The sequence below is a fragment of the Pholis gunnellus genome (assembly GCF_910591455.1).
Source record: "Pholis gunnellus genome assembly, chromosome: 5".
NCBI lineage: Eukaryota > Metazoa > Chordata > Actinopteri > Perciformes > Pholidae > Pholis > Pholis gunnellus.
The window spans coordinates 2,931,513-2,993,275 of NC_136531.1; the positions used below are offsets into that span (position 1 = coordinate 2,931,513).

General features: G+C 45.1%; 1 protein-coding gene across 1 annotated transcript; it reads right to left on the reverse strand.

Annotated features, from left to right (window-relative positions):
• Positions 1-4,686: 4,686 nt before the first annotated feature.
• LOC306696249 (slit homolog 1 protein-like) lies at positions 4,687-59,412 on the reverse strand (the record flags this gene model as incomplete). Its single annotated transcript, XM_079159819.1, has 38 exons — positions 4,687-4,967; positions 5,118-5,329; positions 5,422-5,549; positions 6,498-6,709; positions 6,818-6,972; positions 8,877-9,007; positions 9,103-9,331; positions 11,733-11,870; positions 12,160-12,253; positions 12,409-12,548; positions 13,501-13,595; positions 13,957-14,081; positions 16,393-16,556; positions 18,526-18,597; positions 18,774-18,845; positions 19,333-19,404; positions 20,224-20,292; positions 22,051-22,189; positions 22,617-22,783; positions 22,889-23,032; positions 23,811-23,954; positions 24,792-24,866; positions 25,601-25,745; positions 25,991-26,014; positions 27,825-27,988; positions 28,127-28,270; positions 28,852-28,923; positions 29,420-29,491; positions 31,899-31,970; positions 32,682-32,829; positions 32,930-33,093; positions 33,545-33,616; positions 34,339-34,410; positions 34,901-34,972; positions 48,564-48,635; positions 48,744-48,815; positions 50,065-50,136; positions 59,261-59,412. 38 exons carry the CDS (start codon positions 59,410-59,412, stop codon positions 4,687-4,689), a joined length of 4,647 nt encoding a protein of 1,548 aa, XP_079015945.1.
• Positions 59,413-61,763: the final 2,351 nt, after the last annotated feature.

Here is a 61,763-nt window from a genome sequence, read left to right on the forward strand (position 1 = left end):
GCCCCCGGGTACAGACATGTGAGAGGCCCCCCCCCCCACACCCTGTCCACACAGGAACAAGACATCCTCAAAGAGTCTCAAACAGTCCACTATTAGGAACTGTGCGTCCCTTAGTAGCAGTTTAGCATCTCTGTGATTGTTTCACATCTATTTTCAGGCATCTTTGTAGTCATTTTGGGTCTCTTTGTAGTTTTTGTGGTTGTCCTTGTGGTCATTTTGCTTTCATTTCTATTCATTTTGGGTCTCTGTCATCATTCTGGGGCTCCATGTGGATGTATTGCATCTATTCTTGGTCATTTGGGGGCTCTTTGTGGTTATTTTGGGGCTCCTTTTGGATGAATTGCATCTATTTTAGGTTATTTGGGGGCTCTTTGTGGTCGTTTTGCATCTATTTTTGCTCGTGGACCCTAAAACTCACGGATCGGATCGTATCACGGATCAGAGTCACGGATCGGATCAAAGATCGGATCATCACAAAAGGAAAAAGGAGCAAATATAACTTAGATCTCTGATCACGTTTGTTTTGCTGCTGATACTAACAGCTGATCATCGATGATCCATATTGTTGTGAGATTATAGCAGCTGGTCTACGAGGCTCCAGACTTTTTTGCCACCGTCCCAAAAATCATTTCAACCGCTCTGAAGTCTGTAAACCATCAAACATTCTACATGTCATCCTTTTACTTTGTGAGGCAATTCTATACTATTGATGACAAGATGGAGACGGACTACACGAGTAAAGTTTTACTACAAAGAGTTCAATAAAACGTTACATTAGTGTCTCTTCAGCTGAAACGTGTATTTATTCCTGTAAAATAAAAGAAAATGAAACGACAACTATCATGATATCTTTAACATTTAGTGTACTGGAACAGATAATCAATACATGGATCAATACGTTCACTAGTTATTGACACACTGACACCAGGACTGATATTTGTATACCTGCTTCCAGACAGTGACATATATCCTCATTGAGTTACGCTGTTAATTCAACCGTCTTCAGTTATATCGTCACGTTTATTCTCATTAAGTCGGGGATGCAGCTACAGCTCGAACATGAGGACAAGATGAGGTGTTTACCTGCTACTGTGCTCCAGCAAGTAGCCTGCATCCAGGTTTCTGCAGGTCTGTAGTGCTAATGCTAATTGCTAGCATTCACATATCACAGCCTTGCATGTGAACTCACTCATGTTTATGGGATTTTATCCCGTATTTAGTCACAATAACGGCCCCTTTTCACAGCAATTTCACCTCACCATCATCACAGGAGTAGTCTGCATTGCTAGCGATTAGCATTAGCACAAGTAACAGTAACAGTGAAGTCCGGCTCGATGCTAAAGTAACGTAGACCTTTTTATATTCTGACTGTAGCAGGTGGAACTAGCTAGCTATCTGGCTAACTAGCCAGCTGCTGAGTGAGTATAATCTAATGCTTCACCCACACATCCACTTATGTTTATGTATGAATATGTGCAATGCATTGTCATTTCTATACGTAACCATTTGTAGTTCTCTCCGTTTGTCAGAACAAAGTGCCAACAAAGAAGAGCCACTTTATTACTGTGAGACGTGTTTGTTTTTCCACTCCTGCTTTTAATGAACCAATTTCCCCTCTGAGATCAAATACGTTTCTTCTGAACATAAATTCACCAAATAACACTGAATAAATTGTCAATATTTTGTGCAGACACTGGCTGATTGTTTTTCTTTCCTTCTCGGACGTATAGTTTATTATTTGTATCCAGTTTGGAGACAAACATCTCAGTTATTCTGCGGATGATCAATCGTCTTGTGTTCACACAGCTGACAATCAGCCGGTGTGTGTGTGTGTGTGTGTGAGTCCTTTGTGTCCGTGTGGGGAGATGTGGAGGCTTTATTGAAATTGGGGGGTTGGGAAGGTGCTGCTGCTATGATTTTATCCTCCTTTAAAGAGGACAGGAGGGGGAAGGGGTGATGCAAAAAAGGTTGGGGGGGGATTGCAGAGGTGGAGGTGGGGTGGTGGTGGTGGAGGATGCAGCAGCTTTTTCACACCGGAGAGGGAAGGGTGTGTGTTTCTGTGTGCTGGGGGAGGAGGGACTGTCAAAGCCGATGGGGGTATATATTATGTTTTATGGTTACGAGGGGACGCATAAATCACTGTTTCATTAAACGGCTTCAGTCTCAGAGTGCTCCCCCCCCCCCCAGCGGGACATCCCTCTTTCTCTCTCCTCCATCATTCCTCACTTTGTCCTCCATCTTTACTGTCTCCTACTACCTTCTCACAACGGGCCTCCTGTCCATCCTCCATCCACCCTTTTTCCCCATCGTCACTATCTCCCTCCCCTCCCTCCCTCCCTCATCTCCCTGATCTCCATTGAGCTGCCGTCGGCCATCGACTCAGCCCGGGCACTAGACAGCCGTGTGACACAATGAGGTCAAAGGTCAGGGCAGCAACAACAACAAGAACACCAGAGTCAGTGTCAAGGTTGGAGAGGAAAGAAAAAAGAAAAAAAACAATGAAGGAGAAACAGCTCTTTTATTTAAATAAATAGGAAAAAGAAGCACTAACTGTCGTCTGCTTTCAGGTGAGACAACATGAACTGAAACACGATCTGACATTTTTTTCATTCCTTTTTTTTTGTTTTGTGAAAATTCCCATCGATGGCGAGGTTGGTTTGGAAACTTTTTTTTTTTGGCAACTGAAAACAAAGATTTCTCTACAGATGATACAGAGACAACATCCTCTTCAACATATAAAAATACTATGACAAAATCAAATGCATTATAAGCTTATAATATATATTACAATCTGTTAGGCTGTTACTGTGTGTAGATGTATTTATAATCATAATAAAAGCTACATTAGTTTGAATCTGATTCGTGACACAACTCGTCGACTTTTATGGAAAATTTAACTCAAAAAAAGGTTTTAAAAAAACAATTAAAACATGTTAAAACGAAATATCACGCATTTTTATTTTAGTTTCACATCCATATAAATAACATGTCATCATATATAAAAGCTACATTTCCTGCGATGCGTTCACTGGCTCTGCTGACGGAATCGGAGACGAAGCGTTTGATCCGAAACAAACACGCCGCATCGTCGTATAATGAAGCTCATTATCGGGGACAGCGTCCTGTTGTTGGAAGCGTCTTACAGTGACACACACACACACACACACACACACACACACACAACACTGTACTTCTATACTTGTGAGGACCCTAATTCACATAATGTGCTGCTTGGCCATCGCAGCTCCGTGGCTCATCCCGGGCTGTATTATTTTAAATCTTTTAATATCTGATGCATATCACAACACTTTACTCTGAGAGTATAAAATTGTCTTATATCAGTAATAAAAGTAAAATTAGGAATCTGACAAGTCATTCAATGCCAGTATTAAGATTCTGATATGACTTTGACTCAAACATAGTTCGAACCTCAACTCTAAAAACCAAGTTTAAACTTGAAACAGACCTTTGAAGAAGAGAGAAATCTCATTCTCAAGGTCTACAAACACCGGTCCTCACAAAGATAGAAGTGCAAAGCACACACACACACACACACACACACACACTCCCCCCCCCCCCCCCCCCCCCCCCCGCCAGTAAAGGGCTTCTGGTGAGCAGCTCTGGTGACGTGTCGTGACCCCCTCTGCTGCCCCCGAGTGAACCCGGTGACCCTTTGACCTTCCGGCTGCTCATGGTGATGGGCTGACCTTATTATTTATATTCAAATTATGACTTAAACTCAATGACCTGAGTTTATTTTACAATTTAACGATTTCTGCTGCGAGCAAAAGGTTGTAATCATCTGTAAACTCACATCTCACATGCACGGACTACTTTGTTGTCTTTGTTCGAGCCCTGTGAAGAAACAAGACGAGTATTTAACGCATTATGAAGAAACAACGGTTTCATATTTGATTTGGCTGCAAAATAATTATTCAAATAAAGATTTTTAAGACCTCCTGTTTCTAAAGAGTCGAACGACGAATTGGAACTTTGGTCTTTGCAAAATCCTCCCGACATGTTGATCGTTTTTTCATCATTTGTTACAGTCACGTCTCTAAAGCTCCGATTACGTCATTCTCAAGGCCGGCTTTGCTACGGCGAATATAAACTAAGCTTCATATTAATGTGTGAAACCCCACAGAGACGGAATCACGCCTCCTGCAGTCGGAACACCATGGGACCTCATTTTGGGGAAAGAAATATGAACGCTGGTCAACGACGAGACACAAATCATTATCATTTTATCATGAATTACACGATGTTTGTCAATTTAAAAGATAATTCCGCACGTCAAGAAAGTCTAATTATGTCATAATTAGTACTGTTAAAATGTAGCTACTGTTGAAATAGCCGCGCACCAGGAACACGTACACGAGAAGGCAAACGGAGGCTTTTCGACACACGAGCGATATGAGCCGGAGTTCGGTAGTTAGCGCGCAGGTTCTCCTGCAGCAGGTGAAGAAGGAGGAAGATGACGATGACGTCGGCTTCGTTGACTTCGTGTTTCGAGAGGGAAGAACTGTCGTATGCTACAAAACTGTGTCTCCGCACGAAAAACATACAAAAACAAACATTAAAATGTCCGTTTATCAGTGAGCGAATCCCTACAGTGTGTGTACCTCTTTAGCTTGATGTGTGTGTGTGTGTGTGTGTGTGTGTGTTTGTGTGTGTACATGTACAACACTACACACACTCCTTGCAACCACATTCCACAGGCTTCTCCACGTCCTGCGTGAACGAGGTCCCGTCATCGCATTCGAAGGTGAGCCGCCGGCGTCGGACCCTCAGAGGAGCGCAGCAGGAAGCGGCGGCGGCAGTGGCGGCGGAGGCGGCGTCCGGCTCGACTCCCGCCTGGCACCGACCCCGACATTCGACCCAGGAGAACGGCTTGGACGTCTGGCAGAGGACGGTCCCGTGCTGCAGGCGGTGGTAGTCTCTCACCGGCTCACCTCGACACGGGGACTCTGTGGACGGGGAGGGGGGGGGAGTGAGACATCGTCCAGGCCTCAGAAGTTTTAACAAAAATACATTTCCTAGACAATAGCTTCGATTGTGTACGTTCTAGTGGTTTAAGGCAGGTTGCCCCTCCCCCCCGATCCCTCCTCCTCCCTCACCGATGTCGCAGCTCTCTCCGGTGAATCCCTGCTCACAGACGCAGCGCTCTCCGTCCTCCGTCTCGTGACACTGACCGTGCAGACACCGGACCCCCCGGCACGAGCCCGCCGCCGGCTCCCCCTGCAGGTTGCACAGCGCGCCGCGGTATCCCCCCTCGCAGTCGCAGCGGTACGTCTGCGCGTCCAGCGCCACGCACACGCCCTTCGCACACCTACGGGAGGAGGAAAAAAGACGAATCAACATAAAAAGTTGTATATTTCGTCACATTGACACAACTTCAATGCCGGGACAAACCACACTCACTTGCTGTCGTCGCAGGGGTCGACACCACCGGTTGCCGATGTGACAGCGTCCGCTCCGGTCAGGCCCGCTGTTATCGGCTGGTCACAGTGTTGCCCCGTCCAACCTGACTGGCAGTGACACTGGGGACCCTGTGAAAGACAACATGTCTGCTACTTTATCTACTTCATCCATCACGTGAAGAGACAAATTATTTAAAAAAAACGAAAATAACATTTAACATTATTAAGCTTCTGCCTCATTTATTCTGTACGATGTCATAGTTTATAACTAGGACTGCCGATAATTTATGTATTACATCAGCTTTTATTTTCCAGGAGGAAAAATTAATGAATGCTTCTATTTTAAAATTGAATCGCGATAATCTGGAAAAACTGCATCAAAATGTCTGGTTGTCTCATGTTCGGTTGTCAGAACCGATATTCCAACATCGGAATAAAGTTCTACAGAATTCAGACAGGATCACGACAGTTTCAGAGCAGCAGGTGTTTCGGTTTAACCAGTGACCATGTTAACAGGTGACTTTCGTAGTTAACGTACGTACATTCTACGAGGACACCTACATGTTCTGTTGGTTGGTTTCAACAGCTGACGTCACCACGGACGCATTCGGCTGAGAGTCACCAGATAACACGGTCACTGGTTAAACCAAAACACTCGCTAAATCAAAATAGGCTACTAGCTATTAAACGTGTTGTTTTAAAAACAAGGTCAAACCTCTAAATCGGTGTCATGGTGTTTGACGTTCTGTTCATGAACACAGATAACGGAGTTGGATCATCTACTGACTTGTAGCTCGTAATGTCTCTCTGGTGTAATTCTCCACCAATTTACATGTTTACATCTGGAAACTAAATACCGGGCCGCTTGCTAATGGATTCTCCTCACTCACTATAGCAGCACACTGAACCAGAAAGTCATTTTGCTTAAGTGGCGTTCTCCATCTTGGGTGGTTAATGTCCTCACACAGCTTGACAAGCCTTTGCACACCGCCCTATACTTACATTGACAAACGTATGCATGTCATTGTTTACAAGCCGTGAGAGGGTCCGTAGTATTTCGTCTGTCCCGTCTCCTACCTGAGCAGCGTTGGGCTGACAGACGCCGTGCAGGCAGTAGAGTTTGCGGCAGGCCTGGCAGCCCGGCACCACCCCCGGCTTCATGTGGCCGCGGGTGAAGTCCTGCAGCTCGTGGTTGATGTAGAGGTTCCTGATGCAGCCGTGGAAACTGGACACGTTGAGGGTCTGAGAGGAGAAACCCAGAGAGGCGTCCATCGCCGCCTCAGGCATACCTGCAGAGACAGGCGGCGGTTAACACGGGGGGAACCGATCTAGAGACGGATTAACTTCTGGTCCCGTGAAGCTCAGGTGTTGTTGTCCCCGCCGCTGACCCCTCTTACCTCCGACGTACAGCGGCGCGTCCCCCGTCACCGGCTGGCTGCGGCCCTGACTGTCCAAGGACGTCGGCTCTCCTCCGTCCACAGACAGGTTCACCATCCGATTGAAGGTCACCAGCTCTACGGTGTGAAACTGCCCGTCGTTCACCGTCTCGGTGCTGTATGACGAGTACGCAACACACCTTTTTCTAACACCTTCACATTTGGGAAGCAATCTTAAACTAAATATTCATCACTGAGGGTCCTGTTTAAATATTCACTGGTTTCCATGTTCACATAAAGACACACACACACAACTCCTAATCCTGCTACTCTGGATTACACTTTACTCGTCATACCTTCCCTCTTGTGGCTGCATGTTCACCTCAAACACAGCGATGCCTCAACACAGAACAGTGAAAATATCCAGCAACCTTTTTTTAGGATGGTACTTGCTACTGAAAGCTACAGAAATAAAAGAAAGAGTAAGAGGCAAGAATGCAACTTAAATTAGGCGTGAATTGCCTACAAAGAGTAGGCGTGAGATTTGACCACTAGGGGGCAGAAAGACACATTTACAACTTGATATAGGTACGTTCAGAAAACTCCTTCAATGTAAGATGCTGCACTTAATGTACCGTTCCCTATTTATTTCAGCTGTTTGGTGCTGTGCAGGAAGCGTACAGTCCAGGTTTTACCCTCCAGGTTTGAAAAGTAAAACCGATGCAGAAGTGTCTTGAACCTGCATTCTCTCTAATGACCACCAGGGGGCGACTCCTCTGGTTGTATAGAAGTCTATGAGAAAATGACTCTACTTCTCTCTTGATTTATTACCTCAGTAAACATTGTAAACATGAGTTTATGGTCTCAATCTCTAGTTTCAAGTCTTCTTCAATACAGCATGATGTTCATTTAGTAAATGATGGTCCATTTAGAGTCAAACAGACCATAATGCTTTAGGGGCGGGGCTACACAGTGATTGACAGGTCTCTACCAATGCCAAAAAAACAAGATGGCGATGGCTAGAAAACCTAGATAGCGCTTCAAAACAGCAGTCCACAATAGGCTTAAAAGACAGGAAGAAGAAGAACAGGAAATATGAGCTTTTAAGAGATTTCATTTTCAGAACGTTTGCCAAAAAATAACTACTGAACCCAAACAGAACGATTTATGACTTGTATTTTTTTCAGAACGAGTCTTAATTACCACTTAATTACTCCGTTTATTCAGCCTGATGTTGTGTTCACGTTAGCCGGTTTCTTGTTGGGAATGAAGCTTTCAAAAGAGTTGATATTTGTGTAAGTTTGTGTTCAGCTGTGTCAAACTTTCTACAGTTTTCTCGCTACTTATGTCTTTTCTCTTCATAGAGGATTTGTCACGCTCTCAATCTGCTTTTCTCTGCAGCACACTGTGTGTGTGTGTGTGTGTGTGTGTGTGTTCACAGTGAACCATCCAAACATTTAAGCTCTCGACACCTGATCAAGAGGACACTCGGCTTCGAGTGTCCTCCGACTGCGTCTCTAATTTAAACCAGGAAACACACACACCGCCGATGTCGAGCCGTCCACATTCCCAAACACCGGAGGACTCGCTCTGAGCAACGACGGCACGTCTGACACCAACGCGCTCTGAGCGGCGTTGCCGGGCTACGGCGAGCCCTCGGCTTTCAAAATGCGATGATGGGAACACACTGATGTGATGTTAAACACGTTGAGCTGGTCAGGTTCAGCAAACGCTGTTCAACTCCACTCAAACTATTTAATTCCTTTTAGTTTACACTGATTTAGTCAAACACACCTTTTCATCTACCTGCATGTAGAGGACTGTTCATCCTCAGCATTAAGACAGCTGATTGAGAGGGAAATAGGATTTTACATTCTCGTGTAGGTTTTGTTGTGTTTTTGTGTTTCCGGAAGCATATTCTGAGCTGTGCGTGTTGCTTTTTAAACGGCTCACTGTGGTTTTATTGGAGCACAAAACATAATAAGTTTAAGCCAGAGAACATGAGCTGTGATGCCAAATGAATCCGGGGCTGTAAAGTGTGTGTGAGTGTGTGTGTGTGTGTGTGTGTGTGTGTGTGTACCTGTAGATAGCGGTGGCTGGCTGGTTACCGGGGTCATATGTAACCCTGACGTGACCCTGATGGAGCTCCACAGCGATTGGCTCATTGTCTCCGTTATAGAGCAAGATGCCGTTGTCTTCCGCTGTTGACACCTGAAACACACACACACATTAAGACACACTAATCAGAGTGTGTGTGTGTGTGTGTGTGTGTGTGTGAGCTGCTGATATAGTTGATATTCTATCACCTGCAGAGTGATGTTGGCTTGAGGCCAGTTCTTGACGTCTTGGAGCTGAACGTAAGAGTCCCTGTCGACGAAGTTGACGCTGACCAGCTTCTCGCAGCTCCGACCCTCGAAGCCGGGCAGACACTGGCAGACCGCCGCCCCCTCCTGCTCCACGCAGGGGGCGGCGTTCAGACACGGAGTCAGCTGGCAGAGGGACGGGGGAGGAAGGGCCCCCTCGCACGACTCGCCACTGGGAGGAAGAAGAAGAAGAAGAAGAAGTCGGCGAGGGCGTCAGAGAGTTTGATCGTAGGGTTAGGGGCTCGAAGTAAATCACGAGGTGAATCATGGAATAATGACTTTAAATCAAGTTTTCTTTTTACCCTTACAGGAACACTTTACCCCAAAAATCTACCGCATGTTTCAAGTCGTACGCTCACTGCTTCACTAAAAACGTACTAAACACTTCCTCACAAACACTACTCGTGTGTTTTAAATAGCCATGTTTTACTGAAGATGCGCGTGTTCTATGTTGTATAGTGAGCGTTCGGACGGATGAAGGATTATACTGCTCGACTTGTGTGACAGTTTGTAAAGAGATGTTTTCATATCGGCTGTTGTTGAACGTTCTCCGTCTTTTGATTCTACGTTCACCGCGGAGGCGTGTGAGAAAAACAAACGTTTTCTTCAAGATGACAAAGACACTTTTTTTGTCTAATTGAAATACAAACGATCACTTTGTTGGGGAAGAATTCCTTTAAACAGAAACAAAAGAATTTCCAGAGTCCTGACAGTCTTCAGTGTCCGGGGTCAATCATCTACAGTATTCCCAGTGTTCCCAGTATTCCCAGTGTTCCCAGTATTCCCAGTGTTCCCAGTGTTCCCAGTATTGCCAGTGTTCCCAGTGTTCCCAGTGTTCCCAGTGTTCCCAGTGTTCTCAGTGTTCCCAGTATTCCCAGTGTTCCCAGTATTCCCAGTGTTCCCAGTGTTCTCAGTATTCCCAGTGTTCCCAGTGTTCCCAGTGCTCTCAGTGTTCCCAGTGTTCTCAGTGTTCCCAGTGTTCCCAGTGTTCTCAGTATTCCCAGTGTTCCCAGTGTTCCCAGTGTTCTCAGTGTTCCCAGTGTTCCCAGTGTTCTCAGTATTCCCAGTGTTCCCAGTGTTCCCAGTGTTCTCAGTGTTCCCAGTGTTCCCAGTGTTCTCAGTATTCCCAGTGTTCCCAGTGTTCCCAGTGCTCTCAGTGTTCCCAGTGTTCTCAGTGTTCCCAGTGTTCCCAGTGTTCTCAGTATTCCCAGTGTTCTCAGTGTTCCCAGTGTTCCCAGTGTTCTCAGTGTTCCCAGTATTCCCAGTGTTCCCAGTGTTCCCAGTGTTCTCAGTGTTCCCAGTGTTCCCAGTGCTCTCAGTGTTCTCAGTGTTCCCAGTGTTCTCAGTATTCCCAGTGTTCCCAGTATTCCCAGTGTTCTCAGTGTTCCCAGTGTTCTCAGTGTTCCCAGTGTTCTCAGTATTCCCAGTGTTCCCAGTATTCCCAGTGCTCTCAGTGTTCCCAGTGTTCTCAGTGTTCCCAGTGCTCTCAGTGTTCCCAGTGTTCCCAGTGTTCCCAGTATTCCCAGTGTTCTCAGTGTTCCCAGTGTTCCCAGTGTTCCCAGTATTCCCAGTGTTCTCAGTATTCCCAGTGTTCCCAGTATTCCCAGTGCTCTCAGTGTTCCCAGTGTTCTCAGTGCTCTCAGTGTTCCCAGTGTTCCCAGTGTTCTCAGTATTCCCAGTGTTCCCAGTGTTCCCAGTGCTCTCAGTGTTCTCAGTGTTCCCAGTGTTCTCAGTATTCCCAGTGTTCCCAGTATTCCCAGTGTTCTCAGTGTTCCCAGTGTTCTCAGTGTTCCCAGTATTCCCAGTATTCCCAGTGTTCCCAGTGTTCTCAGTATTCCCAGTGTTCCCAGTGCTCTCAGTGTTCCCAGTGTTCCCAGTGTTCCCAGTGTTCTCAGTATTCCCAGTGTTCCCAGTATTCCCAGTGTTCTCAGTATTCCCAGTATTCCCAGTGTTCCCAGTGTTCCCAGTATTTCCAGTGTTCCCAGTATTCCCAGTGTTCCCAGTGTTCTCAGTATTCCCAGTGTTCCCAGTGTTCTCAGTATTCCCAGTGTTCTCAGTGTTCCCAGTATTCCCAGTGTTCCCAGTGTTCCCAGTATTCCCAGTGTTCCCAGTGTTCTCAGTATTCCCAGTGTTCCCAGTGTTCTCAGTATTCCCAGTGTTCCCAGTGTTCTCAGTATTCCCAGTGTTCCCAGTGTTCTCAGTGTTCCCAGTGTTCCCAGTATTCCCAGTGTTCCCAGTGTTCTCAGTGTTCCCAGTATTCCCAGTGTTCCCAGTGTTCCCAGTATTCCCAGTGTTCCCAGTGTTCTCAGTGTTCCCAGTATTCCCAGTATTCCCAGTGTTCCCAGTGTTCTCAGTATTCCCAGTGTTCCCAGTGTTCCCAGTGTTCCCAGTATTCCCAGTGTTCCCAGTGTTCTCAGTATTCCCAGTGTTCCCAGTGTTCTCAGTATTCCCAGTGTTCTCAGTATTCCCAGTATTCCCAGTATTCCCAGTGTTCTCAGTATTCCCAGTGTTCCCAGTGTTCCCAGTGTTCCCAGTATTCCCAGTATTCCCAGTGTTCCCAGTGTTCCCAGTACCTGTATCCCTGCGGACAGACGCAGCTGTAGCCGTCCAGATGGTCGACACACTGAGCTCCGTTCTGACAGCGATGATCCACACATTCATTATAGTTTATGCTGCAGTCTGGCCCCACCCAGCCTGGAATACACACACATCTGCAGAGCGCACACACACAATCACACACACACACACTTCATGACACATGGTGTAGGATTTTGGGGAGTCAACACAGACCTCAGCAAAATCCAAAAGTATGAAGGTGATATCTACACCTTCATACTTGCTTGTCTGCTTGTGTCTATATTTTAAATCTCATCTGGGATCCGACATTTTGCTGATCCGGGCAGAGATAAAGTGTGAACGTGTGAGTGAGTGTGTGTGTGTGTGTGTGTGTGTGTGTGTGTGTGTGTGTGTGTGTGTGTGTGTGTGTGTGTGTGTCGTCACCTGGGGCCGATAGGGGTGCTGATGCAGGTGGACTGATGCTGACAGGGGTTTCTACCTGGAGAACACACACCCTCCTCTTCCTCACAAAGCAGACCTGAGAACGAGAGGAGAGAGAGAGACTCTCAGAACAAAGTGTTTTCTCCTCTCAACATGTTGTTTTCTAATAAACCAAATATGTGTTCATTACTGTTTCCTCATGAACATCCCTGAGTGGATGAAGGAGGCAAAGCGCCGGTTCCGGTGTCTCACCTGTGTAGTTGGGAGGACACAAGCAGGTGTAGTTGCCCACGTCGTCCACACAGGTGGCGCCGTTCTCACACCCGTGGTCCTGACAGTCGTCCACGTTCACCTCGCAGAAGGTTCCGTGGAAACCAAACGCACACGCGCAGCTAGACGGACAAAAAAACAAAGAGACAAACACACACCTCGGTATCCACACTGACTACTCACGTTTAAAACAAGAGAAAGATATTCAGACACGGTTTATCGACAAACAACATCATTTAAAAATAGACAGTAAAAATGTACAATAAAATATTATAAACAACCAAATAAAGAGTACGTTAAGACACGTATGTTACTAAAGTGACACTTAAAGTAACTTAAGTGTGTACTTAAAGAGTAGAGTAGTGCAGAGGTGCATTCACGATGACGATAAACTTAAAGGGAAACGTTTACATGCTAACGTTTACATGCTAATGAATTAGCCTTGTTAGCACTTAGCACGCTGTAAGTGTCGTGTCTGACGGCGGTCTGAGAACAGAGCGGCTCGTTCCAACAGTGATGCCGTCACGTCTCCAGCTCACAAAGCTCAGAGTGTTACTTTTATGTATGTCATATTTATCTACGCTGTTTAAACAACTGCGAACAATTAGCGCATAAGTAGAGCACGCGACATTCTAAATGTTAGCTCACACCCATAGACTGTATACGTGAGAAGTGGACGTAGTCAGCGAGACGTCATCCGCCGGTCTGTGGACTGATGTTTGGAGGCCCCCCGAGTTCGATATTTTGGCCGTCGCCATCTTGGCTTTTTTGCAACCAGTGAACAGGAAGTGACCGTATTTGGACTGCGGAGGAGTGACGTAGAGACGCCATACGTCTCTGGTAGAGACCTGTCAATCACCAAAATGGCCGAACACAGAGGAGGAAGTCCAGCAGTGAGCTGAGATGATTAAAACGCCCCGAAGGAGCGTCAACAACCTGGATGTCCTAAATGTGTTTCCTTTTGTTGTTAGAGTTTTGGGATAAGGCTTTTCAGGCAGGACACGTCTGGTTGTTTTATTGCGGTTTCTGTTTTTTTCTTCCATCCCAATCTACAGACTCTTTAAGAATTCTTACCTGAATCCTCTCGTCTGTTCGTCACTGATGCAGATTCCTCCGTTGGTGCAGGGATTACTGACACAAGCATCGACCGGAGTCTCGCAGTGTTTACCCTGAAATATCACACACACACACACACACACACACACACAACATCAACTAGAGTATTTTGATGGGATTAATATCAGAGACAGATGTAGGCTCAAAATAATCTGCGACAGCACGCAAACACAGCGGTTTCAAATGTTCAGCTCGGGGTTTGTAAACGGATTGTCGTCGTGTGTCTACGGGGGGAAACATTGTGATTACGAGGTCACAAGGTGGTGGACTTCCTCAATGCTGTGTTCCACAGAAAAGGTAACGCACACACACACACACACACACACACACACACACACACACACACACACACACACACACACACACACACACACACACACACACACACACACACACACACACACAGTGTCGTACCGTGAAGCCGGACTTGCAGGTACAGGTGTACAGCTCTGTGTGGTGGACTTGACAGACACCCTGGTTCAGGCAGGGAGAGGTCACGCATGGGCTGCATTTGGCCTGAACGGACGCCTCTACCGGACCTGTCGAGACACAGACACACACACACACACACACACACACACACACACACACACACACACAAATCGACAAATCGTATTAGCTGACTGAGAATGTCTTCGGTCACGGACGGACGAGTTAGTGTGCATACTGTCAACGAGCCTTAAACACGTTTCTTTTTGACGAAACCGGAGGAGGGATCAGTTCCTCCACCGTGTGGATGAGCAGAAGAAGAAACTGGTTTGATATAAACAGAAGGCATCAGAGTGAAACAACTTGTAATATCATAATGATTTGTGTGTTTTCACCACGTGTGTCACTTCACTAGTGTTGCTTAAAGATACGACACCGTATTTATGTTTTGGCACGACTTCTGTTTGGTGTTAAAGATGACAGGCGAGCAATGAAAACATGGAAAGCAATTAATACATAAATAAATATAAGAAAGAATGAACAGACGAGTGTAAAAGAACACACAGATGAAACAGTAGCAGATACTGGAGGAGAACATTCTGTTTCCTTCTTTACATTAATCACAATATTGCAAAAACAATCTGAAAATAATCAGTTTGAACAAGAAACGTTCCTTAAAAAAAAGCAAAGAAAAGAAAAGCGCAGTAATGAAGGGGAAAATAACTATGACACTTGTATATATATATATATATATATATATATATAATGTGTTATTATTTGTACCAATAGGTAAGGAATCAGAGAGAAATGGTTGCTGTAATGTTTAACTGACACGTGATCCACTTCAGAGAAGTTTAAGCTTTTAAAACGACTTAAACTCACAAAGGTTATTACCGTTACAATAATAAATGTTACATCAACAGTTGTAAGTGAGGAGGTATATCTTTACAGAGCTTGTCCGTGTGTGTTTTTGATTTAATTATAATCTTTATTGATAATATGAACTATAAAATACTAGTTTTGTGGCAGGTTTGTGCGTCTTTATCGAGCATATAGTGAGAAATGCTTTGCGTTAAAATACAGAAACTGCAAACGGGCCCGTGTGAGACGTGAGGGATCATCAATCACAGCGAGCTGCTCTCAACTCATTCTACGCTGCTGGAATATTTAGATATTTAAAAATGGATCAATTAGCGGCTGTGATAACACACACAGGGTCTGACAAAACCGTCACTAATGGAAAGTTCACACTCTCTTCACACCATGAGGAGAGAGGGACCAGACCTCTGCTGCTGTGTGCTTAACAAGTTAAACTAGGTTGTGTGTGTTTCAGCTGTTAACATGATTTGCCTCTGAACCTTTTTTTTTGTTATTATTTCACAACTCTGATTCACTGCAGATTAATTAAGCGTCTCCTGGCGTCTTCCTGTTGATAGCGAATCCCAACACACAAAAGAGTAAAACACATTGAATAAAAGATCACAGAGATGAGTTCAGTGAAGATTACAGCGCAGCTGACGAAGCAGCGCGAGCAATATTATAGCTTATAATCAAATATGATGAAGAGCTTTGTTTGCACTGCAAAGGATACAAAATTGCGCGGATGTCGCCAGCAATTGAGCAGATGTTTTTGGTGACGTTTAATAAGAAAATACAAGGTCATCTCATCAAATTTCATTTTCTGTTATAAAAGACCGAATCTAGCTGAAGGTAACATAACATAACATCTTTTATTTCCTGCAAACTGAATCAAATAAGGTTCCTTTCTATACTTTTATAAAACTTGTTTTCACGGTAGCCACAGGTCAACCTGCATCCACATGAATGAAAACATCTTTTCTGCTCCGCTTCAGCTCCTCTCTGACCTTGCACGTGTGTTCTTGTGCATCTTAAACAAAAACCCATAACAGTTAAGAGCTCAACTCACACGGCGACAGTGTTCACAAAGAATGTGTCAAATCTGTTTCTGGAGGCGCTCACAGCTGAAGACAAGTGTGCACCGCGGCGTCTTCAGCTGTGACAGGTGTGTAGGAGTGAAAGCAGCCAACTCCTGATGGAGGTCACACACACACTAAAAAGCTCCTTTTTTTATTAAAGATAATAAAGGAGGAAGCGACGGCATGTGGGCGTTTATTCTCTCAGATCATTTCACAAAGACAGACCCACACACGGGAATGAAACAGCCGGTTTAACCTGCGTTCCTCACAAATCACCGACGGACCACAGTCGCGTCACGTCAACGTGTTTAAGATGTCAGGTCACTTTGATTTTTGGAAAGCACTTAATAACCAATTAAAGATGTTTTTACCGAACAACAAAATGTTCAAAAAACGACCGAAACAGCTGCCGAGCTTCTCCTTCACGTACAGTTTTGCACGTGTGTGATTTTAAAGTCGGGGGGGGGGGGGGGGGTCAGCTTACCCTGACACTGGAAGCTGTCGGCGGGAGTGGTGAGCAGCAGCTTGCCCTCCATGCCGCGCGGCCCGGCACAGCGGGCGATACCGGGCTCCTTGTAGCCGCTCTTCACCCAGTCTGACAGCCAGAGCAGACGGCAGTCACAGTACAGGGGGTTGGCTCCGATCGCTCTGGTGAGGAGGAAGGAACAGAGTCAACCCCACGGGCAGAGGGGAGGAGAGAGGGGGGGGGGGGGTGAGAAATACATTTATTATAGAGGTAGAGAAGGAGAAAAGAAGAAGGAGAGGGAGAGAGAGGAAGGTCAAATGAAAGAAGAAAAGAGAGAGTAAAGGAAGGAAGGAAAAGGAGAACAAGTAAAAGAAATGGGATGAGGAAGGTGGGAGGGATGGAACACAGGAGACAAGGTGTGAGAGGACGGACAACACAAGAGATAGAGAGGTTAAGAGGATGAGGAGAGGAGGAAGGAGACAGACAGAAAGAAATTAAGAAAGACAGAAAGAATGAGAAAGACAGACAGAAAGAAAGAGAGAACGAAAGACAGCATAAAATGAAAACGAAAGAGAGAACGAAAGAAACAAATAAAAGGACAAACAGGGACATTTAAGAGAGAGAGAAAGACAGACAGACCAAAAGACAGGAAGAGACACAAAGGAGAGAAAGAAAGAACAAAAGAAAGAGAAGAGAGAGAAAACTAAAAACTACATTTCTGCACTAATCTTTAAAGCCACATGGTGGAGCTCTCAGTCCTCACAGCGCTGCTCAGACACACACACACACACACACACACACACACACACACACACACACACACACACACACACACACACACACACACACACACACACACACACGATCATGGAGCTAATAATGTCCATTTAGATCAGGTCAATTGATTCACTTGATAAGATTATCACAGACAAATGTGGGATCAAATATTACTCATCATGTAATACACACACGCACACACACACACACACACACACACACACACACACACACACAGAACAAGGTCATATGAGAGAATATTTTATTCTCCTCAGTCGATTAAACTCCATCAGGAACAATTGATGAGGAGGAACACACTTCCTGACATTTCTATTGGTTGGTTGGGCTCTTCTGCTGAGATCTGAGGGCATGGAGATAAAGAGAAGCGTCTTTGATGTCCATTGTCCAGTTTGTCTGTTTTCAATTATAATAAACTTTCAGTAGCATTTGTGCTCAACTCTAGAAAATCGAACTAAGCTCTGAAGAAGACGGCACCAAGTCCTCAGTTCTTACCGATTCATTTGGTGAGAAAAATATTATCATGAACCAAACAAAGAATCAAGGATTTTCCTTCAGTTTAACAGACCGGTGTAAAGATCCTCTGCAGGTTAGTAAAATGACATATATGACGTCAGAGTAAAGACTCAATCAAAGAACCTGTCGGAGAGAATCTGTGTGCAGAAACTAAAAAAGGGGATTTTCTTTTTGATCACAAATGTTTGTGTTGCTGCTTCACAAAACCATGAAATGTTGAATTCCAACATGAAATCATCCATCAGAACCATCGGACACTTCAACAGATACAAAGAAACTCAATCTTTAGCTAGAAATACAAGATCATTTTACAGTTATTTCAGAAGCAGCAGAAGACAAAAACAAAAAAATAAAACACTCCCTCCACCTGCCCTCCATCACCTCTTCCTCGCCTCCTTTCCTTATTCCCTCTCATCTTCAACCTTCCCTCCACCATCCATCTCTCCTCTCCTACTTACTGTAGATCCTCAGATTGACTCACATGGGTCACGCTTGACTGAAGATGATTATACTGTATATGCAGTCACTCACACTCACACACACACACACACACACACACACACACACACACACACACACGCCTCAGATAAATAGACCCATGGGGACGTGATGGATCTCTCCAGCTAATTCAATCCACCAAGCAGCCACTTGAAACCACTCCCTCTCTGGGAACTGGCCTTGATCTGACTTGAGGGGGATGAACACACACACACACACACACACACACACACACACACACACACACACACACACACAGACCTCATTCTGTCAGCGAAGGACGGACCCCGCTGTGCGTTGTGTGTGTGCATGTGTGTGCTACACGCATGCTTGAGTGCTTACAGGTGAGACAGGGAGACCACGTCGCTGAAGATGCCCCGCTGCAGCTCGGAGATGTCGTTGCCGTGGAGAGAGCTGAAAGACGGACACAGCGGAGGGTCAGAGAGGCGGTTCGACACTGAGAGCTCAGAGACCACAAAGTCCAAAAAACAGATGGTGGCTTGCTGTAATAAAGCGAGGGGATGACAGTGATGTGGCTGGGCCAGTGAAGTATGGTGTGTGTGTGTGTGTGTGTGTGTGTGAGAGCTCACAGCAGCCTCAGAGATCGAAGGCCACCCAGCGCCAGAGGAGGGATGCAGCGTAGAGAGTTGTAGCTGAGGATCCTGCAGGAGGAGAAAACAACACACAACAATATATATTATTAACACACTTCAACCTCGACAGCTGTTGGTCAGATTTCCATGAAAGTGATCCAAAATAAAAAGGATCAAAATGTTAAAATCCCTGTCAAACCCGGGGTTTAAACCCTCTATCTCTCTCGCTCACGCACATCAAATGTACTTAAAATAAACACTTACAAATCAAAGCTTTACTAGATAATGGGTCAATACAATTTGGTCGACACTCGTCTCTTCGGTTGCGTTGTTGTCTCGTAGCTCTGCGGGGCGGCTTCCCTGTCCTACTGTACACTTCACGGAGAAATAGTCGATTCATTTAGTAAATCTGTTTAAATTAAATTAAATTAAAAGGTTATTACAGTAAGTTGAAAATCTAAAACTTTATTGTCCTTCCTCTCATGACAAAAGACGTGTGTGTGTGTGTGTGTGTGTGTGTGTGTGTGTGTGTGTGTGTGTGTGTGTGTGGACTCACAGAGTGGTGAGCTGGCTCATGTTGAAGAAGGAGTCATCCGACAGGGAGCTGATTTTATTGTTGCTCAGATCTCTGCAGAGGCAAAGGTCAATATCAATCAATACAGACAGACACTCACACACACACACACACACACACAATACACTACAGGGGTCCCATTACTCACACAAATATATATATATATAGTACACATACCGTAGGAAGGCACTAATAACACACACACACACACACACACACACACACACACACACATTGTCTCACACAGAGACGAGGTTAATTTGCTGCTCATCTTTGAGTTCAGTTGATCACATGAAGGAGTTTTTTGTGTGTTTGTGGGAGATATATGAATGCGTGACGCTGTCTTGGAATGAGATTTAGCTGCAGAGTGCACAGCTCCCCCTGCTGGACGTGTCTATGAACACACACTGGGTTTTGTCTGCACATGCAGCTCTTTTACGAGTAACAAAATGACAAAGTGTCACTGTGTGTGTTTAAAGTGCTGATTCTCAGCTTTGCATTTAGTGTGTTAGATGTGCTGTGTCGGACTTTTAGCACTTCCTTTTTGTCTACGGTCCCTCAGTTTTAGGGGAGCAAAAACGTCATTGTGTTTAAAATAAAGACATGTGTGTGTTTCACGCTGCCATCTTGGTCCAGCACGTCTTGTAGAAGAGATTCAAAATCTCAACGGGAAAATCTGTGAAAGCTTAGAGCTTCACTTATAATCCAGTGCGTCAGCGTAACTGCACTGTATCACAATACAATAACTCCTTTACTAAACGTAGACGTGTTCACGGAGCCGGTGGAGCAGAAAAGGTGTGATTAGAATTACTGTTCACACAGTCAGTGGTTGTAAAAGAGGCTGAGGGTCAGAGGAGGAGCAGTGGCTCTTACACAAGCTGCAGGTATTTAAAAGTGGCTAACTCCTGAGGAACACTGGTGAACTGGTTTCCATCCAGATACCTGAGAGGACGAGAGAGAGGGGGGGGGGGGGGAGAGAGAAAGAGAGAGAGAGAGCGAGAGGGGGAGAGAGAGAGAGAGAGGGGGGGGGGGAGACCGAGAGAGAGAGAGAGCGAGAGACAGAGGGGGAGAGAGAGAGAGATACAGAGATACAGAGAGAGGGAGAGAGAGATACAGAGAGAGGGAGAGAGATACAGAGAGAGGGAGAGAGAGAGAGAGATACAGACAGAGGGAGAGAGAGAGAGAGATACAGAGAGAGGGAGAGAGATACAGAGAGAGAGAGAGAGATACAGAGAGAGGGAGGGAGGGAGAGAGAGAGATACAGAGAGAGAGAGGGAGGGAGAGAGAGAGATTTATTGTTACATCTCTGCTAAATAATTCTCCATTCAGGAAATGCTGAGATCACTTCACACATAATCAAAAGCTTTTGAAATTAAATGAACAAGTGGCTTTAATATGAAAGAAAACGTTAATTAACGTGTCTGTTTACTGCAGAAAAACAATCAGAGCACCGATAGAAACGGTTTTCAAGTATAATTTGTGTGCCAACTACCTCAGAAACCCACAATTACAGTTTCTTAATCACAGAAGATAAACATCGCGGATAAGATAATTACTGTTGCATCTTTTACTCGACCTCATTAAGGTTTCATACAACAGGAAGATGATTTGATCTAATTAATAGCGCATGAAAGAGAACATAAACACAACAATATAAATAATAACAGAATGTGCAAAGGGAGGCCAAAAGGCTTTAACAGGTCTCCCTCAGTATTTGATTAAACAACCAAATCAAATAAACTTAATTATACAATTTTGAATAAGAATAAGTTTCAAAACATCGTCATCATCCTTTAAAAAAAAAGTACACTGAATGTACGCTAGGCTACATAGAAGGTACACTAGGCTACATAGAACGTACGCTAGGTTACATTGAACGTACGCTAGGCTACATAGAATGTACGCTAGGCTACATAGAACGTACACTAGGTTACATAGAACGTACGCTAGGCTACATAGAACGTACGCTAGGCTACATAGAACGTTGGCTAGGTTACATTGAACGTACGCTAGGCTACATAGAACGTACGCTAGGCTACATAGAACATTGGCTAGGTTACATTGAACGTACGCTAGGCTACATAGAACGTACGCTAGGTTATATTGAACATATGTTAGGCTACATAGAACGTACGCTAGGTTACATTGAACGTACACTAGGTTACATTGAACGTACGCTAGGTTATATAGAACGTACGTTAGGCTACATAGAACGTACGCTAGGCTACATAGAACGTACGCTAGGTTACATTGAACGTACACTAGGTTACATAGAACGTACGCTAGGCTACATAGAACGTACGCTAGGCTACATAGAACGTACGCTAGGTTATATAGAACGTACGTTAGGCTACATAGAACGTACACTAGGCTAAATAGAAAGTATGCTAGCATTTCATATTATATTCCATGCTATATGTAGGCTAGAATGATCAGAACATTCAGGCCCCCTCAGGTTGTCCAGATGTGTACTCTATATCAAAGTTATTTGGCGACCAAAAATAAATCTCCTGCGACCCATCTATGGGTCCTGACCCACGCTTTGGGAATAACTGTTACATAACAGTGTTCTCATCTTTAGGACTAAAGCTGGAGAGTCAAGAGAACAAGCAAGTAAGTTCTAAACAGGCATGTGACGTGAAATGCAACTCAAGTGAGGAAAAAAGTTGCTGTGTTTGGCGTTTTTTTGTTTGGACTCACAGCTCGGTGACGTTGCGGGGGAGTCCTCTGGGCAGAGCCTGCAGGTGTTTGTTGCTGCAGCGGACCACTGTGTCCATACAGGTGCACTGGACGGGACACTGCGGCCCCGGAGCACAGCTGCTGTCCTCCAGCACAGAACCTGAACAGACGGGGTGGGGGGGGGGGGGAGGATTACTTCAATTACATTGAGGTGACATTGTATTGCTGCTGTCATGTTAAAAAGACGACTCCCTGTTCAAAATACTCTGGTCCACAAACTAACATTTGAACTTTCATATGAAAACTTCGACCCTCTCAGACGGTTATTCGTTCATGGGGAGCTCTGATAGATCGATGACTAGAAGTTCATTCTCAGCTACAGTGAAACAAATTAGTGTTAAAATAGTTTTCCATGAAAACACAACATTTTCCAGGACATTTGACATTTTCCTCTCATTTTCCACGTGTGCATTTTCTTTTTCGTCTCTGTCTACCTGCTCCAGTGCAGATTAATGTTGCAGTGATTAATCCGTCAGTAGTATTCGTGTTTAATAGTGTGTGTGTGTGTGTGTGTGTGCGTATCGCACCGTCCTCGCAGCGGAAGTCGGGGACGGCCACGTCCTGCAGCGGGATCTCTCGGAGGAAGGCGGGGCCCTGGCAGCGAGGATTCCCCGTCACGATGCGCCGGCTCCGAAGCCACGCGCCGAACCAGGACAGGCGGCAGTCGCAGTTAAACGGGTTGGCCAGAAGATTCCTTGATGGGACAAGAGGGGAGATGTGTAGAGTGGGACACAAAGACACAATGTGTATGTGTGTGTGTGTGTGTGTGTGTGTGTGTGTGTGTGTGTGTGTCACTAACAGCGTGGACAGGTTGGGCAGGGTGTCGAAGGCTCCGGGCAGGATGGTGCTCAGCTGGTTGTCATAGAGGGAGAGCAGCCTGACGTTGCTCAGACCCGTGAAGCTGCCGTTATGGATGCAGCTGATCTTGTTGTTCCTCAGCATCCTGCAGACACACACACACACACACACACACACACACACACACACACACACACACACACACACACACACATTTACAACACGCCACACACATATTCAGATTTAAGAGACTGTGCTGTTGGAATGCTTTGGAAACCAGTTTTTAGGTAGTTTAGGTCGTCATTTTGTTGGTAAATCCACTTTTATAGGTGCTTTATTTTACTATATAATTTAATATTTCCTACATTATGTCCAGTAAATACTTTGACTGATCTTCTCTCATCTTTCATCGGCCATTCTCGTCCCCGTATATCATCTACACTGGACCACAGGACCCGACTACTCTCTGCGCTCGACTCACCGTGTTATTCTTCAAGTTCTGCAGATTTATTCTGAAATTGGATTCATCTTTTTATGCCCCAAACACGTGGAATTGATACACTCTCACTTCCTCTGGACACATCGATGGAATTGTTCTCTTTCTGTTTTTTCTTTGTGTTTCATTTACAAATGAAGGAAACCTCCATGACGTCCATCCAAAGATGCACCTCATGGTTCCCTCTATCGATAAATATCTTGTAAACAAGCTTAATAATAATGTTCAAACGAGTACACAAGTACATGATTTAAATGTTGTTTCATATGTATTCTCTTTATTATCTGAATGAAACACCAAAGTAGGGTTTACATTTTGTACAACCTCGTCATTTGCGAGCGTTGATTGTAAAAAAAACATCTTTTAGTTCATCCCGAGGCCGACATAAAGGTTTGAACTATACTGTGGGAGTGTGAAGGGGACTCACAGCATGCGCAGCCCCTCCATGCCTTTGAACATGCTCCCTCTCACGGACTCCAGGTGGTTGGCTGTCAGGTGGAGCTCCATCGCAGAGGAGGCGCCTTCAAAGGCCCCGTCCTCGATCTCTGAGATCTTGTTGTTGCTCAAGTTACTGGAAGGAAGTCAGGAAGACAAACACGTGTTCACACGATCACTCAGAGACAAAGAAAGAATGTCAACCTGGTTACTTGGCAGCACGAAACAGTTTGGAAGACTTAACAGAACTTAAAGGGATAGTTCAGATGTTTAGAGGTGTGTGTGTCTGAGGTTCTCCTCCACAGTCAGGGTTCTACTACAGGAGATGAGTTTGTAGAGACGGACGGGAGAACCAGCACGGGAGCAAAGCAATGTTCTGCTGAGGACGTATTTTGGACTCTTAAAATAATCAATGTCAGTTTAAGTGAACGTTATATTTAGAATAGTTTCACAGCTTTTCTTGCTGTCAGACGCCTTCCTGACGGGAGCTGAAGCTGTTTTCTCTTCTCTCTCTAAAGCCACCAGACTCCATCGATGAAAACAGTCATTTTGACTTTGCAGAACACGTGTGTTCCTGGTCTACTACCGCTGCCTTGATCGGTTAGTTAGTTTGTGTTTTTATGTGACACTGTTCATTCCAAACTACGTCTTAAAAAACACCAAAGTCACACAATAACACAAACTAACAACACAACACACGCATTCTGCAAAGTCAAATCACTGTTTGTTAAAAGGAGTCTGGTGACTTTGCAGAGAGCATTCAAACTTATACTGATTCTTCTAGTTGGCTAAAATACGTTTCGCTGTCTGGCTCTCTAACCTCATCTACAGCAGTAGAACACTGACTATGGAGAAGAACCATCAAACATCCAAACCGTCCCTTTAAAAGGTCACGGTGCAGCCGGACGTTCCCTTGGATGATTTAACGGGGTATTCGTCGTTGTTGAGGGTTTTTTTTTTCTGAGTGACCTACATTTTCTTGAGCTGCGACAGGCCCTTGAAGGCTCCGGTGGCCTCCAGCACGGAGAGGTCGTTGTTGTTGAGACGCCTTGGGGGACGGTCGCAGAGAGCACGGCATGAGGAGGAGAGAGCGAAAACATCATTAGCAGAGGAGTCGGTTTGGAGCGTGTGCGTCCATGCAGTACGAGTCCACGCAACATGTCAACGCGGATATCCACAAAGTGCCTGTGAGTGTGTGTGTGTGTGTTCATATGTGTGTGTATGTACTGTATGTACATGCATAGGAGTGTACGAGTGTTGTTTTGCTTTAACACTGTCGACCCCGCAGGGACTGCCGTGCGAAAATGCATATTGCACTTTGAATAAAAGCATCCCCCCCAAATAGCATCTGGCACACTGTCGCTGTGTAGACCGGAGCCAGACGGACGCGTCAACAAGGCCGAGGTCGTCGGCCGATATTCACGGAATCACAGAGATGTTGGCGAGAGACATTTTTAGATCGAAACCCTTCAAACTTGTTTTTTTTTAAAGTCATTTATCAAGCAAAACACGTCAAACGTTTACCGGCTCCAGCTTCTCAAAAGTGAGTATTTGCTGCTTTGTAAAATGTACGACTCACTGTAATCTTTGATGATAAAGTTTATTGTTTAACTGCCTCCATCAAAACCTTTTAACATCCCAAATTTGAGCGATGCTTTGTATATAATATACTTATAATCAGAGGTTTATTATTTTTAGACTCTGATACTTGGATCAGCTGGAACGCTGCAGTTGTGTCTGGACGGTGAACTGTTGCTGTGTTCAGGTGTGTACGTGTCTCACAGCTCTTCGGTGGAGGACGGCAGGTGTTCGGGGAACTTGGTGAGGCGCAGGTTGGAGCAGTCGACCACGTTGGCCTCGCAGCGACACTTAGCGGGACACACCGGCTTACTGTTGCACTCGTAGCTCAGACGCCTGTCTTCAGTACCTGCACACACGCAGACACGTTAAAGTTAAAGTTATGTGAAAAACATCTGGCCTTTGATCAAAGCATGTAATGTTCTTATAAATCCAGTAGTGAATGAGGTCTAAAGAACAACATTGGGAGAAAACAGCAAGACTACAGATGTTGTCGTTATTCAATGCTGTCAAGCTGTTTTGGGCTGAATCTCTGTGATCGGACTAACACGGCGTAGACGTGACGGTATTCACTGGAAAACACACAACAATCACCTGGGATGTGGTACTGCTCCTTGGCTGGAAAAGAAAGAAGAAACAAAACCATGTCAGTCCAAAGGTTTGAAAGCTTCAACAGACACACTCACACACACACACACACACACACACACACACACACACACACACACACACACACACACACACACACACACACACACACACACACACACACACACACTCCAGGAGGAGGTCTTCTATAAAACTGGCAGCAGCAGACGTTTAACATTTTGAAACATGAAAGAAGGCGTAAAGCGAGCCATGATTTGCTGTTTTATGGAGGAAGCTCTCCTGGCAGAGGACCAAAGCAGCGTGGAGCAGTCTGGCTGGAGGCTCCGCGCCGCGGCTCGCTGTGAGTGAAGGAGGAGGAGCTTCTAGTCACACAAGAGTCCAGCTACAGTCCATCAACTCGCCTCATTCTCGTCCTGTTGTTACCAACACTTTTCTAACAAATACTTTAAACTTTCACACATGAAGCCGGTTCTCACTGTGTTACTGCACTAGCTCTTTTTACATTTCCTTTTTGTTTGTTTTTTATCATTTTTGTGGTGAACTTTGATATCTGCAAGTATTAACGGTTCTTAGGTCTAAAACAAGAAGAAGAATTTCTCTGTTTTTTTTATTCCAAAAGTCGCCATTGAGCGGTAGGAACCTGAACGTTTCCTGCTCATGAATTAAAGTCTAAAAACCCAACTAGAGGATGCAATGATCACCGAAAGTACTAAAAGCATTATGCAAAATGAACAACTTACAGATAATACTGTTATTCTCATACAGCAGATATCAGAGATTTGAGAGGAAAACAAGAGTTGGTCCACAGGTCGTCCACCTCGCACTTGTAGTTGATGTGAGTTTTGAATTAAATAAAAAGAGACAAGAAGTTGTTTTTGGTTCAAGCAACTACAAGGAACTTTCAATCTGCGTTGATTGTGTGGACGTCTGTAGTGTTTAAGGGCATCGTAAAGATCTTGATCCGGCTCGTGTGTGTGTGTGCATCGGTTTTGGAAGTGAGTGAAAGAAAACGTATTTTTAACACAGCTGTTTGCAGGACGGACAGCGATAAGATCATTTGTCTCTATGCAAGATTAATAAGTGTAATATGATGATGATGACACAAAGTCACCAAAGTAAATTCATATATTGATGCAAAACCACGTCTCCAATGTATTGCATTAATAAAATAGACACAGTACACATACGTGTGTAGGATGACGGCTGATTCAGGACCGGTTTGGAATCCTTCAAATTCAACAAATTCTCTCCGTCTGTTGAATGACGGACCAAGTCTGACTCCTGATTCTCACCCCGCTGGACCCCTGTCCCTTTAAGGGTTTGGTTGTGTTCTTACTTTATTGTTTTTCTTTTTTGATCAGTATAACACACACTCTGCAAAACGGGAAAGAGTAAACATCAGCTCTCATAGTTTGCGAGCCTTAGATCTTATATAGAAAACGGACAAATCTCCTCACTGATGATCTTTGTTTGCTTCTGTAGGTTTTATATCCGCATCACTTTTAAACGGAGACGGTCTCACAACCAGTCGAAAAGCTCCTTCTAGTAACTTTCACCTTTTTCTGCACAAAGCGTTTTGCATTTTGCACCACGCAGAGAGAAGTGATTGTGTCTGACAGCAGAATGTCACTAACTAATATATATGCTAATAGCTCATGTATATGACAAAAGGCTTTTAGGGGGTTTATGCATTTGCATTTCTTACACACACTGTGTGAATATTTGTCTTGAGGGAAGCTCTGCTGCGGTTCATCATCTTACACTCGCACACCCAGACTGTCACCACCCGTCACACACACACACACACACACACACTGACCTGAGCAGCGGAACTTGCTGCTCTTGATCTGCGCGATGCGCTTGTTGGCGAGGCGTCGGGGGCTGGCGCAGCGCGCTCCGCTGGTCTCTATGGGGTTCGAACGGAGGAAGTCGGCCAGCCACTTCACATTACAGTCACACACGAAGGGGTTCTGGGCCAAGTGGCTGATGGGAAATCACAGGGGGGCAGGACATCAGTCAGATCAGACTGAATGGAGTGGAACAGGGAAGAGCTTTAAAATAGCATATGTGTGTGTGTGTTTGTGTGTGTGTGTGTGTGTGTGTGTGTGTGTGTTTTCTTACAGCGTCTGGATGCTGTGCAGTGAGCTGAAGGTGCCTTTAGCCAGACTCTGGATTTTGTTGTCATAAAGCGACAGCAGAGCCAAGTTCTCCAGATCTTTGAACACGGAGGCTCTGATGCAGTGGATCTTATTGGCATTCAGCAGCCTGATACACACAATGATCATTAGCAGCGTGTTGAACTGTCACATATATCATCCGTCATTTTCTAATTCATCGTCAGGCTTGTAAATAAAAGGTCCTGTTGCTAACTAACTAGCTAGCTAGCTTGTAAATCCACCAGGTTTACATTTTACTGAAAATTTTGAAATTTTTAAAATTTTCTGAAAATGAGCCGAACACAGTTGGTCACTCATCTGATAGCAATGTGCTTTGCTCAGTGTGTGTGTGTGGATGACGCATTAAGCCGTTATATTTGCTACTCATTGTAGTCGTCACTGCAACAGAAAATTTGTTTTTTATTGTTAGCCACTGAAACAATGGCAACGGCACACAGAACAAAGTGTGCTGCTCTGACCACCCTGCTGTGTTCATTTGAATGGAAATGTCCCTTCTACTCTGATTTATTTCTATGTACTACCACTGAAGCCTCAGCATGTGGACTCACATGTTTCCATCCAAGAATCCAACAACTTACGGGGACGTTAAGCCATTTGACACCTGCAATGTGTTTGTGTTAAAACACCGTCAGTGTAAAAGTCAAGCTCGGACAAACGGTTCGGACTTACAGCAGCTCCAGAGAGGCCAGGCCATCAAACACTCCGCTGGGCAGCTCGGTGATCTTGTTACCGTACAGAACCCTGCACACAAAGATGTACTGTATGTATTCTAACAGTGTGTTATAGAAGCTTATGTCTTATTACCAATTTGCATCAACATACACAACAGTACGACTTTTATTCCGTTGGTAAAGCTTCGCTGTAACCACACATTTCCACACAATCCACAACCAGAAGAGAGTCATGCTGGCAGAGACAGGGAGGCATACTTACACACACACACACACACACTTACACACACACACACACACACACAACAACATAAAGGCCACCCTGCTGTGATTGTTTGAAAGTCCTGATATATCATAAAGAGTTTCTGTTTACAGAGAGCAGGCGCCACTTTTGAATTATTCATACCGACAGACGCACGAAACACACGCATGCAGTGCAAACATATGGAAGTATAGACAAGACATATGTAACCGCATATTGGTAGAGGCACTCCAACAGTTTATTCACACTCACACACACACACACACACACACACACACACACACACACACAGACTCTGACTCACAGTGAGTTGAGAGCTCGGAGGCCGTGGAAAGCATCAGGAGCGATCTCAGATATCTGGTTGTTGCTCAGGTCTCTGGGAATAGAACAGATAACACACACACACACACACACACACACACACACACACACACACACACACACACACACACACACACACACACACAGACTTTAGTCACAGCGGCCAGACACATGCATTTAAAGAACTACTTTGTTTTAGAGGTAAAGTCAGAGACCGCTGTCCTAGAGAGGCCTGCAGGGGACACATTCTCTTCAGCTTGTGTTAAACACGGACATCTAACCAGGAACCCGTTAAAGAAAGCATCGACTCAGAGACGAGGGAACCAGAAGTGCAAACATTTGTTTTGGCCTCCCATTGCTTTCAGAATTCTTTTTAAAATTGTATTCATAACGTTTAGAGCTTCAACGGGCCTTTGGCCTATTGTTGGTGTGTTTACGCCTGATGCACGGGGCAGTGCATGTACTAGCTTGGCTTTTTCATTTATTTACTGTATGTAATTTATTTCATAGATGTGTGCGTTGTTGTAAAGACCTTTATAAATGAATTGTGCCAGAAGTGCCGTAATAAAGAAAGTGTATTAATATTAATATTGAATACAGGAGTAGCTGACAAGGAAACATTTTCATGGACTATTTTCTGGGGTCAAACATACATGAATGCTTTTATTGTTCATTTTTCTAATCCCCCCAAAATCAAATCTAATCTAATGCAGAACTTTTGTAAAACACGAGGAACCACACTTTATGTGAAAAGCAGGCTGGAGGAGAGCGAACGCTGTCTCTGCAGGCCAAGTCCTGGTCCGGCCAAAACCACAACATGTCAGATTATAAAAATCCTTCTTCTGCCGCCACATGTCAGTCGCTCAACTGTCATAATAAATTTTAAGACAAAACCACTTAAACCAGCCTGGTAATGTAATCAACCCCCGTCTCAGGGAGTTGGGACGGTCTCACGGTGATGATGTAAGAGGTCGAGGGGGGGGGGGGGGGGGGGGGGGGGAATAAGTTTGAGAGGAAAAGGAAAACCGCAGAGAGACAAAGATGGAGAGAGAGAGAGCGAGAGAGAGAGAGAGAGAGAGAGAAAGTCTGAGGATGGAAGTGGGCAAAGGAAAAGAGAAGGAAAGAAGCAGAGAGAGTGAACAGAACAAAAGCCACAAAGACAGAAAATGGGGCTCAGAGCTACGAACATTAATGAAATGACATTATTGTGGTCAAACGTGCATCTTAAAACACATTCACCAGATCACAGTGATTTGCTCTCGATTCATCACGCGAGACCCGTGAAGGGGCCTCTGACGGGGACGCCGTCGCTTTGCTGGCTGACATAAATCAAGCGCTCCTCGTGCTGAAAATCCACAGGGGCCGTTTGTTATGTTGAGCGGGGGGGAGACAGAGGAAGAGGAGTTGGATCCAGTTGGCGGATCACAGTTTAAAACACAGACGTTTTTTTTCCCAGAGGCATTGGCTCGCTGGAGGCAGACATACGATCTCATTGGTGGAGCCGTAAAAACCGGAGCTTCTTTAGATGGTGTTAGTCTGCTGGCTGTCTTTATGGAGAATGCATTGAATCCCTTTGTGTCACACTGATCATATCAGGGCTGCGATCATGGTCATTATGGATTAATCTGTCGATTATTATATTCTATATGAATCGATTTACCGTTTGTTCATCAGACAATAGTGAAAAATGTCCGTCCCTGCTTCAAATGTCTGGCTTTGTGAGTCCCAAACCAAAACAGAGAAGAGCAGGAAATCTACACATTTCAGAGCATTTTCTGATATTTTTTTGCATGAAATTTTACTTTAACCACTAATTGATTCTTTAAAATAAGTTGGAGATTATCTTTCTGTCGTTGTGCTGGTGGATTAGTAGCTCTAAATCATAACGAGACTGCAAATCATAGAAGTTAACGGTAATACGTGAGCACTGATGTTTACTTTCCTTAAACGAAAAACAGCCTCGACATTGCAGCAAAAATGAATTTGAATTTAATTATTGAATGAATATATCTTAGTCCTAAAACATTTTAGTTAGTTAATCGACTCTAGGAATTTGTAAATGAAAGGTTAACTTCGGTATTTTTTCGGTTTGTGTTTAGATGACTAACAGGGACAACAATTGTTATTAGAATTAATTGTAAAAAAAAACATTTCATGCAAAGATGGCAGAAAATGCTGTTTTCAGCATTTGGAGATTTCGTGCTTTTCTCGTTTTTTTTATCATATCAGACATAATATCTTTGGGTTTTGGACTAAAGACTAGATAGACACATTGAAGACATTTTATAGACCAAATGATTAATTGATAATAAAAATAATCGTTGGTTGCACGCCTCCTATATGTTGTGTCTCCTCCTGGTTCAAGGGTTCAGCCACTGATTGAATAATCAGTGACGATTATCCACGACCTTTCTTTAACCTCAACTGTTATTCATGAGTCAGTGTGTCTGTAGAGGACTCACATCCGACGAAGCTTCTTGTAGGAGGTGAAGGCGCCCGGAGGAACCGACTTGATGCCATTCTGCTCCAAGCGACTGAAGAGAAACACAGAGAGAGGCAATAATTAATAATGTAACAGCTGGAGGTCGTTTCACAGCACAGCTGGAGTGTCTGTAGTTTCAATTCAAACTCATTTGTCCACATGCAATATTAATTCAAAGTTCTGTTCTCCTGTCAACTATTACAGCGCGACTGTGGGCGTGTACAGCTTAGAGATAAGGACTCATGCAGAGTTGCTCAAGACTTTTCAAAGACAAACCAGAACACACAGTTGTTGCCTGTTTAGAAAACTGTGCACAGTCACGGGGCCATAAAGAGCTCGTACTGAATCACACTGTAAAAAGAAAAAGATGATACATTTTGAAATCAAACTTAAACCCGAACTCATTTCTAAAGGTTTGACTTACTCTAAGTTGACTAACATATTATATTTCATCATCGCAACTCAGATTTTTTTATGTTCTGTTTGACTCTAAATGGATAATTTACTAAATGAACATCATGCTGTATTGAAGAAGACTTGAAACTAGAGATTGAGACCATAAACTCATGTTTACAATGTTTACTGAGGTAATAAATCAAGAGAGAAGTAGAGTCATTTTCTCATAGACTTCTATACAACCAGAGGAGTCGCCCCCTGGTGGACATTAGAGAGAATGCAGCTTTAAGACACTTCAGCATCGGCTTCACACAGCAGAACAGGAGGTTGCCGCCTGGTTTGAAATGTAAACCTCTACGATACTCACATCTCAGTCATGGCCTCGGGCAGGTGGGCGGGGATGGCGGTGAGGCCCCTCCCCCGACAGTCCACGATGTTGTTGCTGCAGGAGCACATGGGAGGACAGGAGCCGGACGCCAGGCTGCACGGCTGAACGAAAGCACTGCCACCGTTACCTGCAAGCAAACAACGAAAAAAAACTGTACCAACTTTCAACTCCGTCGGCCACACTTTGACCCGAGCGAGTCGTCGCGTGTCACCGGGCGGCTGCCGTACCTGAGCAGGCGAAGTCGCTCTTGCGCAGCTCGGCGAGGTTGAGGCCCCTCAGCGAGGGAGGAGAGCTGCACTGGGTGTAGAGGCCCAAAGCCGCCCGCTGCCGCAGCCACGGAGACAACCAGGCCAGGTGACAGTCGCAACGCAGAGCGTTAGAGTGGAGACGGCTGGGAGGAGAGGGGGAGGATGGAGAGGGGAGATCAGGGGGAGGGAGAGAGGACAGGTGGGAGTGAAGGAGGGAGGGGGATGAAGAGAAGAGCAGGAGGGTAGAAAATAAAAGTGTACAAGGAAATAAGGGAAGAGTTGGATGAAAGAGAAGAGGAAATGGAAAGCGGAAGGATGCAAAAGAGGGTGAGAAAAGGGCGCAAAGGAGAGGAGGAAGATATGTAGGAAGGAGTGGATAGGTGGGAGGACATAAGAGAGTAGGGAAGGAAGTATTGTAGGAGATAGGAAAGGAGAAATATGGGAATGAGGGAAGAAATTAGGAAGGAAGGAGTGAAGTGAAGAAAATAACAAGTGTTGGTAAGCATCTGGCTGTGACTGTTGTTGACTCATTGTGGTTCTGTTTCAAGAATGCGGCATCCTGGGTAACGTAGTGCGTTGACTTGAAGGACTCACAAGGTGCGGAGCTTCGGCATGTGGTTGAAACTGGAGACCGGGATGCTGCTGACGTTGTTGTTGTTCAGCGTGCTGGGAGAGAGGGAGACAGAGAGAAAGAGAGAGAGAGAGAGGGAGACATAGAGAGAAAGAGAGAGAGAAAGAGAGGGAGACAGAGAAAGAGAGAAAGAGAGGGAGACATAGAGAGAGGGAAAGAGTGAGGGAGAGAGGGAGACACAGAGAAAGAGAGAGAGAGAGGGAGACAGAGAAAGAGAGAGAGAGAGGGAGACATAGAGAAAGAGAGAGAGAGGGAGACATAGAGAAAGAGAGAAAGAGAGAGGGAGACAGAGAAAGAGAGGGAGAGAGGGAGACATAGAGAGAGAGAAAGAGTGAGGGAGACATAGAGAAAGAGAGGGAGAGAGAAAGAGAGGGAGACATAGAGAGAGAGAAAGAGAGAGGGAGACATAGAGAAAGAGAAAGAGAGAGAGAAAGAGTGAGGGAGACATAGAGGGAGACATAGAGAAAGAATGACAGAGAAAGAGAAAGAGAGAGTGAGGAAGAGAGGGAGACAGAAAGAGTGAGAGAGAGATTGACAGAAAGAGAGAGTGAGGGAGAAAAGATGGGAGAGAGAAAGAGAGACATGATGAGAAGAAAGGAGATAAAGGAAAGATAAGAATAGATAGTGAGAGGAATGGTGGGAGAGTCAGTGTGACAAAAGAAAGTTGATGGTGAGTGAAAATGAAAACAGAAGTTTAGAATGTATGAACATAGTACGTGATGGCAGTACACAGATTCAAAGTATTCAGAATACTCACAGTACTTCCAGGGAGCGCAGAGCTCTGAACGCGCCCTCCTCGATACAGCTGATGTGGTTTTTATCCAGCTGCCTGGTAACGAGAGCGAGACAAAACCAGAGCGATGTCTAATCGAGCCGATCAATCAAGTGATCCAAGGCACACACACGCAATGCATTGTGGGGCAGTTGAGCATGTGCAGTAAGCTCACGTTGCATACTTAGATATTCCTTCTAATGTAGTTTACATCCGGGCATTTCTCATGTACACACAATCCAAATACTACGCAGTGTGAACTCAAGATTTACGTACTTTGTGTGAATTTTCAAATTTTCAAACACATCCTTTACATTTTCTTTTAGCGACATACTAAATAATTTTGTCATGACTTTTTTTTTTTTTACATACTATACAATGACTTTTGTGACATATGAAACTTTTTTTATGACTTTTTTGACTACTGTTTTTAGTATAGCATCAAAGGTTCATAAAAAGTCATTTCTTTGTGTGTGTGTGTGTGTGTGTGTGTGTGTGTGTGTGTGTGTGTGTGTGTGTGTGTGTGTGTGTGTGCACTTCCACACACAGGTTCTTGAGGTCCGTGGCTCCTCTGAAGGCCCTCCTCGGGATCGCCTGGATGCTGTTTTCACTCAGGTCCCTGAAAAACAAGGAGAGCGATCCCGACTCTTAGATGACTGACTTAACGTTTGTACGTTCAACAGTTTGAGTGAACACACGACACAATCCCTGCAAACGCTTCGCTAGCACATGCTTTTCTTCAGACGCGGCACAAAGGACATGCTTTCTGTTCTATTTGGCAGAATTGTGTTGTTGTATCGCTAAAGCACACTGAAAACCTCCAGATCTTCTTCTCCATCTGTGAAAGCCAGATGACTTGACAGCAAATACATTTAAATTAAAAAAAGGAAATACACATTTAAAAAGAAACTTCTGACATGAGTTTAAAGAATTGTAAACATGTAAAGCTTTAGATCTTAATGTGCTGGTAAACACTGTGTCATCCTGCAGCCTCCACCCACCATCAGGCTGATCCCCACCATTACCAGCCAGTCTCATTCCAATCTAACCTCCGCTTCCTCCTTATCTGAATGTAGTTTTCCCTCCAGTCCGGAGGGATCTGTAAGGGGGGGGGGGGGGGGGTCCTGAGAGGGTCACATGTGCTACAACAGCCCGACTTCACTACAGCACAAAACGAGTGGACGAGTGGAGAGAGATACAATGCTGCATTGTGGGAAAGGACAGATGAACCAAAATAACAACAACAACAACAACAGAACCCAGCTGATGAAGGCAAAACTACAAGGGGAAAAAGTGTGTGTGTGTGTGTGTGTGTGTGTGTGTGTGTGTCGGACAGACCACGAGGAGGAGGAGGAGGACTCCTCTCTGACTGCCCTGGAGGACCTCAGACACACTCCATTAATGTCCCGACAGAAGGGGAAACACCCACTCACTGAGACGGACACACATACCGTTTGACATTCAGTCTCTTTGTGAAAGCAGATGTCACACTGAAGCTGGGTTTTTTTGTTCTCTTTCACAGTCGAGAAATGAGCAAACTTTACCTAATTTGCCCGAGGTGACTCTCGTCAGACAACACGCTGACGTTTCGGGTCAAACAAGAGCTAGTTTGAGCAGCACGTTTCATTTTCTAAGAGGGGACCTAAGAGCAGCAACGTCCATCTCCGTCTCTGGTCTTGTTTTCTGTTCGTATTGAGCGTCATATTCTTAAAGGCAGCCACCCCTGGCTGCAGACAGCATGCAGGAGTCCAATCAATCCCTGCACTCAAGTCAGTTACAGCTCCGTCTCCGTCGGAGGGTTTTCGGCGGTAAACCAGAGACCTCCTCTGTGCGGCCGAAAGCCAGAGGAAGTACCACGGAGAGGTCAGCGGTTAGAAAGCAGCGAGACGGCTCGAGATAAAATGAGAGTAAAGTAAATGAAACTGAACTCGACACCAGCCTGAGGTCGGTGGTGAAAGTAGACGTGGAAGCGTGAGGCTCGGCAGCGATGGAGGTGATGAGGGATAAACAGAGTGGCAGTAGAGCGATGGACACAAGGGGTGAACAAGAACATCAACTAAAGGAGCAAGAAGGGCATCGGATCCTCCAGGCGGAAGCCTTTTAAATTTTAAAAAAGCAGCCAAAACGAAGCTCAAATTTGTGATATTTCATCCAAAAACATTATATTCTACATGTATTATATAAAGTGTCACGTGGAATAAACACCAGATGCTGTGAAAAACATTACATTCTGCGCTCCTCAGCTAGGAAGCCACGATTGATTGGACTGAGACCAACAGACACGGAGGTGGTAAACATGTAAATAGTTCAACATAAATAGAATGTGGAGCCTCCTTCTTTGTGGACACTTGGAACAATGTTGCATATATAGATTCCATAGTTTTCCAATTTTTGTTAAATATATTATCAAAAATTTTTTGTTGTGATTTATATCATATAACTGTGTTAAACTACACGAAAGATATTCTCTACTTCTAGCCACGATTCTTCTGTTTCAATAGAGGGGCGGGACTTACAGTGGGTACGGAAAGTATTCAGACCCCTTTAAATGTTTCCCTCTTTGTTTCATTGCAGCCATTTGCTAAAATCAAAAAAGTTCATTTTAATTCTCATTAATGTACACTCAGCACCCCATCTTGACAGAAAAAAACAGAAATTTAGAAATTTTTGCAAATTTATTAAAAAAGAAAAACGGAAATATCACATGGTCATAAGTATTCAGACCCTTTGCTCAGTATTGAGTAGAAGCACCCTTTTGAGCTAAGTTCTACATCTAAAATCTAAAATGTTTAAGATGGGGTGCTGAGTGTACATTAATGAGAAATAAAATGAACTTTTTTGATTTTAGCAAATGGCTGCAATGAAACAAAGAGTGAAAACTTTAAAGGGGTCTGAATACTTTCCGTACCCACTGTGTGTATATATATATATATATATATATATATATATATATTGCAGTGAAAATCAAGGCCACAGAGCGTAAAAACACCCCAAAACTGCCCGGGGGTTCAGAGGGTTCAGTTACAGTACAAGAGTCAGAGGGAGGAAATAACTCAACGAGACTACGAGGAGCGTCGGAGCAGAAGAGAGGGCGCTTATGGGGAAATGGAGGCTTGATAGAAAGAGGCAGAGGAGAAAAGAGTTCTTCTGCTTCATTTCAGAGGGAGCTCAAGGCCAGCGAACCAAACGAACCCTTCTCTTTGTGTCCGTCTGGCCCTCTCTGTTCACTTCCAGTACGCTTTCTATCCATCGTGGATCTGAGCGCCAGAAAAAAAGCAGCGTTGTGTAAAAAAAAAAAAAAAAAGCGTTTCATTTCTGTTCGTCACAAATCGTTTTATTCATTTGCAAACAGAAGGAAAGAAGGAAACAGAGCTCAGCTAACAAACCCGCCAACGCGACTGGAAGACGTTTCAAAGCTGCGTTTCTCTCCAGGAAGCGCGGCTGGAAGAGGTTTCAGTTTGGATGTGACTCAGCAGTAACTGAACAATAACACACAGTTACTTTAAGAAAAAAAAAGTTCAATAAAATGTGATGTTAACTGCGGTGGATTCGCCTCCAGTCTCAGGAAGTGAACCTTTCGTCGTGGCGAATAGAGCAGATTCCTCCGAATGAATCGGTGTTTGTGACACACTGGGCCGGATGGATTCATCTCAACTAAATCAAAGGCTAGTGCACGACATCATAAATATTCACACGTAAAAAAATAGGACATCTAGACAAATAAAAGCAGCTCACGCGACTGTAAGTTGGGATTTTTCCAGTGGAACGCCTAAATAGAAGTATCACACATACATGGTACTAACTTAGTTAGAAGTTGTTCCTTCTTTCCTTTCTTCTCAGATTCTGTTTGTTTTGTTGAGCTTAAACTGAGCTAAACCTGTGTCTATACATTAAAGTTCCCTTTTAGGTTTTTATACGATGACACGCAGCACATGAGATCTAATTGTCCCCAAAAACAATGATAGAAGTCGAGTAAATGCAACCAGCATCACACATCCCGTCTATAAACAACTAGATACTAATACATCACAACATGCACCCTGTTGGAAATAACACATGTGGAGCCTGTAGCTGAGTGGGGTACTTCATGATAAACTATGGGAACAGCAATTATTGTACAAGCTACGGTACAGCTAAAACACACAGAATATAGAAGTATAAGCTGAGTACATGTACTTTAATGCTCCTTCTGAAGTCCAGAAGAAAACTGCAATAAGACAACGAAAGACAATGTGGTGAAATGATAAACCAGGTGCTAGATAAATAGAAGGTGAAGCTCTGATGTATATATACACAGTATATATGTATATATATATACATATATATACATACATATGCGTCTACGACGCGATGCTTTACACTTCAAATGTCATTAATGAGACGATTTGTCTGATTTCAGATTAGATTTTAGAGGAAATGGTGCATAGTTACAAAATCATTTCACAACAGGTTAATAGCAGACCGCCTCAAGGTGTGACTCAGAGAGCAGCAGCACATTCTGATGTAGAACTTTAAAATTAAAGTTGAGTTTTTAGCTCATAAAAAGCTGAATCGGCGTCACTGCATTCCGGCCAAAGCGCTCCGACTACAAATTAAAAGGAGAACGCTTCCGATACCAAAACACCGTCCCGAAAGGTTCTACAAATCAAAAGATCAGGTTTTTACATAATGTGACAAACATAAACCAAACACTTACCAATTATCACCCAATTATGAATGAATAATAAATAACAGTAAGAGCTCAAATGTAATATATGTGAATGTAAATATGCATAAAAGATAGACTCAAATTAAAAACTATATGCATCCACATGTGTAGGGGTTTCATAAGACAAACCTTTCTCTTATGTCCACACACACACGCACACACACACACACACACACACACACACACACACACACACACACACACACACACACGTTAAAGATACTTTCCCATCAGGTTGTCAAGATATCTGTTGCCAGGACACCAGAAGGCTGGATATGATGTTTACTGGAGGGAAACAGACTGGTCACAGCTGGACACGTGTGTGTGTGTGTGTGAGCATGTGTGTGTGTGTGTGTGGACAGTAGGTAGTCTCATAATATTTGCTCTTCTATCTCCTCCATTCATTTTCTGATCCGTTCAGTCATCTGTTGTGTCCGTGTCCTCCCTCCACTCGGTCCTTCCTCGCTCCTCTTCATCCTCTCATTGTTCCACCGTCTCTCCTGCCGTTTCAATATCCTCCCTCCCTCCCTCCCTCCCTCCCTCCCTCCCTGCTCACAGCGTAGGCTGAGAAAGGTAAACTTTCCCACTCGTCTCCCCCGCTCGTCTCCTCTCCGTCCATCCATCTCTCCCTCCGACGGGTCAAACGTGGGTCACTCTCCGTCCCCGTCAGCTCCCCCGCGCTTTGTTCTGTTTCTATATTATGTGTTTAACAGCTTTTAAGTCAATCTTTCAGAAAGACGAGAGAAATGTCCCATCAGTGCTCAAAGTGTCATCGGAGTCTCACAGCGTTCACAACCGTCTCTGCAGTCCGTGCTTATGAAAACAAAACAAGAAAATCATTTCTGTTGTAAAAGCAAAATGAAAGCTTTGAGTTTGTTCACGGCACAAGTCAGAAGAAGACTCGCCGTGGACTCTTGTGTACATTTCTTTCCAAAATAATAATTGTCAACTCTGTGACATAATAAAAGAGACAAAGCTGCATGAGTACCTGTCGGCCTCCGTGAACACACAGAAACACAGAGACCCTCATCCAGGCAGGCCAGCAGACGGCCAGAGCAACAACACATAGTTAATATTTCATTTCCACAGTCTAGTCCCCTCCTCAACCTGACACACACACACACACACACACACACACACTCACACACACACACACATACACACACACACACCGAAAGATACTGGGAAACAGACCAAGAGAGAGGAAGAGCAAAGACAGAAAAATAAATCGAAACGAAAGTTAAAACCAGATGTGGAGCACGAAAAAAAACAATAAATATCTGAAGCGATGCAGCGTCAGAATGCCGACGACTGTGGTCGACCGGGAATCCGCAGTCAGGGAATATGACCTTAAAAAGACCTGACAGTGACACACACACACACACACACACACACACACACACACACACACACACACACACACACACCAATGAAGAGTGATTAACCAGGACGTCAAAATATGTCAGACGAGAGGAAGCGGATCACACCTTTACAAACCCGTCTCACTCATTTTGACACGAACACACCCGCTTGATGATAAGAGACGTCCGATGGGATTCACACAGAGGACGTGAAGAGAGAGCAGAAAAGAAGCATTTACACGTTTAAAGAAAAACGCCACTTGAAAGATATTCAGAGACATCAGGAGCCCACACTGTCACTAACTGCACCCCGTGAATAATTATCATCTAATGTTTGGAAAAAACCCCAAAAACTTATTTCAGAGAGAAGTAGACAGAAAGGGACAATAACATGAGAGTCTATGAGAGCCGGAGAGGAGTCGGGGCCCCTGGTCCAAGCAGGCTGATGCTGCACTGTGATTGGCCAGCCTGCATTCCAGGGGCGGGGCTAAGCGAAGGGGTCATCTGTATGCTTTACTACATTATTGTGTATCATTAGAACAATGTCATTTGTGAGTGAAGCACAATAATACCCGGTGCATGTTTTTCTTGGGCCAAAAGAGAAACAAAACAGATCACATTTATATGAAAATGTGATCTTTACAAACTCGTTACAGACTCAGTGTGGCCGAGCATTGTTCTAACCCACAGAGGTTTGAATTATACGTTTCTAAAGATACCAAATATATATTAAATAAAGCTGCACAAAACCACGTTTAACTGGAGCGGTGCAGCTATAACAACGTGTTTTCTATGGGTACGGATATACGTCTATTTTCTAATTTGAAAAGCTTCTTACGTGTGAATTTAAGGGTAAAAGTTTTAAAGTTTAAAGAAACGGCAAGATTCCATAAAAAAAAGAAAATCTTCTCGTGTAACTTCTGAAGCCCACAAACATTCACTTTTCTTATTTCCCTTCTGCTGCAGCCAGAGAGCTCACACAGACAAAACACAGCATGAAGGGACACACACACACACACACACACACACACACACACACACACATGCTAAATATTAGCCTCACACAGCATCCAGGGGGAAACATGGCTGCCCCTTAATTCAACACAATCCGTGCACATTACACTACAAAACCCGCCACACGCACACACACGGGGTACACGTGCAACATTTAAAGAATAAAATGTATGAAATAGTTGCTCTTTGGGGTGCCTAACACGCTTTTACTTTGAAAACCTTCCCCTCCTATCGTTACGTTACTCTTTCCTTTCCTCTTTTAATTCCCTCTCTTTTTTTACCTCATCTTCATCTTCACAGGAGTTCTTGTTCTCCGTGTGTGAATCCTTCCTTCTCTTTGTCTCTCCTCCCTCTCTACTTCCTGTTGCTCTTTCCTTCATTACATCCATTCTTCACTTTGCTTTCCTCCCTTCTTTTCTTTCACCTCTCACTAATCCCATCCCGTCTCTCTTTCTCTCCATCAGTCTTGTTCTACCTCCCTTCTGTCTCTTCCCTCCCTCCTTCCTTCCATCCATCCATCCATCCATCCATCCATCCGCAGGGGAACACAGCACGTAATTGACAACCCCCCACAGGCGGATAAGGGAAAGGTGATGGGGGAGGAAGAAAAAAAAAAGTGAGTGAAAAGGGGGACAAATGAATCAAACGGGTGAGAGAGTGAAAATGAAACGGCGGAGATGTGAGTCGATTGTCTCTCACCGACGTTTGTCTCAGTGTCAATCTCAGATCAGTGACTGGCTGTTTGAACAGTGGTGTGTTTTCTTTCCCCCTCTGCTCCGACTGTGTCAGCTTTACTTTGGACAGACATGATGGCCAGACCTCCCACACACACACACACACACACACACACACACACACACACACACACACACAGTCTGGGCTGAAGAATAACAGCTGGGCAGGTTTTTAGTAAAGGGAGTGATGGAGATTCCGTTATCCAGCGTGACGCTTCTTACCAGACGCAGCGGGGAGCGTACTGCGGTTTTCCAGCTTTAAGAAAAATACTAAAAAAATCTTGGAAAAATCTGCTGCTGTGCGTTTTACGGCGATGGAGGATTCGAGTCCTGCAGATAATGTAAATATAGAAATGCACACGCAGGCTTTTTATGCTGTCGGCTGGACTCTTTTCATCCGAAGCGCCTCGTACGGGAAGCGCTACGAAGAAAACATTGTTACTTAAACCTGCATTGATGAATGTTGGTAATATCAACAATGAGCCAAATTAGTGAAAGTAAAGGGATTCTACACAGAGAATGATGAAAAATGATGTTCAAATATTTGTATAATTCATAAATAAATGTTTAGGGTGTGAACTACTTCTATTTATTCCTGTTGAACATTTTCTACTTTCTATTAAATTGTTGAACTAAACATTCAAATTATAGCATGAGCTTCAAAATTCAAAGTACAAAGATTTACAAAGTTAGTCTTCAGGTGTAAGCAGAGGATGCACACACACACACACACACACACACACACACACACACACACACACACACACACAGATTGTCAAGATCCACATACGAACATCCAATGTCCTCACAACACAGCGAGACGGCAGACAACTTTATGTAAACACAAAATGAACGAATGCACGCACAGACACACAACTTTCTCTCTCTCTTACACTGCACACACACACACACACACACACACACACACACACACACACACACACACACACACACACACACCTATGAATAATCATGTCACCCAATCACACCCAAAAACACGATGCGCATGATTGCTGCAGAGATGCAGATGGATGTAATTAGCACATGTTTAAATGCAAGCGCACAGACGCACAATTATACTGTACAAATACAAGTAATTATCACAGACACACACACACATACAGTATTACTCCCGGCGTGCTCTTCCTCTCCCTCAGTGAATTAGTCGGGTAAACGGCGAGGTCACGTTCCGGTTAGCCTCTAAACAGTCGCAGCCCGGCAGCTGCCATCGCCCACCTCTGTTAGCTTCACGCCGCTAATTAGCCGCACTCGGATGCCAATCAGCCGCGTTAATGAGGACGGCTCTGCCTTTCTGTTTTAATGAGACACACTCTCCAAGCGTCTGAGGGGAAGGTAACTGAAACCATGAGGACACACTCCAAAGGACACACATTAAGGCTAAAGACGTATTTAAAAGGCAGGAATCTCTGATTCTAGTCCAATACGTGAACGTCTGGTCCGCTAGTGTTCGACTGACACACAGGCGGCGGTAGCGCTCTCGATGCTGTACGTGTTTTATAAACCATACATATATAGAACAGGGTTATAGATTGTGTATCTATGACGGTTCAGTCACTTCTCCTGTCAACACGAAGCAGATCAAGAATGTTATTTTCTTTCGTGTTTTCCTCGGACAGACGACTTCTTACGGACATGTTTTAGTTAGTTTTCAGTCTTCAGACCGACTCTCTGAATGTGGGATTTCTCGACCCCTCAAGCACTCGGCTTCACCGAGAGGAATCCTGCAGCATCACACTACATTTCCTTGTATATTTGAGTTTTGTGCGTACATCTTTTTGCTTCAGACTTGTTCCTGTGAAGGCCGGGGTGCAATCTACCAGAACCAGTGCAACAGTTCTGGATAAGCGGGAACGTCTCTCCTGGAAGACGTTCATAGTGTCGAACCTGGTTTTTCCACATTAAAGCGGACAGAAACAGTGTTAATAATGTAAAAAAAAGAGAGCCAGAGAGAGAGAAGTTCAAACGCTGGCTCCTCTCTCACCTCCACAGCTCACCAAACGTGGGTTGAAGTGGGTTGAAATACGAGCCTTCAAGCGATCTCAAACAGGGTCACACTTGCATTCTGTTAGTGTGATGAGGGCTTTGCACGGTCCAGCTTTATGTTGTCGTCGTTGTTTCATTTCACTGCACATTTCTGGATGAATGCTTTGCTTCCTTCCTTGTGAAGCCGAGAGCTGACAGGAAGTATCGTTCGTTGTTTGTCCGCGGTAGTGAATCCCATCAATCCACGGCCAGAAGCGCACCTGCTGCAGCTCTGTTTATGACCACACAGTTCACCCCCAGGTCAAGGTGAGTGAGTGTGTGTGTGTGTGTGTGTGTGTGTGTGTGTGTGTGTGTGTGTGTGTGTGTGTGCGCCCCCTCCCAGCACCTCCCTTTAGCCCAGGGGAACCCAAGAGTTATGGGAGTGTAGCTGGATGTCTCACACACACACACACACACACACACACACACACAGTCAGCCTCTGGGTACCATCAAAAAACACAAAAGGGCTGTTTTTGGGTGTGGAGCTTCACACAAACACACATAGTCAACAAAAGAGAGAGAGAGAGAGAGAGAGAGAGAGAGAGAGAGAGAGAGAGAGAATCACTTCTTCTTGTGTTTTGTGAAATAAAAGGATGTAAGAGAAGTTTCCTTTAAAAATAATAATAATATAGCTTTATTATTATTATAATATGAGTTTATCAATCTGCCTTTTCATAGAAAACTGGGAAGAAAAATCAAACCCGGTTCTAAATTAGTAAAAGCCCGAAGTGTTGATGCAGCCCGGAGCCATCGGTTCCTCTATCGGTACTGGAGTGAAACGTCCTCGTCTCAAACGTCCTCTCTCTGTCTCTTTGTCTCTTTGTCTCTCTCTCTCTCTGTCTCTGTGTCTCTGTGTCTCTCTGTCTCTGTGTCTCTCTGTCTCTGTGTCTCTGTCTCTCTGTCTCTCTGTCTCTCTGTCTCTCTGTCTCTCTGTCTCTGTGTCTCTCTGTCTCTGTGTCTCTCTGTCTCTGTGTCTCTGTCTCTCTGTCTCTGTGTCTCTCTGTCTCTTTGTCTCTCTGTGTCTGTCTCTCTGTGTCTCTCTGTCTCTTTGTCTTTTTGTCTCAGTACAGCGTGAGACTCACATCATGATCAGAGAGAATTTAACATTTGAGGACTCTGGTCGTCTCAAACACATTAAAACTAAATAATCATAAAGAACCGATGAGCAGTGTTGATACGAATATCGATAAAATCCTAACGGTATTCATCCTTAGTGTCTAAATGTGTTGTCTACTTATTATCTATATGTGTAAAACATTCAAAGACAAGAGAGAGAGAGTATTACTGACGAGTGGAGCAGCAGAGAGAGATATAAAGAAAAGAGACGATGTGGCAGAAAGAAGACAAGACAAGAGGAGAAAGCTGTGATCACGAGGATTCATCTGACCGAAAACATCAACAGGAAGCTTCCCGACACGAACAGGTGTGTGTGTGTGTGTGTGTGTGTGTGACGAAATACAACACAACATCAGGTCCTCAAATACGTTGTGTAGACGTCCGTATGGGTGAAAGTCTGCTGTTTAAAAAATACACAAACACGAACAAAAGACGAACAAAAGAAAGAACGTGAGGGAGGGGGAGCGACGAAGAACGACGAAGAGCACACAAACAATAAGCAGCCCAGTGTGTGAGTGTGTAGGTGTGTAGGTGTGTGTGAGTCCAGGTGTGTGTGTGTAGGTGTGTGTGTGTGTGTGTGTGTGTGTAGGTGTGTGTGTAGGTGTGTGTGTAGGTGTGTGTGTGTGTAGGTGTGTGTGCGTGTGCTTCTGAGGGACGTCGGGCTGTATAGAGTCCATCAACACAGCAGGAGGAAAAGAAATCACTCCTGCTGGAGGAAGTGCTAATGGTTCTGCACTGTGTTCGCCGCATTATTTGTGTGTGTGTGTGTGTGTGTGTGTGTGTGTGTGTGTGTGTGTGTGTGTGTGTGTGTGTGTGTGTGTGTGTGCTGATTGATCGAACATGCCAAGTCCATCTCGGCGTTCCCTGATGGGAGCCAGAGTGTGAAATTGCCAAAAAGGCAAACAGCAAATAATCAGGACAGACACACACACCAACACACACACACACACACACACACACACACACACACACACACACACACACACACACACACACACTTTTACCATTATCACTCTCTTTCTCTCTCCCCCTCATACACACACATTTACACTCATTCATCTGTGATTAGCTGTATTTTTCATATCTGTAATCCACTCTGCTCCCTCAGCGCTCAGAGGAAAAGTAAGAGTCTCTTTGAACGGGAACGTTTTCTGTGTCAAGCGCTGAATCCATCACACACACACACACACACACACACACACACACACACACACACACACACACACACACACACACACACACACACACACACACACACAGGTACAAAACACATCACAGTCATAAATGGAGAAAAGTTCATTAAAGAGCTCTGTTGTGTTGTGTTTGCTTTTCTCTCTCTCTCTCCAGCAGTGTTTTGTAGTGTGTATCCAGGCGTCTCCAGGCAGATACATTCCCCATCCTACACTACAAACACACATCTATAACAAAGACTTCAGAGCTGTGTGTGTGTGTGTGTGTGTGTGTGTGTGTGTGTGTGTGTGTGTGTGTGCGTGACACATTTAGCTGCATGGTTACCAACTGTGTCCAAGCCTTCAGTTATTAAAGAAGAAAAAAAAGAAGCTCTTTGTGTGGCGTATGTGTTCGGTTGTCAAATTAAAGCTGGACTGCTCCTGCTGCTCCTGCTGCTCCTGCTGCTCCTGCTGCTCCTGCGGGACTGTGGGAAGTGATTTGCGGTTTTCTAGGTGAAAATAAATGGGTCAATTTTTGATCTGGAGACTGGCGAGCAGGCAGCCCGGAGCAGCGGAAAACGTCCCTTTCTGCATACGTGATGCTTTATTCTACTTTAAAGCAAACAAATATCAGAAATCCAAAATATCTATACGACAGCTAATGTGCTGTGCTAATGCATTATGGTATATTATAATGGTAAAGCGTTGTGTTTTTTTGATATTTACCCACAAATGAAAATGAATTTGTTTGAGGTACAAACATAGAAGTGGTAGAAACGTAAGAAAGAAAGAAAAGCACACATCCCGTCGTCTCAGGGTGTTGTGTCCGTTATGTTCAACATAGAACAATTTCCCCTAAATTGGCTGCACAGAAATAAAACACGTAGAACTCTCCAAGGTCCGGAATTAATAGCCGCCAAATGCCAGTTAAAAAAGAAAAAATCGATAAACAAACTAAATGAGGTCAGCCGCCCGTTGGCAGGTTTCTACGAACTCTCATCACTGCGACACGTTTTACAGCGATTGACCACGTTTTTGGTTTCCGCATCGATTCCGCACACAAACGCGTGACCGTGAGTAACAGAACCAGAAACTCTTTGACTGGACCCTCGACGTCCACCGGCAGAGAGAGCGTGCGAGTAACGTGGCAGCACTTTGCTGCAGCGGATCAACCTGAAAGGGAAAATGAAGAACACGGTGGACGGAAAGATCTACTCATAAGTGGAGCTGCACAGATCACACGGGGTGAGCACAGCGATTCCTGTAAAGTATTACTGTTTCTTGTCCTTGATTGAGTTGTAAAAAAACCGGACAGGCACCATAACAAAGACCGACAAAGCCCATTTAGGAGCAGATCAGCCAGGCGGACACTGAACGCTGGTGAGAGTTCGTCTCTCCAAAGTATGAAGCAGACGTCCTCCGTTTGATGCTCATGGTATATATATAGTTGCCCAAATAGACAATAAAAAGCACAGGAGCGATGCTAGTCCGTCATACATCGGTGGTGATGTGTTATAAACATAGAAATGTGCGCCGCCCAACGCCCTGCGGGCGGTTTTCTGCCGGAGAAAGAAGCGGTTTAATCGACAGATCTGTAAAACTGAGTTCCTTCAAGAACGGCACAAAAAGCATCGCCGTTAAGAGTTATGTTTACCAGAGATGTGCTCACAAGTCATTCAGCAGGAAAAACACAATCTGACGGACATATTAACACCAGCCAAAGTACCCAAAATCACTTCTGTGGTAGTTCTCACCACAGTACAGCAGGTGTCTCCAGGACACACACACACACACACACACACCAGATGACACTTCAGCGACTTCATCAGAAGGCAAATGATCAGAATCCCTTCAAACAGCACATACCGGAGGGTTTTATGTGCCAACATTCAACAACAACAACAACAACAACCGGCCGACACCGTGGACTGAAATATATACAACAGGTCCAACAATCACAGCGTGTGTCTGCTCCCTTAAAAGAACACCGTGAGAGGAGCGAGAGAGGGAGCGGGGAGAGCAGCAGGAGGTCCAGAGAGAGGAGAGTAACGTGTGCAGACTCACAGGCGAGACAGGCCTTCGTTCTTCTGGAACAGCAGCTCTGGAAGTTGGCTGAGATGGTTCTTGTTGAGGCGACTGGAGGAACAGAAACATGTTGGATTAGCTGATGTTAATGTGAAATATAAGTGTGTGTGTGTGTGTGTGTGTGTGTGTGTGTGTGTGTGTGTGTGTGTGTGCTCTCACAGTCTCTCCAGCTCCTTCAGCTCATCAAAGGATCCTCTCTCGACGTTACTGATCTGGTTCTCCATCAGATGGCTACAATAAAAAAACAAAAGAGACAAAGAAATGAACACCGAACACACGTGAAGGATGAGCGCAGCCTGGAATATATTACTGTTGATTCAGACACTTATTCGTATGATGGTCTGATCAACAAAAGGTCCTAAAATATGATTTAAAAACGTTGAATTATTGTTATATTTTGCCTTCAAAAACACTATTCAAGCATAACGCTGTTCTGAGTGAAATCCAGTAAATGATTCTAACTGTGGCAGCAAACAATTTGCATAATTTAGTTAATTAAAAATGTAAAAATAAAAGCAAGAGCACCTAATTATTTTGTGGCGATATTATCAGAAATGAATGCATGAATTTTGACACATGCACAATATTTATTTATGTATTTATTTGACAGGGCTAGCCGTACCAGCGTTATCTAAAAGCTCATTTACATCTGTAGTCCCAGGAAACAGAGAATAACATCTCTGTTCAGAAAACTAACCCAACAACAAGAGACAAGACAACAACATGAAGGCAGCGCCACAAAAACCACCGGACTCCACAACATCGGGACACGAGAGGTGTTGATTGAAGCCAAGACTTCATCTGGTATTTGAGCGACCTGAACTCGTTTAATGAAACATCTTTCTCCCTCTCATTAATCCAGTTGAAAACTCAAAAGCCTCAACACACGTTCTTTCTCCCACAGCTGCTGCTGGGATCTCTACGTTTGATAAATACACTCCACAGACTTCCACATAATAGACCACCGGTGTAACACTCAATCCCCTCCTGACAGCAACGAGCCCCGGGGGCCCCAGCGGGCTGCTAATCTGTTCAGAGCAGGCCTCCGGAGGAGTCAGTAGTTCCTGGCATGTCGTCTTTTTTTAACACCTCGTGTCCATCACTGACGCTCCGCACAGTCCCGGTCATCAGGTAAACACGGGAGAACCCCACTCTCCCAGAGGGCGAAGCGTACCCGGGTCAAAAGGTGGCGGATAAACCCCTCCATGTTGTAAATCTGACTGACACCGACACCCGAAAACAAGCACCTGTCTGGTTGGCTCGTGTGTCACTGCAGAGCCAAAGCATCACTCTGTGTCCTCTGGCTTTCTCCGTAGTAACACAAACATGTTTCCCACATTCCTACCAGACACAAAACTTTAAAATGTTAGTTTAAAGTTGTTCTGGATAAGTGCGTCGTCTAAAAAGGATTATTTTTCTGCCGATTGCCTCAGTTGTGACCTTAAATGTCGGTGAACGGGTGAATGTGGATGTGACTTACAGGACTCTGAGGTGTTTGAGGCCAGAGAAGTCCGCCTTGGTGATGACCGTCAGGTTGTTTCCGTTCAGGTCGCTGAAAACAAACAAACAAACAAACAAACAGGACAAACAGCAGATTAGAGAGCAGGAAGTGAAGCGGGGACTAGGGGTCAATATCGATGCGTTCAAAAACTCAACGAAATCTGAGAGACGTGCAAGATGACATGGAGCAAAAAAAAGAATGTTGATGCACGGTACCGGAGAGCTCTTTGCTTTGTTTTCCATTAGGACATGTTGTGGATAGGTCGAGATTTAAGGACCACTGATTGGTCCGGGCAGCAACCTCCATTTCGGCCGAGTGAAGCCGAAACCAAAGTGAATCAAACCTGCATTCTCTCTAGTGTCCACCAGGGGGCGACTCCTCTGGTTGTATAGAAGTCTATGAGAAAATGACTCTACTTCTCTCTTGATTTATTACCTCAGTAAACATTGTAAACATGAGTTTATGGTCTCAATCTCTAGTTTCAAGTCTTCTTCAACACATCATGATGTTCATTTAGTAAATTTAGAGTCAAATAGATCATAGCTATATATCTGGAGCTATACCAGAGAGGCGGCGTCTCTACTGTCAGTCCTCCGCATTCCAAATATGGTAACTCCTGTTCATTGGTTTGCAGGAAAAAAAACGGACTAAATGGAATCCGTCACAGCAGCTTTACTGCTTGACGGCGTGGTTGAAGCCAGTAAAACAGTGCGGTGGACGGATAGTAAAGCTCCGGGTCGTCCTGAACTAAAATGTTTAGCTTCTACCGTAGACTGATATTTAGGAAAGAAGGAAAAGATATCAGCCAGCGCTGATTGGTTGTTCCTCGTCACATGACATGACGCTATATCATCATAGCTACCGTATCTAAAATCTGAGACGACAGCGGTATAACATGTATATGTGGCCCAGGCCCGTCTCTCTCTTTTGAACATGTTGCTTTGTCCTTTATTTCAGCAGCCACACGATCCGACGAGTCCTCAAGCTCCATTAGTTCTGAAAGTTTAATCTGAAGATGAAGCTTTTCAAGGACTCTTTCTATCAACGCACGCTGCAGAAGTATCCTTGTACTGTGCAGCCCTTTGTTTCTGCTCTTTGAAGTGATTTTCACTCGGTTTTGCAGAGAAGAGAGTTTTTTTTTTACTGTGGGAGTTCACTGTGAGGACAATCTGCATTTCTTTGTTTCGTTTCACTGTAAATCAGCCAACGTCAGCTGAAAGCTGCACGAAGAAGCAGGGAAAGTGTTTCCTCTTTGTTCAGACGTAGAGTGTTGAGCTACCGTCGTGTTCCTGCTTCCGCTCACGCCGACGCGCTCTCCAATCACGCTGTTCAGCTGCTCTCTGCGTGAAGTTAGTGCTGTTGCATCTCATTCCACGTCACTCAAGGTGGAGGCGTCCAGACAGTTTCCAGCCATTTTGTAAACACACTTGAGGTGTAAGCTGTTGTCAGTGCGTGTTATGTGATATTGTAATTAGGCAAGGCTCTGTTTTCAACACTGGCTGCTCCCACACCAGGAGGGGTTTAACCCTCCGACCTCATTGTCTACTTTGATTGACAGCTTGCGGAGAAAGAGAGGAGGGGCTGATGTCACTCTTCCAACGAGGCTTTGTGGAAGGAGAGGTAAACTGAACCCAGTGTGTGTACCTGTGTGTGTGTGTGTGTGTGTGTGGTGTCATGTTACTGGACTACTGTAAAGGGTGGAGCAGAGTGTGACCTTGTCCTGTCCCGTTTAAAAGAGAGAGAGAGAGAGAGAGAGAGAGAGAGAGAGAGAGAGAGAGAGAGAGAGAGAGAGAGAGAGAGAGAGAGAGAGAGAGAGAGAGAGAGAGTGGATGTTGTGGTCTGGGTGTCTGTGAATGGGATTTATACTTTACTCACGGAAATGCAAAGACAACACCCGGCAAAGAAGGGAACAAAAGACATGTTTCATGATAGTAAATGAGCTCTGCACTCACTAAAAACGCCGGTACGGTCCCAGATTTAGCTTTCAAGAGTTATTTCTGTATTGTTAAAGGCTAGCTTCACACTTTTACTAAAGTCTATTCTAATACAGAGATCACGGAGCCACATGTTCATTGTGTTGGTTACACTTCCATCCTTTGTTTTTGGAAGCAGTGGGGGACAAATCCACAGTTTCGGAGTAAAGATATCACGGAAAGTTCAGCTGAAGATAAACTGAGGCTCCAGCAGTCTGAGTTACAGAAATCACTGGTGGGGCTGCAAAATGAGAAACATTCAAATGTTTCATTTCGGTCGATTTTTAAATTGTCTATTTCTAATAATTGCCGGGAGAAAAAAAAAAGGTTTTAGTTTAAAAACATGAAAGAAAAAGAACAAACACTCTCAACAGAATGTAAAGAGTGTCAACGTTATATATGTCGAAGGCGTCCGTGTCAATAATACGTCTACGGCCCCCGTGTGGGTTAATAGTGTTGGATGAACTGACATCTTAATGCTGTTTGTCACCAGCCGAGACTCCACCCGGACGTTGTGATCAGGATCAGTACAAGCCGGCACCCTTTGCTCCTGAACAGTGAAGCCACAATGCTGATTCACTACAGCATGTGACTGAATGAAGGGTACACACAGGAAAAACATCATGGAAGCAGAGATGTCTGTAAAAGTGAAAAAAAACCCGTAATGAAAACATGCCACAGTGGCGACGGATGCAGGTAATGGAGCCCAGTGTATCTCTTAAAAGTGATCAATCCAGCAGTTTTTTTTTTTATTGCTTTGGCTCTCGCAGCTGCTCCAAAAATAAATAAATAAATAAATGAAGCACAGCCACACTCTCCACGGTCTTACAGTCTGAGGATGGAGGAGGAGGTAGTTCTGAGAGGGGGGGGGGGGGCAGACGCAAAGGGATTGGCTGGGACGGAGGGAGGGAAGGATGGATGGAGACGGGTCGCGGCGGGGGGTCCAGAATCACTCCCTGGATGTGTGTGAAATCACCCCGACAGTTCGACCGCACGGGCAAAACAAGCATGAGGAGGGAGCGAGATGAACAGCGAGGCGATGGCCATATTGTCGCGTACGGATATATATATACACACACATACACACACACACACACACACACACACAGAGTCTGAAAAATATCAGCCACTGATTGCAAAGAAATCCTCCGAAGATTTGTCTTTGGGGGGTTTACGAGGAGAAGGAAAGAGACACGAGGGGACGAGAGGAACACGACTGCAGCCCTGATGAGGCGTGGGGTAATGGAGTTGTGTGCAGCATGGCGGGGGTCAGAGGTCAGCCGAGCGACAGACTCCCCTCGGGTGGCGACTCGGCCAAACAATAGCTCATTAAAGCAGAACGCGTCTCACACACACACACACACACACACACACACACACACACACACACACACAATCACAGCCTCAGTGGGCAGCGAGGCAGTTGATCCGCTCAGCTCTGCTCTCCACTGTTAGATCTGACATGGAGGGAGAGCGGGGGGGGGGGGGGGGGGGGGGGGGGGGGATAAAGACATACAGTGAGTAGAGGCACTCACCCAGAAGTAGAGCCGAGTATCGCATCTCAATACCTCTTTAAGCGTCATTAATTCCTCAATAGAGTCAAGTATCAAACGCTGTGTTGTATCAGAAGAGTGCACGTGTTCTGATCTAAATCCTTGTTTACGTTCAGATACAATTCAACTCTGATGCATTGATGCAGTTTGCATGTTTTTCTAAATGAAAGAAATGTGCAGAAACACATCACACGGTCCTCAAACGGAGGCGCTGCTTCATATCAGGACCATATAGAGCGTAGATGAGAAGTGGACCAAGTCACACAGTGACGTCACCCACCGGTCAGCGGACGGCCCGAAGGGAGAGAATGCAAGTTTGAAGACGTGAAGCGTTGGCTTCTGGGACTGATCCTGATCACAGTATCAGGGTGCGGTGGTCTTGGGTATAGCGAAAAAACATGCATTAAACTGCCAGTATTTAACATGCCACTCTGTGCAACCCTGGGCTGGTTTCTTTGGTCACATGAGAACAGAGCAACCGGTCCAAGACGTCACTGAGCCGGAGGTTTTTCTCAGGAAACTTCCAAACGTTGCAAACGAAAACATCTGAATGTGACCGATGTCCCTCCAGACACCGTTCTGCTGCTCTCAACCGTCGTTTCCCGACCAGGAAAAGAAAACTACTGAAATCTGCAGTGTGTGAAATATTACCGAGTCAAGACAGGACTGCACTGCAGATGTAAAAGCAATCTTAGTTTTTACCCCTCCCCCCCCCCGCCCCCCCATCCCATAACACCTCTTTCATATCATCATCCTTCCCTCTGTCACCTCCCCATCTACCTCCTCCCTTTATTTGCCTTCTCCTCCGTCCTACTGTTCACTCCCTTCATCACATCTTTCTCCCCAGATGCAGCACTGTGGGGCGACCACACACACACACACACACACACACACACACACGCACACACACACACACACACACACACACTGATCTAATGACACTTCATTAGCGGTGTCTTTCTCCCACTGAGGGGCTGCGGGGGGAAATGGTAAGATGATGGACAGAGAAAGAGACAGAGGAGAGAAGCTGAGGTGGCAGGCATTGCTAATGAAACAAAGTGTGTGTGTGTGTGTGTGTGTGTGTGTGTGTGTGTGTGTGTGTGTGTGTGTGTGTGTGAGTGATATTGAAATGGAAGAAAAACTAAATCATTGGGCTACCTTACAACTCTATTTAAGATACGGCAGCTATCTCAACACATGGAGGTCATTCTGTTTGTGCTGCTCACAGTACAGTGGAAAAAAACACTAAGTTCTAAATCTAGCACGTGTTTTCCAGAGACAATGTCCAGGTTATAAACCAAAGACGTCTTCTGTGGACATGTTTCCAAGTTTCCAGAGAGAAACAGTTGACAGTGAGGTCTGTGCATCGTCCTGAGGGACCTGCACAGTTTCAGGAAGTCGTGTCACCGTTGAGTGTTTCCAAATAGGATCATTAATAAGTACTTTGGGCATAAAATAAACCGTATTTACAGTTCTTGACCGTCATTCTGAATGAAAGATTTAAGGAGCTCAGAGCTGAACTTCTGCCCTTCAGTTCATCACAAAATGACGATGATACACAACGATGGAGAGTTGGTTTCTTTGCTCACTTTTAGGGTTAAAGACGTTCTGTGTTCACTCTCCAGAGTGTAAAGTCAATGCAACGTCCTCATAAGTGCTGTGTGTTTCGTTGTTTGTGCTAATTTCTCCTCACACTCCATTAGTTAGCTTCACATGATGGCAACACACAAACACTTTGCAACGCGCTGTACATGCGTCGCTCGACTGACATGTTCCTCAGAGGAGTCGCCCCCCGATGGACGTTAGAGAGAATGCAGGTTTAATGAAGCTTTGACTTCACGCTGCAGAACCATGAAGTTCATGTAATAAATGACTGTTTACAGTCAAACAGACCATAAAGCAGAGTATGGAGCAGTTTTTGGATACATCAACATAACGACATCATTTTAAGGGGCCATTGCTCAGAAGCCACGGCGCTTGAGTCCGGCCTCTTTTCTCCCTCGTGAACTCTCGTCTGCACAGACGTCCTCTTCCTCTCACACTCTCAGCTCAAATAACCGTTCTCACCGGAGCCCTGAGGGGCATCCATTTCTCCGCGTTGCCATGACAATCCAACGGGGAGGGGGGGGGGTGTTTAGTTTGACTGGAGCAGTCACTTTGATAAATTACCCTCTTATTGCTGCCCGTCTCCCAGGGAATACTGTACACACACACACACACACACACACACCAGTAACTCTCTCTCTCTCCCCCGGTGGCTAGCTGTCCAGCTGACACACACACACACACTCACACTCACACTCACAGATCACTTTACATGCTAATTGGGTGACGAGCCCTTTAACAAATAGCTATTTAATGAGTTACTGCAGGGCTTCTACAGGACGGTGGACTGCTGGAGCTCAGGGAGGAAGAAACGATCCAGAGGTCACACTGAACGGCACGGAGTGACCCGGTCAGTGGTGCTTCTCTGGTCTCACACACACACACACACACACACACACACACACACACACACACACACACACACACACACACACACACACACACTAAACTAAACTGTCTCTGAAATCTCTGTCTCCATCCCAACCCGACGGAGTTAAATGGAATTCCAATGGTGCTGGTGGACGCGTTGGAAAACTTTCCAGAAGCAGCGTCTCTGTAGCTCTGGATGACAGAGTGAGTTTACATTAGTCTGTAGATTATCCAGAGGACCGGAGACACTATTTCAGTAAAGACACGCAGCTGTTCGGTGTTTAAAAAAGAGATTTTAGTTTTGTCATGTTTGGGAAAACAACATTGTATTCAGCTCCGGTGTTTTGGGACGACCAGCACAGCTAATTACACGTGTGGTCCGGATCGATACGACATATTTCTTTCACTGTGTCAGTTTATCTGTCCACGGTGCCGTAAATGTTTTTTTCTGTTTTTTTTAGGGCTAAAATGACAAATTGCCTTACCAGACGACGCCAGATCCCACACCTGTCGTATCGGACCGATGTGGATCCTGGAATAAAATGTCATGACATGAACTACATCTTTGTGCTGCACTGAATGAAGCTACACCAATAAAACGTGTGTCAGCCGGTGACACGATAACGGATCTTTATTCGATAAACGACTTTGTTCGGGGAAGAAACCATCTCAGGGATGTAGAATAAAAAAAGACAAACGAGCGAGCGGGTCTGCAGACGCACAGTTTTTTTTTTTCCAGGCCATTTGTCTTTGACCGGGGGGGGCCCGAGGCCCCGGCCCCCCATCATAAAGCTATCAGCCTCAGAGGGGAAAACATCCTCCACGCTACAGTAAACCAGAGAGGAGGAAGGATAATGTGTCTCTGCCGGGCACCCCTGACAATCATCAATTATTCACACACACACACACACACACACACACACACACACACACACACACACACAGGCACTCTAAAACCTGAAATAAACACACACTCACTCACAATGTACAAACACATACATGTTCAGCCAGCACTGAAAGCCCCATACAGTACATAGAGGGAGGGATGAAGTGTTTCTTTCTATATATATATACATATATACACACACACACACTCATGCAATGTTCATTAGTTTTTTTGGTCTTTTTCAATAAAAGATTAGAGTTTCTAAAGGAAAATTCTCTAGAACAAGATTTGAAGATATTGGGGACATGACTTGCATTTCTGGGCTCATTTCTTTGAGTTTCTTTTGTAGATTATTGTCAAAAGGGTTGAAACAGTTCGGCTGCAGTGGAGGTTACGCAGCAGCGAGGGTTCATTTCTAGAGACGCACCGACATTCAGCAGAAGAAGAGAAAATGACTGCAGAACAGGCAGAGAGGCACCAATTAAAGACACCGACAGTATCAGCAGCGGACCAGAATGCAGTGCAGCTACGTTACATTTTTGAAGTGTGACCGTGACTTTGTTTTTTTTTTTGGGATAATGTGTCTTGTTCACGCTGCTTCTCCGGCGGCTATAGGCACTCACATTGCACCCATTGGTTTGTTGACTTGGATTGTGGCCGTCGCCATCTTGGTTTCTGCAACCAGTAAACGGATATTTGGACTGAGGAGGAGTGACGTAGAGACGCCATATTCGGCTCAGGTAGAGACCTGTCGTTCACAGTAAGCCCCGCCCTAAAGCATCCCCTGCTTTATGGTCTGTTTGACTCTAAATGGACCATCATTTACTAAATGAACATCATGCTGTATTGAAGAAGACTTGAAACTTTACAATGTTTCCTGAGGTAATAAATCAAGAGAGAAGTAGAGTCATTTTCTCCAGTATATAGCAGTTAGCTAGCTCAATATTTAGAGTCCCAGTGAAACGGAATATTTCAATGGTGTACACTCACAAGAGGGAGGTAAATCAAATCCTTCACATTTGATTGTACCATTAAAAAGGTGGGCGGGCTTACAATGCAGCACGACACGGTTATGTGATCTAAAAGGGTTGGAAAGGTGCAAAACACCAGATCGGGAGCATTCCGATTGGCTCTCAACAGTTGAATGTCGTATGTTGCTCCTTTAAGTGATGCCATCAGACTGCTTTTTAAATGTTGGAACACAAATCAACCATCTGAGTTTTGTCAGTGGTGGCTTGTTTCCCTCTTTAGTGATTTGACGGTCTCAACCATTATGTACAAACGTTATGTTGTACAGAGAGTCTGTCTAACAGCAGGAGAAGCTGCAACACACACAAACAAAATGAGAACGTCAGAGCTTCCATCAGGTCGGTTAGTCGACGAATCGGTTGTTTTGGTTTCAGTCGGTTTTTATGCTTTTCAGATGCTGAGTGACATATTTCAAACACAAGATTTGGAGAAACTCAGGTTTACAGATCTATTGATTGAATCCACTAATTGTTTAGTCAACTGAGAATTTCTTCGGTGGAGGACAGCCCAAGAGATTACTGTGGAGTTCTAGTGTATAAGCTGAACAGGATACAGAGATGAGACAGAAAAAGAAAAGAGCAGGAGGAGAGAAGAAGACGATATGCTTGGAATTTATCTCTTATAGGCGACGAGGAATTTATCCACTGAATGATATTTGTGAAAAGATGGAAAAATGAACCTTGTGCTGGCAACAGGGAACAATTGCAGGAAAGAGCAATGATGCCGCAGACCAGCACTCTGAATCCTGGGAGTCAAGTGGAGATTCAAAATGTGTGTGTGTGTGTGTGTGTGTGTGTGTGTGATAGGAAGTTAAACAGACTACCGGTAAAGAGAGCTGGAAGGAGCATGAAGAGAAGAGGCACTGCAACAAACCAGGAATGGCACTTTAAGCATGCAAACACACACACACACACACACACACACACACACACACACGCACACAAGGATGCTGTGAGATGAGCTGCACACAGGAGGAGTCGGAGAATTAACCCCGCTCCTTTCTCTTCCTGTTTTACACACAAGTTTAACATAAATCCATCAAATACGTGCACGTTCTAAGATACTTGTGAGGACCGGTCATAAACTAAAACCTGGTCTTGACCATAAACCCGGATTTAAAATTGCTCCTTTCAGTGAGGAGCAGCAACATGCCGTCAGGTTGAAGGATTCCCCTCATCTATTCATCCGTGATCACTTGGTCCTCAGAAGTATAGAATAACATGAACACACACACACGTGGTTGGTGCATGACTACTCACAGCCTCTCAGTCCCTCTGGGGATGTTCCTGGGTACGGAGTGGATCCCCAGGCCATGGCAGTCCACCGTGTTCCCCAGGCAGCTGCAGGGAGTGGGGCACGCCTCCACACCTCCCCGTCCTGCCACCAGCACCAGGACTCCCCACGCCAGCATCATCCGCAGCCCAGACGGATGAGCCCTGCCTGGGGCCGCCGCCGCCGCCGCCGTCCTCCAGCCTCCTGACCCAGCTTCATCACCGCTTCTCCCAGCAGGCATCCTGCTCTCCTGCGGCACTCCGCCACACTGCAGAAACCAGCCGACAGATCCTCTCCCCTCCTTCACCATCCTTCTCCAGGGAAGACTGACCGCCACCACCAGCAGCACCAGCAGCAGCACCAGCAGCAGGACAACACCTCCAAAAAGTGGACGAAAATGCTTAAAGTCCAACGAGTGAAATGTGTGAAAGAGGCTGAGACAGACGGTAGCACAGCCAGGTGAAGTTCAGCTGCAACTTGATGTCAAGGAAAAAAGACAAGTATATCCTCCTCTTCTTCTTCCTCCTCTTGTTGTCCCTGGCTGTAGAGCTCCCTCCAATTGGCTTCTCTTCTTCTACTCTCCTGTGTGTGTTCTCTCTCTCTCTCGTGCAGCCGTACAGTGTGTTTGCCTCTCCCCTCCACTTTTCATTGAGTCATTGTGCACTGAACAGTGAGCCACTAGAAAAAAAATAGAAAGAAAAGGGGGGGACTCCCTCACTCCCTCTATCTCACACACACACACACACACACACACACACACACACACACACACACACACACACACACACACACACACATACACACACACTGAGCAATCATCCATCAAAAGCTTTTACAAATAACAGCACCGAGACTCCTCCCACGCCCCCCCACCCCACCCTCCCTCCGCCTCCAGACACTAACACACACACACGCACACGCACACACACACACACACACACACACACACACACACACACGCACACACAGCAGCAGCACCCGGAGTGAACTCACATCTATTCAGTGACAGCAGTAGCGGGAGCCGCCACCTCCAGTGACGGCAGCCTTTTTCTCTCTCTCTCTCTCTCTCCCCCTCTTTCCATCCATCTATCTCTCTCGCCCACACGCGCTCTCCTCCCTTGGGCAAGAAAAGAGCCCAAGGCTGCATGGACACAACGAGGAGAGAGGGAGGAAGGGAGGAAGGGAGGAAGGGAGAGAGGAGAGGAAATCGTGATCACACTGAAGCATCCGACCGGGAAGCTCCAGCGAAAAATGTGAAGACAGAAAAAGGAGAAACATTTTGTAAAGACAATATTACATGAGTGAGTGTGTGTGTGTGTGTGGGGGGGGGGGGGGGGGGGGGGGGGGGGGGTAACAGTTCTGCTGTTAAACGTGATCACATTCGGCTCAGTGCCAAGACAGCACGCCGGGCTGCAGGAACCTGGGTTGGGGGGGGGGGGGGGTTCTTGTGGGATTGGCATAACTGGAATGCCATAAGCTGCCACAGAGCTTACTCAGAGGTCTATTATGAATTCACTGGCAAAGGCTCTGAAATTCAAATGGAGTTTAATCTCCACAGAGACGCTGCTCAGCTTTTGCCATTTTACCGAGAAGAAGAAAAAGAAATCATCAGGACGGTGAAGCTAAGAAAGCTAAATCTATGCCGCTCAGAGAGGTTTCTGCCTGTTTATGGATACAAACTAATATATCAGTGCAACAAATAAAAAAACAGCTTTGATTAATGTCCCCCCACCATAAGAGGAGAGTGAAAACTGACACAAATATGTGTTAATTATGTTTAATCAATTACAAAATGTACATGAATAGTTATATTTGAGAAGCTGAAACCTGCCAATGATTTGGTTTAACGTGGAGCACTAACGGTATGACTGATGAACGTAATCAGGATCACGAGGCGTTAAATGTCTCCTGTAAGAAGCTCAAATGAAGACATTGTTTCTTTGAGTTGTGTTTTTTTTTTTAGTCCTACTCAGCATGACATCATCGCTGATCTGGAAGAGAAGCCATGAGGTCATGTGGAGAATAATCACGTTTCCCCAGAATAAAGGGCTCGATTGAGCGTTCTCTTGCAGTGTGACGATCCACAACTGGAGGGCACCGTTTACCCGCCTTTTTTAGTTTACCGCCATACATGAGTGATTATTGCTCGTGGCCTCACTTGTTTTTCCTGTCTCCTCCCCGCGGACTCCCCCGCGCGCGACGGGTTAATTTCACCAGGCGTTCTTCAGAGGTGATGGAAAACAAATTGGCCCCAGGCGGAGGAGGACCCCCGGCCGCAGCTGAATTGAATGAGTCATTCGGGCGATAATCTGCAACAAAAGGAGGGCCGAGATGTCGACATGTCCGTGGGGGTGGGCCCCCCTGATATCTGGGGGCCCATAATAGCCTTCTGGGGGAGCGGTGGGCGGGGCCTTCTCCTCCAGACGCGTCTCAATTGATTTCTGGATCGACGGAGCAGATGCTTTTGTCTGAAACGCGTCGATTCACAAA